Source organism: Larus michahellis, chromosome 9 (assembly GCF_964199755.1).
Source record: "Larus michahellis chromosome 9, bLarMic1.1, whole genome shotgun sequence".
Lineage (NCBI taxonomy): Eukaryota > Metazoa > Chordata > Aves > Charadriiformes > Laridae > Larus > Larus michahellis.
The window spans coordinates 5850595-5921766 of record NC_133904.1 but is presented as its reverse complement, the minus strand read 5'-3'; the positions used below and the strand labels follow the sequence as shown (position 1 = coordinate 5921766).

Genomic DNA, 71172 nt, shown 5'->3' with positions numbered 1-71172 from the left:
GCGTCGTCTCAAGTAGCGTGTCTCTGAATTTGTCAAATGATATGCTGTTCGTATTTTATGGAAGCAGGGATGTGTGATGCAGGGAGGCTTTTTTTAAGTGTTTGCAAGTGATTAAAGGCAACATACACAAGCACTTTAGAATTAGAGGCAAACTTAATCTGCATAACTACACAGTGTCAAAGACTCGTTCTAGACAAAGGGTGCGTAACGAAAAGCTCTATAAAAAGAGGCCTTGCAACTTCCTATAAATATTAGGCTTTTTCTGCCTTCCTTCTGAAATATATTAACAGCCTCAAGAGGGATTATTGATGCTGGCAAGTAAATTTAAGCAGCCCCCAGAAGTTCCTGATGCTGCGTACAGCGTTACGTTTTTGCATATGGTTCCCCCCACACGCACTGAAGTGTTTTGAGGTTGGGGTGACTGCAGGTCTCTGAGAAAGCAAGATTGATAAAGCAAAGCAATCGGAGTTATTTCCTATGCATGAAATTGATTAAATGCTTCACTAAATGGCTTATAAATTTGGCTCTCATATTTCTGTCACCCACTGCAAAGATTACAGAAACCCCGTCTATAACCATGTTGTATACAATACCAAATTACAAAAGGTTGTAAAAACTAATGTTTTGTTTAAAGTTTTGAGCAGGACCATATGCCTTCGGTGACCTTGAGTAAGCTATTTTAATTCAAAACATTTTAAAGAGTAGAAGAGAAGGAAAAAAAATCCATCTGCATAACGAAACTGAACACAATTTAATACTTAGTGGGCCGCATATAATATTTTACTTCTTGCCAGAGAAAATGTTGAATCCCCTTCTACCAGAGTATTCTAATTATGTAGCTACTAAGTGTATGTGGCATGAAACCTGGAAGCTCAGGTTTCCCCAGAATGAATTTGCTTTTCTTGTTTTATGAACTCTGTTATCAAATCTACCTGGGAACTTACATGGTGCCCTTTACTCTAGAACCCACGTGCATCGGGCACTAGTGGTTTTGACCTCATTAGAGCCTTTAAAGCGAAGCTTTATTGATTTCTGCCTTAGCATAGAGTTTCATTACCCCCCAAAATAGGATGAGAAACTGAGGGACAAAGACATTGAGGCTCTCAAGATGCCAAAAGCAGATGTGACTGCAATTTGCACCCAGCTCTGCTTGCTTCCCTTTCACATGGAACAGGCAAAGGACTTCCTACAGTTTGGGCACTGGGATGTAGCTGTACGAGCATAGTCAGCTGCTGGAGATCTACTGGTACAATATTAATTTCCTGACTATGCTTAGTCACAGACAGCGTCCTACACACATTTAATAACAGCTGCTAGTTACACCCAATTATGCTCACGGTCCAGAGCAGAATAAACTTTGGGCTAACTGAGTCTTCTGTTATTTTAAAATCTTGCGTTGGCTTATGCCGTGGCTGTCCTGGTGTAAACACCTGACCTGGAAAATTGAGCTCATCCAAAGCTGTCTAATTGTAGGAAAGGACATTACTTAAAGTGACAGATATATCATTAGCAACACTAAAATAGGTAGATTGCTTTATAAATCCAATAAACGCTGTTCTTCTGGCAGTCATAAATAAAATTTTACAGGATCCTTTTTACATGAAGCTCCATTTTACAGATGGGAAAACTAAGGTTCATCAAGTAAACAAGCTTTACCTTGTGTCAGAGCAAGTTCTCTGGCAAAGCTTGAGGCTGAGCTCTGGCTCTTCTGCTCCCCAGTGCTTTAAGAACTCAACCATACTCTCCTCAGCTATACAAATAAAGTTCTTAAGCGATTAAATGTAAGTACTGAAGCGAAGCTCCTGGCAAGCAAGGGTGAATCGGCATGAAATGCAAACGTAAGCATGAGAAAATAATCCCTGTGTTTTAACCATAAATGCCTGTTTTCTACAGGAAAAGCTATGTTCTCCTATAACATTTACAAGCCATCTTGTCCCCAGCAAGGATTAACATTTGGCATCGAAGTACTGATCTGGCAAAGAGCTGCCAGTAATGTAATCTTTTTTACAACCAACGACATGCTTAAAGTCTTGACAGACTTGACCTCTGCCCACTGCTAATCCCTAACTTTCTTGCCCATTCAGATGTACATCTTTAAAGAGATGGCACCGAACGTATAGCAAACAGCTAAACTTTAACGGAAGGTGAAACAAGAGCTGCCCAGAGAAAAGCGTCGGGTGGAGAGAAATCCTAGCGTTCCTTACCCAGCCTTGTGCTGGGATTTTGACCGCGTTGAGGGAAGAGGTGCTTGCTCAGTTAGGCATGTGCAGTGACTTTGTTTCTGCCCAGGTGGGAGAACACACCTTTTGGCAAGAGAGGATGTAATGTATTTGCTTGGATTACAGGAGCACGGAAGAGCCCTAACTATAATCAGACTCTTTATGCTCAGACTGTCTGAACAGTCCTTGATCCCGAAGGATAAAGTTAAACAAAGTAGATGAAGCTCACACACAGAAAAATGAGGTATAAAGAGACCTTATATTTTACTGAATCAGTTTCTCAACTCCCAGTTCAGGCGTTTGGTTGAAAAACCGAAGTGATAGATTTACACTATGTTCAGATCAAATAATAGTCAATCCAAAAAGATTCCAGCTGTCTTTTCTTTCACTTGTGTGACAATCAGTCCTGGGACACACGCCAGCTCCTCAGATACTGCTGCTCCCCAGTCTAGTTGTTCTAACTTCTGGCAACTGGTTATTTGACCTCTTGGTGGCTTGGCGTTTTAATATCACTTTCTCCATGTGGATAATCTAGTGGGAATCCCTCCTTTATAATGCAACAGTCTATACATGGTAATTGGCCAGACCACTGAAGTATTGTGCTGTTAAGTCCAGTCTGGAGCTACAGCTGAGGAGCACTTATTGTGGTTGGGAAGCACAGAAATCTGGTTTCATCTCCTGTTTGCGAATTAGTGGTCCCCAGGCACTGGGAGAAAAGTCTAATCTTTTCTATGCCGTGTGTTATATACCAGCGTTGGATCACTCTCTAAAGCCATGTGATAGCAATCTTCTCCTCCCAGATGAGCACAGCGCTGGCTCCGAAGGACCGACAAGGAGATCGGTTGAGTAGCATCAGCCCTCAGAGCTTCCGCTGGCTTGGGGGTGATGAGTTACACCACTTCTGTGCGAGAAACCAGCCGGGTGTAAAAATTTATCTGTATTCCTCTGTACCCATTACCAGTGATTACAAAGTGGCATAAAAGCCAGCAGAGTGCTCTGTATCCCATAGAGATCCTCCAGTGAGTGGCCGGTGCTGTTGGATGGGGGTTGCTTTTCATTAGTTTCCAAAGCAGCCTAAAAGCATCTCGGAAGAGCCCGGTGTCTCTAGACAGTCTAATCTTTTGATGCTGTACTCAGTGGAAAAAGCATGCAAGCAATCCAAACAAAAGAAGCAGCCGCCTATCTTTAATTTAAGGCGATATTCCATCGCAAGCCCTTTGCCCACCTTGAGCGCAGCCATAGATTTTTTTTTTTCCCCACAGTAGTCTGGGAATGGGATCTTAGAAAATGGTGTACTCGTCTGACATGGACTTAAACAGGTTTCAGAATAATCCCTTATGCATCAAGTGTTTAATCGACATAATTAATATTTTTAAGGGGAACCGTTTACATTGTAAGTTCTATACGCATTATTTACAATTTCAACAGTAACAGTTAATGCTCTGTGACAAACTATATTGTTTCCAGCTTGTTATCCATTCATAACAAGGTCAATCTATTACCATTATTTTTGTGAATGTAGCTGTTACCTTGAGGCAAAAAGTTAATTGTAAATTACAGAGGAGGGATTATTGAGTTGTTTTTTTAACTGTATTCACTGTAACGTATGGTAATAGTGCTATTTTATGAAACGTTTACATTTAAAAGCATTTTGTTATTCATATCAGACGTGCTGGACAAATTCACTTCCAAACTTTTCAAGAACTTCCTCAATGGAACGGGAAGAGCCATTTGAAAGGATCCAGCTGAACATTTCGTAACCATTGCAGTTAAAACCAGATGCAGATGCAGTCGCATCTGGTTTTCCCCCTTTGTCTGAGCCTGGTCCCTCTGCCATTATGGTCCAACCCAACTCTGAGAAGTGCTTAGTGCTCTGAGAAGCAGGACCAGATTTGATTGTGATTTAGAGAAACGCTTTAGCCCTTACATCACGAAAGTGATCTGTAAGAGATGTATCTTAAGATTTTATTCAGCCCCTGTTCCACACTAAGTACACAGTGCCGCTCTGATATCTGAACTCTTCTACCTCCTTACTTCTGCACAATTTCTACTGCATTGGCTGATGCCCCAGCAGACACAGTTAAATTTTATATTTATGCCCTGCCTCGTTTGTTCCCACCTGAGCAAAAGTCAAAGGGTATGTGGCATCGCTGCTTCTCAGGTCACAGTAAAAGTTGTCATGCGTAGGCTATGCAGAAAAGGAAGGAGAACCATCATAAAATCTGTCTTTCCCACATCATTTTAATGATGCATTCAGGGCAAAAACCATGAGCTTTTTGTTAGATCACGGGCTTGTCCATCTTAAATGGTGTGAACTCTCCATTGTCCATTAACTTGAATCTAGACAACACTTCTGCTGCACCCCCAGATACAGCGGGTCTGCCTGCCGTGTTGATCCCCACCTCAGTTGTCTTCTACATTTGTACTTCGAATTAGGTGACTTGTTTAACCGCATCTTATTCTGGCTTCAATTATAACGCTGGCATTGAATCTTCACAATCACTTCCAGAATAACCGAAGACAAACTCATGAACACTGAATATTTTGAGCTGACTAAAAGAAGTAAGAGGATGATCACTGAGCAGATGCAAAAACGCATTTCTAGTAGCACAGGAATAAGAGAAAAGTACACTAGAGTTTTATCTTCCTTTCTCTATTGCAGAATAGGCAGGTGAAAGCTATTGGGATATTTGCCTAACTGTTCTACAAAAGATATTTTCTAACTTCTTGGTGATGAAGTTTGTGTAGTACGCTAGTGGTGTTTGGGTGAAAAGAAATTGATTTCCTTTGAAATTTTATGGAGAACAATTTAAATCTGTTAGAATCCGTTGTTCCGACATCCAACTGCTCACTTGAAAAATCTATTCTTTTATTCCTTCAGGTCCTAATGAAAAAGAAATTTGTGAGGCTTATGTCTTCTATTTGAAAGCAGACCAGGTTTTCTTTTTACCACATGGTCTCATAAACTTCAAGGCATCATCAGGTTTTAGCGTATCTAGCTTGTGAAGGGTTAAGGAACATTATTTCTGTGGTCTCCATCACTGGTAGTATGTTCAAAGTGCACAAAGCTCAAGACATGTGCATTCTTCGTCCAATAACTTGTCCCGTAATTGGTATATTGATTGCTAATGTCATCATGTTTTAGTATATATAAACCCTCTCACTCTATCACACAGCCGCCAACAATCCAAGAAGTCATTGTTTATTCATTGTAACTCCCAAACTGGCCGTGTCAGATTCTGCTTGAGGCCTTGCTGATAAAAATCAGCAGATGATTGGGCACACACATTCTTGACATGGCTGACCCATGACATCTTAGGGCCAGCAGGGAGTCTGTCATTATGTGTACAATACTCTTCTTTCTTTCCCCTTATCTATTCCCAGATGACTTTGAGATTTTTATTAACTCATTAATGACTGAAGATGTCATTAAAGAAAGTAAGGAGGAGGGGGGAGGAGGACATTTTGTTTGTTTGTTTAAAAGCGGGGAGCGGCAAGCCATTGGCTCTGCGTAGGGAAAGGCGGAGGAAGCTTAAAGGCAAAGCTGAAGTCTATCCAGAGGAAAGGATCGTTGGTTCGTTAGGATGACTAAAACTCAGCTTCGGAGGGAGAAAAAAAATGTTAGGCCGTATTTCAAACACAGCTGAGGAAGGACGGAAGGATTTCTCCCCAGAAAGGAACAGCGAAAAAAGACTAATGGGGTTTACGTAGTACAAGCGGTGGTCTTTACAAGCACAGAAGGACACCTTCCTGGCACTACCCGCGTGTTCAGACCCTTACGTGTTCACTCAGAATGAGTTTTGTGCTCAGGGATAGCATTTTATCATGTCTTTAAAAGCGTGTTGCTTTATGCAGGGCAACAGTATCTGCTTTTTTTAGTTTTTCTTGTAAATATGTCAGTTGAACAGATATTGAACAGCATTATAGAGTAATCACACCTGCAGTTCTTTTCCAGGTAAATTTTTTTGCATCTTAAGTTTGTAAATTCTATCTGTAAATGTAGCCAACAACTGACGATAACTTTGCATGTTTTTACTATGTGCTCGGGATTTTATTGCATTAAAATATACATTTGGAGCAGAATTTTCAGGCGAGTTCGCTCACAGCCTGATTCTGATCCTACAGCAGTCAGTTACTAAACTTCCTCTGAATTCTGGATAAACAACTAGTCCCACATTATAGGCTTGTCTTCCATTTTAAAGTCTCGACTATATTTAATTTCTCTTTGAAATAGTCTCACAGCCGATATTTTTATTCATGTGACAACGAAAGCCGTCTTTTTCCTCCTGAAATTTGGGTGTTTCCTATCGTTAGAGGCCTGTTGGTTTAGAACCAAGGACTTCAATATTTTAAGGATTGCAATTATTTTATTTTAATGATTGCCATTTGTGGATTGACTGAGGAATAGCGAACGCTTCTCTGTCTTGGGCAGCTGCCCTCCATATGGTTGTGGATCCCAACCTAGAGATCTCTGACGTGATTGTAGTGGTACTGGATGTTAAAGTGACATAGAGCTGGATGTCATCTGCATTGGCTGCCCTTTAATAATCTTTGTTTCAACGTCTCTCTTTTTGATGAGGTGAGTGGAAGAAAGATGTGCCTGTTTCCCTAAGGGACCTGCAAGTATCGGTATAAAATAATAGAATAAGCTCCCTGGATGGGACCTGTGAATCACTAAAAACAACTCAAACAGGAATCTGTTTATTCCATCACATCAACAGCAGATAATGGCTCGGCAATCCGGCATATCGATCTGACCTCATAGACTGACTGCAGTAAGTTCTGGAACTCCGAATAGTAGTTAAAAAAGCACAATTTAATTATGCCATATCGTTTCTGACAACTCTCCATTCTCTCTACTCAATAGGTGATCCAGATCACCTGGGTCATAGCGCAAACATTTATTCTTAGGAATAATGGTAATATTTGCTGTGTCCTGAGTCTCAGAGAAGGCAGTGGACACTTTCTGCAATGTTAGCGAGTTGTTTCTGGTTTGCTGCTGTAAGAGGGATTTCTTTTCCTCTTTTGTCTCTTGATAATTAACAAAACATCATTTGCATTGCAGTGGGAGCTGGGGTTCTCCATCAAAGGTCAAGGACTTGTGCAAAATGCTGCCTGGGGCTTTAGAAAACTACAAATATATATATGTATATGTATTCCAAAGGAACACAGATGGGTTTAAAAAAAAAAAAAGGCAAGAACACATCAGCATGCTCTGGCCTAATCAGCTATGCCCAGCTTAATCAAGGTGTGCCATTTACCTAATGCACCTTTTTGAGAGGAAGCTTTCCTTTCTACTCACTTCCTGACATCCAGGCTCTCTTCCGTCGCGTGCCGAAGTGGGAACCTGTGATGAATCTTTGGATAATGGACTGTTGCTTTGACAAACTACTCTAGTGAAGCACGTGCCTGTCTTGGCGACAATAATAGCAAAGTGCGGATTTTGTGGAAGAAATAGAGGCTTTGAGGGCTACAGCACCAGACTCTGAGTCTATAAATTGCTGGACTGGGATGTTAGATGCCTTTTAATATTTTGAAACATCCAGTAGAGTAATGAAAGAACTGTAGGACTATCCTGATGTAAGACCTCGGGAGAGTTGTTTTCAGAGATCATTGGAGCTCACAACTTGTTTAAGAACATGAAGTCCTATCCAAGTAATAGCTGGAAATAAGTTGCTTGATTTTTCTCTCCCCAAAGACAAATTCTTGTAATAGCAAAAGTGTAAAATCCAACAAAGAGAGGCTTGATACTTTCAGCTACTCCAGCCGCTTCATCGTGGAAAAAAAGGCATACTGACAGTGAAACTATTTGGGGTAAATAATGAGGACAGACTTCTCAGAAATAAACTGGCATGGATTTGGCCATGGGATGTCAGATTCATAACTTGGGAAATGAAAGCCTCTATATACTAGAGAGCAGGCCGTAGCCCAGCAGTGGCAATTCAGCCTTCTGAGCCACAGGGATTTCTTTATAAGCAGTGGTATATTAAATGTGGAATCGGGTAGGCCAAAGGGACAGCAGTAAAACAGAGACAACGTGCAGTGACCAAAAATGAGCTAAAGCCAGACACTAATTACTTTGCAGTAATTTTGTTTTCCTTTAGAGCTGACGAATATCTCTCACTCCTGGAAGGTAAATGCTTTTCCTATCGCTTAGGTTTTACAGCTAGTACTTTTTTTTTTTTTAGTTTAACTGAAGCTGGGGAGAAAGCAGTTTTTGCCTCTTTATCCAATGTAGTTCCTTTATCAACATAAAGATGAGAGGTGGATTTTTATACCGTGCACATCGCTGGAGCGGGCTGAGGAGGAGCACTTTTAGACAGGCCTAGGTCAACAAAACAGATTCATCCATCACATCTGCCAGAATGGAAAGATAGTTGTCTCGATGCTCGGTCAATCCGAGACCTTTCTGTTGAGTCAACTGACAAGATTGCAGATATTTGTGACAATGAGGACACTTATCCACTAGTAAGTGGACTGAAGACCACCTACGCATTTGGCGGTGGGTCTTCGGTTTGGGAAGCTCTAAGCTCTTGAACACCAGCCTATTGCTATTTGCAGTCCTCTCCTCCTTATCAGTGGAGAATCATTACCAAAAACTAAGCTAGAATAAGATAAAATAACAAAAGGAAGGGATTCTGAGGTGATAATGGTGGAAGGTGTGAGAGTCAGTAGGAAGTACAGTAAAGAAACCCATGACAAGTCATGATAAATGGGTCGTTATAAAATTCATGTTTAGGCTGCACCAGTCTGGGGATAATGCCATTCGTCATGGCAACACTGGGGCACTAATGAGCCCTCATTGCATATTCATGGCTTTGGCGCCTCTCTTCTCTCTCTGCCTCCCTCCCACCCCGAACCAATGCCTGGTAAATATCTCCACCTCAAGCTGAAACTCGACTTCGGCTGCTTTTTTTTTTTTTTTTATTTGTTATGTTGCAGCAATTACACTGTAAAAGTGCTGCACAAGATTGATTGCTCTGATCTGTAGTTCAATTGTAAATTAGAATACACATCCCCCTGGGGACACACGGCCCCTATTTGTGATTAAGAAAAAAGCCCCATAATAGACTAATAGCTAAAGTTCTCTCTCTTTTACTTTCAGGCAATTAGCTTGATGAAATGGCCTCTTTTTGTGTACCCTGGAAGTGTAAACCGATATCATAATGAAGTATATGATGTTTATTCTATTATTTTCACCTTGCCATGTATGCAGGAATGCATAAATAATGGCTGCTTTGTCTAGTACATTTACTGATTCAGAAGTAAACTATGTCTTAAAGATGCAGCGTATGATCCCGCTGCCTTATGTTAAGCCAGGCACTGCGACTAGTCCCCGTAAAAACTAACATTCTGCCCAAAGAAGTTGGGGACCATTTTTAGTCAGGTGATTAAATACTGTTTGCAAGGCACTTTCATTTATAAAGAACCTTAATTGGAAAATCCTCCTAATAACCTTGTGAGGAAAAATAAGGTAATCTCTGTTTTGCAGAAAGGAAAACTGATGGGGAGATGCTGAACATGGTACACAAGCCCACACAGGACCTCCGTAAATGCTTAAGAAATCCTAGCTCACTGAAATTTTTTTCAGGCATTCAGAAGCTCCCGTTCCTCTCTCTTGTAACGTTCTTAATGGTGTCCTGGATGGTTTGTGGAGTGGCTCTGACCTTAGCTTGCCTCAAAGAATTAAAACTCTGTGCTGTCACTGTTGCCTTCATTCCCATGTGACAGATATGGCTAAAGCTCTCTCACCTGAATCCAAGGCGGATATGGTCATGCCCATATTCAATATCATGTGTTGGATGTTGGCTTTCCCAAGGCTCGATTTGAGCTGTCAGTCTGAGCAAATGAGTCACGTTGTGCAACAGCGTTAGAACACTGTGGTGGTGTTCGTGCAGTTGAGCTTAAGATAAATATCTGGGAAGAAAACTGCCATATGATGATAGCTCTGGGCATACCTGCTTTGTGACAAAAGGTGCTTCGACGTTAGCATTTCGCTTAGGCCCAGGGGTGCACTTTTGAAGAGAGTCCTCCAAATGACCCTGCCTACCCTGCCCCACAACACAAGGCAGTCTTGGAGCATGCAAACTGAATTCTTTTGCGTGAAATTAAACCAGATGATGTGGTCGGGGAGCTCCAGCAGCTAACGGGAATTCCGTCCACAGGAGCATGCTGAAGTTAGTCCAAGTAAACCCCTAACGTGGAGTGACCTGGGGCCAGTCTCTGCTCTTCAGTGCACAGTGTAGACATACCTTTATTTGCCTGTGTGCGAAGCAAAGCAGGGCTCCTGTCCAAGGAGCTCAGATATTATGGCAGGGAGGACATGTGAAATAGTCTGGAAAACCTGCATAAGAAAATGCATTGTTTTATGTATAACCCCATCAGTTTATCTACAACAGAAGTATTTTCATTTAGTTTAAATTCTGTGTGAGAGGTTCTGTAGGGGAACGTAAGAGAGTTCGGAAACATTTTGCTAAGAAGCACTACCAGTGCAGACCTTTAAAGGGTAACCCTCTGTACCTGGCTACAATACCATATTCTGTTTAAACTTGTTCATCATTGTCTTCTTGCATGACAGCCCTGGCATTTAAAATATGTTAGGGGTGACACAATACTTTCACCTGGTGCAGACATATATCACTGGAAGGATGTTCTCATAAACAAAGTGCTGCAGGCTATGATCTTATCATTCTCCTCTTCCTTCTTCTCAGTTCAGTTCAATGACAAACACGTATTTCTCTTCTTTGCTCCAGTTTCTGGTCTAGAGAAGCCTGGTGTTGGAGCAACAGGTGATGTTGCAAATCAGGAATGACAAGCGTTGGTGGTGGCCTGGTAGGGGAAAGCAACGGGAAGGGCAGCAAGCATGCAACATATTTTATCATGCTTTGGCTGGTGCACCAATTCTACACGGCGCTGCAATTTTATAGCATGAGGAAAAGTTTACTCACGTGCATGCCTGCACACGCACGCTTTTTCGAGAGAGACATAAAGCAAATTAGAGTGTTCACATGTAATTAGCTGACTATTAGCGTGGTTCAGCCGAGGCAATAGGCAGACAGTAAACTTCGAGATAGCTCACAGATAAAAGGACGGAGGGTGTTCTGGAGCAAGGTGGAGGGAATAGTTCAGAAGAGAAATTCCCGACACATTGAGCAGACTAAGGATGTTCTTGCCCTACACCTTTATCACCGCACAGTGTAGCTATACAGGCCTTCCCTCTCCCCGCTACAAAGCTTAACCCTTCCTGGCACCCAGGGCTCTTTCTCCTTGGATAGCCCACTTTTAAATTATTTAAGATTTAATCATAATTTTCTGTTTAAACACAGTAGTCTGAACTAAAACTGAAATTCCTGCTCATGCTTCTCGCCCTCCTTCTTGTGACAGCCTATGAAACGGGGACTATAACCCCTGTAGAGGCTGGAATACCTCCACCTATTTAAGAATATACATGACCAGGTCTAGTAAAAACATGATCCGTTACCATATGTAAGCATCCCCCTTGGAAGGAAACCCCAAGCATGTCCGAGTTCAAGTCTCTGCAACTTCTGTGAAAATGTCAGTATTTTACTAAATCTTTGTGCTAAGTGAAAGTGTCATTATATTTTTCAGTCATTTTATAGCTGGCAGGGAAGTGCTTTTTTGTGTCCTTTGGGAGTTTTCAAGTTTTCTTTTTTTTTTTTTTTTCAACTAATTCTCTGGCTAACCAATAACCTGCTAAAACAAAAAAAAAAAATCAGACTGAGTCATTTGCTTCAGTAATTTAAAAATATTTCATTTTTTGCTTTCACTTATAAATTAAAAATTAAAACCAAAACATATTTCAAAGGAAATAGATGTTCATTTAGAAAAATATCAGGACGCTTGCAATAATTTTGAAGTGTCTTTAACATCTTTTTTTCACTTGAGAAACCTCATGAAAATCACATTGTTCCCTCCAAACTTTTTTGCCTGTCTGTCATTTTTCAATACAAAGTTTTCATGGAAAATCCCAGGCATAAATCCACTTTTGTCATCAATTCAATATCTCAGGGAGTTCTTGCTTGGGGTGGCTTCTGAGGAGGGAAAATTGAGAACTTCGTGCTCTCAGTTGATCTGGCACTGAAAATTTCAAATACTGCTGAAATGATACATACTTCTTGGTATCCATTCATGTAAAAGCTTGTCTTTCTCAAGGCCTGTATATGTATGGCCTGTTGTCCTTTCTATTACATTCAAATAGGACTGATCTAAACTGTTTCTGATGAAGTAAAAATTTGTCACGGGTTTTGTGCAACTTGTACTATTTCTTTGCCAGTGTGTAAACTCTTCAGCAAGTCCTTCCGTTAGGACCGCATCCTGCAAGGAAAATGCATACTTGATATATCAGAGGAAATTTTCTTCTTACCTGTCATGCCAAACACAGAATTTAGCAAATAGGCAGGAGAACTAACACTGTTGGAGTGATTAAAGCCTTATTCATTAACGAACATGCTATTTTTGCAGACAATGAATCATTTCTCAGCATACAATTAACAGCATTCAGTAAATAGCAATTCTCTAACCCCCAAAGGAAATTACCACTTCTTACCGCTCATTTGTTCAAGGCTTATGTAGGCATTTGCCACGAACAAAAGTTGGAGCAAATTCTCTCAAGAAGAAATGTTGAATCAAGAGTGCAAGATTGTGTTGATGTTTCGGTTCATCTTGAAGGAAGGAACCTCCTGCTGCAGATCTCAAGTGATGCTCAAGGGGAAGAACAGCACGTACGGGGAGGAGAGCTGGCATGCCAGTGGCCAAGAGCCTACCACTAGAGATAAAGCCTGGGGACCATGTCAAGGTAAGGGCCCTCATAAGTCACTCAGCAAATGCTTTCTTTGCAACTCTTGCTGCCCCGCTTACCTTCTTCCCAAGGCCCATGGTGTTCGTTTTCCTCATCCCGCTCCACAGAATGACAAGAGAACCTGAGGTTTTTCACAAGTTTCTGGAGACGGGAACAAGCTTTGTCGTGCCTAGAAGTGGCTGTGGTGGGTTAGACCAAAGGTCCACCTAGCCTCTCACCTTGTCTGTGGGAGAAACGCCTAGCAGATATACAGAGAAATGTCAGAAGCCAAACAAACTAATTCTGCTGATGTGTTTTCCTTGTTCTTATCACTCAGTGCATTACAGAGACTGACAGTAGAAGTTGCATAAAACAAGAGTGTTTAATGGTAACAAAGGAACTATCTTCCGTGAATTTCTAGCCCTTTTTTAATCTGATTATGGTTTTGGTATTCTGTGGCAGAAAGTCCCACAATTTAATCGTGCTGCATAACAAATGTAAAATTGTGCTCACTTTAAGCCTCTTTTGCTCCTTACACTAACATAGTGCGTAGATGTTTCCCTCTTCAGAACGCCCTTCATAACATTTGTCATTGTATAAACCTCAGCCATCTCCTTTCAGAGAGTTCTAAATTTATCTAGTTTTCCTTTGTGTGGAAGCAGATACACACAATTACCCACAAGACAGCCACCATCGTACTCAACTGTTGTCACTGAGACTGAAACTCTTCCAAAAATTAATTTCTTTAAGATAATCCTAACGGTGCAAATATCTGAAGATCAGGCAGATCTATAAAACCTGCCCGCAGCAAAATCATGCAATTAGAATCATGCTCATAAGTGTTGGAGTCTTAAAACATTAATAGATCATTTTAATGGAAGGAGTTATTAAAATTGTATTTGATTTGCATTATTACAACACTGAATGCACTATGGAAAACTGAGTTCATGAGAGAAGTACAGCGCAAAACAGATTCTTATTATCTGAGTTAGAACTTTACAATAGACCGTGCTTGAATTTTCTTTAGTTTTATGTCTCTTCTAAATTGATAAGAACTCCTGGGTTTATATTAGAAATAGAAAATGAGGAGGAGGATAAGAAAATAGCTGGTGATTGAAATAAAGCCCCAGAAAAGTAATTTGAGGAGCAGAAAATCCTTCCCAACATAAGTAATTTTATCATATATGAGATGTGTTGTTCTGATCATAAGCACGATCAAAAGTCCCACGAATTGCAGGGTTTCTGTAGATGATTTGCGAAAAAGTTACCCCAAATGTGAAAGCAATTATAAAGAAACTCGTGACTCATTAGTAAGCATTCCTTGTTTTATTTCGGTTACAAGTAGACTGTAATTTTGGGATGTCCATCTGACATCTTTTCTATTGGGCACTTACCCTCCCTGATGTGTTTATAAAATTCCCCATTTCATTAGTGGGACAGCAGATCTGATGTACAAAACATCTTCCTTAATCCAGCAGAAAGCAGAGTTTGTTGGAGTCAATGGAAGATTTCGGAATAAACCTGCAAGGGTTAAAAAAAAAAACGTATATAACCATAATCACAAAGTGGAGGAAGGAATACAGTGGATTTGCTCTGCAACTGAGATATTTTTAGTTTCGTATTCTTTAGAATCCCTGTAAAGGTACGTCCCTCATGCACAGTTGTCGAAAATAGCCTTTAGGCGTTTAGGCTTGAGTTGATCTAAGCCAGTACAGAAGTGTGCTCTTAATTTTTCAGGGCAGCACAAATGTGCAAAAATGGTGTCTTCACGTTCAAAAGCGCCTTATCGTTTAGAAGAACTGTGCCAATAAATTAAACAAAGGACAGTATTTCTACTAAAAATAGAAAGCGTCCTGTAGAAAAAATATTCCCTATCTTCTGAACTTAAAATACAGTTTAAAATTCAGTGATCGGATGCTTAGCAGGTGTAAATCATCACAGAAATGATGCTGTAACGCTTTACATGGTATTACCAAATTGTCTTGCTGGTAATTAAGGCTATCCTCTACGGAATAAGGACCAATGACAAAAGAAAGTATAAGTTGATATTGTCTCAGCACGCATAAGTGGCAGACAGAAATATTCATGTGCATAATCTTACACCTTTCCTACATGATACCCAGTGGGCTAAAGTAATAGCATACCGAATTATCTTGGAAAAGGCAATTCTCACCAGAAACTAAAAATCTTATGAGTTGTCTGTAAGTTTCTCATAATTATACGCGGCAAAAATGAAAATAAAACTAACAGGCATGCACTTGGAAAATGTTTCTTTAAACTTTCTTTAAAAATCTAGATCATATTATACTCAAACGTTTTTCAAGCCCAAGTTTTCTGTATTTCATCCCAAGAAAATGAGTATCTCTTCTTTTTCCCTGTTTCTTTTTGTGGGTTTATTATGTCCATATTCTACAGCCCAGGGAAACAAATGTAATTTCTATTACTCAGAAAGGCAACGAAGTCAGTCTGATGAAACATGACAAACTTTTACTCTGTATTTCTGGTGTAAATTTCGGGGGAAAAGGACACCTCTTAGTTCAATAACCACTTCCCTGAAGAGCCGTACAAGCCATGCTGTCTGCCACAGCGCAGTTCCCTTAACATACCGAAATAATGAGTCTTTTCCAGAATCAAACTTCTCTCTGAAAAGCAAATGCTTCCCTTCCTCAGTGTTAAAAGTGCGCCTCTTCTGATCCTTCTGAAAATTGTTTTTAAGAGCTTCCTTAAGGAGATGTCCATTTTAAGCAGCACAGTCTCAGGGTTGGGGGCTCAGATGTTTATGAAACCTACTGACTTGTGTGATCTGCTCATGGCTTTCCCCAGTACCCCATGGGTTTTTGAAATCACTTCGTTTTATTTAAATTAAGCCGCTATGGGGGTGGTAGGTCTAAATTCCATTTAACAAAACATGTAGCTGATGACCAACTCCATTTTCTCGTTTTGGATATTAAGACCAATTTTGGTTCCACTATCCCAAAAAACTTCAGAAATAGTCAACTGAAGGAGGAAAAGTGTAGTGCATAGTGGTGAATGATGCTCCAAAATGTTCAAAATGTCCTATAAGTCCAGAAAAAACAGAATCATGATGTCATAACCAGATGACATTAAAAGGCCAAATATTTACCATACGTGAAGACGAAAAATAGTCTGTATAAATTACTCGTGGGAATCTTTATTGAATATATTGAAGGATATTCTAGATTATCAGAAATCAAGAATGAATTACGTGCATATATGTATACGATTAGTCTTTGAGCTCATGTAAAATACAGAAGGTAGAAAATACTGTGTATTAGAGGTTCCTGAGCAGGAACCGTTATTCAGGCATCAAGTGCAAACACATTACAATCAGAAGAGTTTTTCTGAGGTATGAAAAGAAATCTACTAACAGCAGGAAATAGAAATATTTGAATGCTTCTCTTGAAGCCCTCAAAACCAAATCTGGATGCCTCTGCGTAAGGCAGGCTCCAGGAGCATCATCCTCCCAGGAGGTCTGATCAGGCAGTCTCCTCATCTCAACATCTGCATGGTCCAAGCGGGGATACGTTGAATACCAGTAACTTTCTGAAGCTGCTTAATGTATTGGGCTCTTTTTTAACCTGCTGGTATCCTGACTTCTCTTATATCACGTAACATGGAGAAATGTAGCCTTTTTCCTTATTACTATAGAACATACAAGTACCCACATATGAAGACTACCAAAACGCTGTCTGTTGTAAAACAGCAAATACTTTGCACAGAGGGAAAATTCTGCAACCTTCTCACTAAATGAGAAGCACAAAGAGTTTCTTATGTATGGAACCCAGTGAACTCATCCCATTTTGTGCATGTTGAAGCTTTGCAAATCTCCAAGAGTTTTGTGTTTAGCAAAGCAGGTGTGCAAACAGAGATCCTGGTGACCTCACCTCTGAGAATCGGGCCTTTGACATACATTACTCTCCTGCTGACAGCAAGAGAAGTGTGGATCACTAGCATTTCACACCTGCAACTAATGTAGAAGTTGTAACGATATAAGTGAGCATTAGGAACAGAAGTGATGCTTTGGACACAAACCAGCTATATTTAACGGGAAGGGTGCAAATCCACGTTATGACTCAGGATATGTATTAGCTACAGCCCTTCTTTAACCTGGAAAGGAAGAATTATATCCAAGGGAACTTGTTGTGAAATAGAAACTCAAAGAGTTCCTCTTTATTCTCGTAGAAGTGATGACTAGGCTAAAATTGGCTGTTGGTTTTATCTGTAGTTGGGGAATATACAATTTAGTTTGTATAGCTTCAGCTGGCAGGCCAGTCTTGGTTCAAGGTCCTGATCTATACTACAAATACCTCTTCACAATCAATAGGGGAATGAACTTGGAGTAGAGCTGAGGACCTTGCCCCAGTCTTTTGGCCTGGACTGAGCTGACCTGGTGAGATCTCGCTGTACATCCCAAGATCTCCAGCTCCCCTCTGCCTTGGGAAACCTGTGCCTTCAGACAGGCTCCTGGGGCCAGGAATTACAAGAGCTCTTCACCCACTATTTTCTTGTTGGTAACAGATGCTCTGCATTGCTTGTTGGGCCATTTGGGCTTCTCCTAATGCTGCAGGATGTGTTATCTTATAATACCCATCACTGATCGGGGCTCTCTTCACTAAAGCAGATCAACTGCGGAGCATATGGGGTAGGATTTGTTTGTCTGCTGCCTCATCTAGGGGTAACAAAACTTGTGCGTGGGTAGAAAGGCACCATCACCCTTTATACCAGTTTGCGTTAGCCCTGGGAATTCATCTCCTCTTAATGGTTTTTGGAGGTTTCTTTGTCAGTGTCTAACAGGTGGGTGTTCTGGTGCCTCCCAGCCTACGGTCTGATGCCTCGTGGCTTTCCTTCCTTGGCTGAGAAATGTCACAGAGGGAAATGAGCAGTTTTGTCTCCTCCTGCCAAGCCTACAGGGTGGGAAGGGGTTGCACAGCACAACTCCCCTTGAAAAGTCAGGGGACGCTACCGCCACCGGAACGGGCCCCTGGGCAGTTACGTGACATTCAGCCTGAGAAAGGAAACCGGTTTGTCACCTCATTGCTTAAGGGTGTGATCTCAAGCCAGAGTTGAGGTGTAGCTCTGGGTGCAAGAGGTAAGATTACATTATTAACACTATACTCATCATGTTCTGAAGATTTTCTAGTTTCCAACCTCAGTATATGATACATTAAAAACGTGGTGGGATCCTCAGTTAAAGGAACAGTAATTTATAGGCCCTCCTACCAAAGAAAACAAAGCATCTCTCCCTACTCATTCTCCTGATTTTTGCTAGCAGATACAACAGCTCCAAAGTAGATGAGAGATGTCATAGTCCATGACCCATTGACCTGAAAACTGTATATACATGTAGGAAAGGTGTTCTTACCCAGAGTAATGTGAGCTATAGATGAAGTATGTGTCAGTACTTTTATGTAACGTGATTGTATGCGTATACTCTGCAAAGTATAGTTTGGAGGTAGTTGAGAATAGTAGTGAATACGATTCAAAGTGGTTGGGTACATTAAAACGTGTAAGAAAGGCACAGAAGAAACAAGGGAATGTATAGATAAAGGCAGGAAAAAAGGAAAGAGAATAGATGTGGAGACAGCTAAAAGGACGATGGGTGCGACAGGCAGGATCGGGTAGGACAAATGCAAATAGTTCATAAGAAGGTGGAAAAATGCCTCTCTGGCTTTGTACCCTTAGTGTTTCTCCACAATGAGGTTATGGTGCTTTTTCTACACTCAATGTAAATGAAGCACTGGAGTTCTGATTTTTTTCTTTTCCCCCTGTGTAAGATGTCCTTTACGCTGTGATGAGATCACTGGTGTATTAGTTCATTTTAATCTTTTCAGAAAGAATCCAGGAACTGCGGTGAGGTCATGACTGCAGTAATGTCTAAAAGGATGGTTTTATGGAAGAAAGGAGAATTTTTCTTCTCATTTAGCAAAACTGTAACAGAATTTGTGGCTCTCAAGTGTGTTGGACAAGTTAAGGTTTGTTTGGTTTTGTCTCTTGCATGTTTTTGCAAAAGGCAGTCTGCTTCCTACTCATTTTTTTTCCTAAGTATTGCATAAATCCAACCAAGCTTGCAGACAAAGCGCCCTGCTAGAGCAGTGCTCCATTTGAACAATCATCTAGAAAACATCTTTACCCATGGCACCTCCCCAGTCATACAGTCAAGAGGCGGGTAAAAAAGTCAGACTCTTGTGATGACCTGAATGTCCTCACATTAGACCTTCTGTACCCTTCAGACGGCAGATGCCTCACTTCCCATCTCTCTCAAGGAGAAAAATCCTTGGAGCATCCCTCAGGGCCATGGTATCACTATTAAATATGATGTATTTGTGCCTCATTGATCAACGTGATCAGGCATGAATTTGGATCGCTGGCATTTCAGGCAATGACAGTGACTTGGAAGCGCCAAACTTTCGTTGTGATTCTGATTTTTACCGCGTCTCTTCCACTCTCTGTTTGCTAAGTGAAGTGGCAAGACTTAATGATACAACTCTGAAAGGTCTCTGGATGGATTTAGTACTGGAAAGAAATATGCGGACAGATGGAATCATATGCCTCGCTTTACCATGGCCAACGTATTGTATTTTAATGTGTTCTAATGAACTTAAAAATTACTCCCCAGTGTGCTTGCTGCCTGGGTCAGAGGGGTTATTTTGAGTTAGCCGTCTTCCTGGATTCTTGAGATAATTCCCTCCGGATTTGTTGGGTCAACAACAAAGTGGTGATAACAAATACGCTGCTGCTTTAATCCAGCACTATGCTTTCTCCCTCTTTGCGGTGCGGATCTGTGCATCCTAACACAGTTACACTGCTCCTCGTTTAACAACTTTGGGGCATTAGTGACACGCAGCATAAAACCAGTTCCCCTTTCATACCTAGAGGCCGAACATCCCGGATGAGGTGTGTGACGCAGCGGATGCTGCAGGTTTAGTTTTGCTCAAAGAGTTTAAGAGCTTTAGTTACCCAGAGAGGAGTGGGAGATTTACGGCATTAATTGGTAGTGATAGGGAACCGGGGGCTGTAAATCGCATTGCAAGCAAAGAAGAGCCCACCTCTACGTACTACTAATATACATAACTATAGAAAGCCTTCCTATTTAAAAAGGCTAATTAATAATGCTTAGTGGTCTGGATTTCTAAATATGAATTGTCAGGGATTGCGGTGGGCTTAGTGAGGCGGGGAAATGGGCTAACATTGCATTGTTTAAAATTACAGGGGTTTAAATTGTTTAAAGCGATAAGCAGATAGGGTTTCCACACCGGATTTGAGACATTTGTTCTCTTTTATTTGTACTAAAATTTCGGCTTGAGCTCACATTGTCATTCTACCCAGACTGCTTCGCAGATGAGCTAATTTGTCTACCTGTGTTCCATTTTAGGCCTTGGTTTTAATTTGAGCGTGATTCCTGCTAATACCAAAGACTGGATAGGACATCCATTAAAAGTCTACACAGCAATTGAAATGGAAAATTCCAAAAGAAACCCTATTAGAGTTTTTCTCCATCAAATCAACATTACAGACTTCTTATGCATTTCTTAATTAGACATTGATATTAACTGGACTGTTGCATGATTTAGATCTAGCTCTTAATCTCAGCTATTCTATGCTGCTGTAGTTTTTATGACATCCAACTAGCGACTGCTTTATGCATTAATCTATCTGGAAAACCACCTTCACATTTTTTTTTTTGTCTTTTTTTAGAAGAATAAAGGCCCCAAGAAGGAAATGAAAGCTTTTGGGTTCAGCCATTAGTAATTTTCTGCTTAGTATTTGAAAAATTGCTTATTTTAATTGCTTCATAGAAGAAAAAGATATCAAAGCTAACGTTCTTTCTCTCCAAACTTTGTAATTATTTCTCTCAGACTCTTATTTGAAATGCCTTGAAAGGATTTTCATTGAAATGTAGATTTCTTCTCTTTCAAAAGTACTTTTATTCCCCCGTGCTTCTCTCCCTTTTTTTTTTTCTAGTGACTTCCTCTCTAGATTTAGAGCAAAATACATAGGCTCCGATCTCTGGACACTGTAGCATGTGTCACGCAGATGTCCCTTAAGTGCCATCTTCTTTAAATCTGACCTTCCCATGGCCTAGAGACTGTGTTAACAATTGGCCATAGGTCTTAGACAACACAGTATCCTCAGGCTTCCTCCACGGACAGTGAAGAGTCATAGGTGTTACAGGAGTTTGCTATATCACAGTCCTACTCATTCTGAAAATTTCTGTATGATTTGCGTATTAATATCACTACCAAAATCAGGGAAGCCCAATGGGAAAGTTTCATAAGTGTTGATGAACGCATCAGCGAACAGAAGTTTATGGCTTGTGATAAAGTCTAGGGACAGGTAAATTTTGTATAGTTTCGTGTTCTGTTTCCAGCAGTATAAATCCTCAATATCCTAATCCAGGAAGGAATTTTCTCACCAAACCCTGTAGTTAGCTCTGCATTATATTTAAACATCAGTAGCACAGAGCTTCAGGATCATGTTGGCCTCATCAGTAATCCGTGATACCAATATAGCAACAGTAGCAAGAAGTTCTTTATTTCACCTATACATTTTTGGGGAACATTATTTACTCGTAGATTATGATCTGGTCAGAATGATCTATACATTCATTACATCCAGAGTGGGCTTTCATAACTCACGGTATCTAAGAATGAGGCAAAACTCGCATTTGTTTATAGTGCAGCAATTCTGCTCAGCGAAAAAAGGCCCAGAGAAAATATCATCCTAAGCACCTTGTGATCTGCTCTGAGTCCCAGGTGATTTCTCATGCCAGCTCCAAAACATCTTTAAGAGCCTCAGAAGAGCGCGGAGCTGGCTACCTCAGAGGCTCCTCAAAATATAGCTGTTCTCTCTGCGAGTAAGTGGCCCCGCGAGCCCAGTGCGGTCATGGCTGAGGTTATCTCGTAGGGGGAATCTTCGCAGTGGAACAAAACAGTTTGAGAAGAGAAGATTGAAATGAAGCTCAAGCATTCTCAATATCAGATTTTACACGCGTATTTTTTTGCAATCACACAAAAGGAAGAAAGAGAACAAGAAAATGAGTTAGAGGAAGATGGAGAGAGATGGTCTATTAAGCAAAGCTACCTTTTTACTCTCTGAATTTACAGTCCTGATAGACATCTTTATTCAAAATTACTCATTTTTTTATATTCAGATTCTACAGTTTTCAATACTAGGTCCTAGATTTGTCTGGACAGATTACCCTCTTATTCCCACAATGAAACTTAATTATCCTTTTTATCTCTTCAGATACTTTCAGTCATTTCCTGAACTGTTTCTGGGGACAGAGAGCAGCTGATGGGTCAGTCAGTAGAGCAAGCTCTGTGCATCCCTGATGGCCACACATTTTTGAAGGCAGAAGCCCTTTGGCCCCAGGTCTCCTTAGAAAGATTTTTGAGCACTAGGACAAGTATTTTCCTCGGATCTACTTTCGCTGAGCTTTTTTTCTTTTTTTTTTGACTAGGCAGAGACTCGTAATTTTCTCAGCACCTTTCTGTGTATTACTTGGAAGCATCTAAATGTGAGTAACTCACCTGGAATCCGCGGAAGGGTATTTGAATGATTCATCTCTGAGACAAGAATAACCCCTCATGAAATGCAGGATGGACATGACTGCGTGGTTTAAAACGCGCCTTCCTGTATCACTGCTGTTGCAGCAGGAAGGAATGTGTCTGAGTAGTTAAAGTCCCAATGACTAAATAAATTGTTTCAAAGCAGCAGCAGTAGCACAGAGGATCACAGAAGTTGCTGCTATTGAGTAGTTACTACACTTCAGGACACTTCATTGATTTCATCTGTAAAGAAACCTCTAATACGCTGTTATCTGTTATCACTACCTTCTGCGTCTGAGCAAAACTACCAAAGAGTAAAGCTCCAGTCAAAGTGGAAAAGTTGCATAAGATAACCCAAGACCTGCAAGTACTGAAGAAGAAATTATCACAGATATCCATTCAGTCTTTGGGAGTTGTTCTGTAGCTCTTGTTATTTTTGTAAAAATTATTATTTTTGTCTCAGTTATTAAAATAAGAAAATATGTAAGTGTTATGATAAAGTAAAATATAAATAGACTTAAGAAAATCACCCAGTTCATGAGAAAGTGGAGAGATAGCACAACCGATGTGTGTTATAGAATCCTTTGTGATGAAATGCCAGCTCTCAAAGGGCTGACCTGGTGAAATAATTCTAATATATAACTAGAGCAGGTGTGGCTATGGTACACAGGTATGCTTTATTGGATTGAACAAGTCGTGGTTAAACAGTTTCACAACTAGGCTAGGTTTAACAACAAACGTCGTATGGACTTTATACGTTGCATAAAACCCAAATTGAACAAAAATCCGCTTACCTTGGAATAGCTTTCGTATTCCAGCCACATATCTGCAGGAAAGTTGCTTCTTCCAAATCCAACTCGTGAGCCCAGCCTGAAAGCAGAGAACAGGATGGCGCAGTATCACTGAGAGCGCGTAGTCTGTCACGCCACAACCAGGGATTAAGACGGCACTGCGCAATAAAACACAAGTTTCTCCGTCACACCCACCCTACATTTTTTCCTGATGAGTTTATCGCTCCTAATAACCTCCACTAGCCTGAGAGAACAGATAATCTGTTTTCTATAAACACAATAAATAGTGCTTCAAAGGACATAGCATTTATTCAATTCATCATTTCAGTGGTTCAAAATAAACGTAAGAAGAAAAGACGTCTAAAGCAACCAGCGACAGGAGTGTCTCAGGCTGAGTTGCCACTTTTGCTGCTGATGGGTTCTGCCATCTCAGACCCGTCACTTCAACCTTCCGCCCGGGTGCATTTGTCTGCCTCCATAAAGCAGACAGGTAGGACCTTTTATAGGCTCGTACAGCACAGTGAGTGTACGATCTGAACAGTGCAAGGCAATAAACGGGGTCCTGATCTCATCTGTGCCCTCGCTCCACATGACTGGAAAAACGAGTGATAAAAAAAATAATAATAAGCCCCAAATAATTATGTATTGTCTTTATAGTGAAGCGGGCCTTGAGCATTGTGAGCTCTCCACTGGGAGAAGTCCCATTTAAAAAAAATCTCCCTGGCATAAAAATGAATCGGATCCTGTCACATGAATGGCCTGCATTTACTATTCTTTTCACTTGCCTTGAAGTCGTTCATTTTCTCAGTTGACTTGTGCCTCTTCCCTGGTTGTCAGCAGGAACTGGGTAACAAGAACTTGCTGGAAACGGAGTATTAAATAAATAAACAAACACGCACATAAAGAACTGCTGACTCAGCGGATGCAGTGTTACACCCATGATGTAAAACTCTCAAACAACAAATCCGACTCCTGAACATCTCATGATTCGCATCACAAACAGCAAGGGAGGAAAGTGAAAGCGGATTTTGACCAGTGCTGATGAATTTGGAACAGCACTGGATTTTGAGATCGTAAGAAGTTGAGAACGGGCCCGGGTTGAATTCTTGGTCTGTCTGAGCAGCAGATGTTCTTCCTGTAACCGTTGCAGCATTAAGCACTGCATCCATCATCTGTAAAAAGGACTACCCTGATAGCAAGGACCACTCCACTATAGCCAAGAAAATCAGTCAGCATCTCGGCTCTAGGATATTGAAAAAGTTTGGGAAGTTTGGGAGAAGGCTTCTCTGCTCCCAAGCTCCCAACAGCTCTACGTGCGATACCAGGGCAGTTTATTTCATCTGGGAGACAGGGAGAACACGTGCTGCCTAGACTTTGAAGCTCTTAGAAAAGGTAACAGTTCATACCCGCCACGTTGGGCTTGCCCCAGGTATGAGGCATCTCCCCCAGGGAGGTGGAGCAAAACAGAATAGGGCAGAGGCAGAAACACCAGGAGTAACCTAATGGATGTTTTGGTGGGAAGAAGGGGAGATTAATTAAGGGAAAAATCTGCTGGCCATTGAGTGTCCTGGGGCAATTATTGCGACACTGAAGCAGTGAGTTTCCGTGTGGCTTTAAGACATCTGCCCTAAGGAAGCATTTGCAATTGAAACTGCATCCTCCTCTTCTTAACTCTCCGATTCCCATGGGCCAGCGGTTGCCTTGCTAAATGAAATGCTTCTTCAGGGAGACCCGGTGGCCCCAGGGATTGGTAATGCAATATAGCGCCTTTCATCTCTCACCCATGAACCCAAGTCAAACAGAGTTTGGTAAATGGCCAATAACCCTTACCATCTCCGGGGCTGTTTGGTGACCTGTGCGAAATGAGGAGGGTCATCTCTGTGTCTGTTTACTAGAAGGCAAGTGTCAACTTCACCATAAAGAGAGACACGGTTACTACTCATTATCACCCAATTTAACATTCTTAAGCCAAGAGAATGAGCCCGGAAAAGTCAGCCATCTTCTTACCCAACCACGGTGGTCCCAGTACATCAGGGCTTGAAGTACATTAATGAGGACAGTTGCATTGTGGCAAACCAGGCTGTGCCTCTCCTGCAGACGAGAAATCCAAGTCTGAACTGCTCACGGCGGCACGTGATTGCGGTTCTCCCCAAGTCTACGTGGAAATGCCCAGGAGGAATGGTTCCATTTTTAGGTGCAGCAGGCACTGAAGCGTGGTTATGAAGTTACAGAAAGCTGCAGACTTCTGCAAATCTGCATTTAGGGTCTTAAGTAGACACAGGCAACCTGAAGAGGGACACAGCATCCAGCAGTGATAGCGTTAATGTGCTGAGAAAGCCTTCACTGGAAGGCTCTGTTCGCTCACCCGTCATGAATATAGTCTTCTGATTACCAAAATAGCTGTATCTGGAAGGGTTGAAGGCCAGAAGCTCACTGCGGTACCCATTCTTGCCCTGTGCACTGCACATTTTAAGGTCAGACCCTTAGCATCAGGAACCTGTTAGAAGAAAGAGGAATCACTTTAAAAGTTGTTGCCAAGCTGGGGGTTGCCCTGGAAGGTCCGAGAGGGGAAGGGGAAGGGCAGGGGCAGATAAACACTTGGCCACATGAAAAATCAGCTGCCCCTAGATTTCAACAGATCTGCATAAACCTCTGAAACCCACCCCAAACTCCAGAACAGCTTGTTCTCACTCACAAAGTTTCTAGTCACCACTATCATTTTCCAGCCCTTCTCTGCCATAGCAGCGATAACATTCTCGCTGTCAACTCCGAGTTACTGTTTAATCCCTACTATCTCGATTAATTGCATTAAGTCAGTATACCTGTGTTAATTAAACAGAAGATGGCAGAGGCAGCTTTTACTTCTTATTCTTTTGTGTAGATCATTTCCCAGAGCTTCACAGGTTGTGGAAAAATAACAATACAGACACACCACACATATTTCAGCTCAGCTGATAAAGCTATTTGACTCATACAGTAGCCCGTGATTTTTTTCGCCTATCACAGTATAGGCTTAATTACCATGCTGCTGCTGCATGGCAGCTCCCTTAGCATTTTTTTTTTATTATTCGTATTATTTGCAAGTCGTAATCATGTTTTCCTGTCATCCCCGAGCAATGTGCGTGCGTGCGTACAGGCAAATGCCAAGCCTGAACGGAAATTTGATGCGTGTCCATGAATTGGAGTTTTCAAACTTTGGCTGAAGATTAGTACATGTAAACATAGCTCTGCCCCCTTCATCTTGGATAATTGGTCACAAATGCTACTTGACACTTCTCAAATCAGACACTTTACATACTTCTGAGCATAGCTGAACTTTTTTGGCAGGAATTAATTTGCTTTGCAACTCAGCCACTCATTCCTGGCCCGATCCCTACTCCAGTGATTTCAGTGCAATGTTCTGCCAGTGCGAGAAGCGCAGAGGCAGGACCAGATCTGTTTGCTCGCGTTGACGAGCCCGGCTTCGTTAACTCCCTCTGAAATACAATTACTGCAGCTAATGTTCCGCCCTTCGCCAGCCTTGATCAACAGCGGGGTTTTCATCTTCGGGTCCCTCTCTCTATTGCAGTTACCGCACAAGTTACGTTGCATCAGGGGACAGCTCAGAAAAACAAAGCAGCCAAATTGTAGTATCACCAGAAAATGCAACTTCTGACACACCAGGACCCTTCCACAGCAGCATCAGCCTTATGGGCGGTGGCTACAGACGCCATCTGCCCCCAAAGAGATGGTCTCAGTTTTCTCCTACCTCTCCTGCAAACGGCGCACGCCACAGCAGAGAAGGGGAATCCATCCATTTCTGAAGTGCTGCTGAAGTTTGAAGTGGCTACAGAATTTCATGCTACTAAACAGCCTCCTGTTTGCTCTGACATTGCGGCGTGTTTACTCACCGTGCACCAGGACTGCAAGAGCTGAGCAGACCATATGCTCGCTTCGAAGGGCTGCCAGGTCTCAGGGAGCATTACGGTGCCCGTTCCAGGAGGAGTCTGGGGCAAGAACACATTCCATAAAAACCTACTAGGAATAATGTATTTTATCTGGCGATTTATTTCTGTTCAGCCTCTGGACTAAATGGCAGTTTATCAGCGTATCCGTGTACATCTATGAATAACCAATGGAAAATATCATTCACCCTGTATTCACTGGGATGTTGATAAGCTGCAGCATATTAAAAATATTTGTCAGTTTGTTCTTTTCAGCTCTCAAGTGGGATGTGCACCAGCATGCCCTCCTCGTGCTGGCTGCTTCATCCAGAAAATAGAAAGAAAATGGTGAAAGAACGTCAGTTCTAGAAGAGGGCAAAGGTTCACACGGGTTATTTCAGCATTACTGTCTTGCTCATCACCAACACTGAATCTGTAAATTAGACTGAGCTCCTACCTGCAGAAGCAAAGGATGAAACTTTGCGCTGTGCTTCAGGTAGAGACCATGAGAGGAGCAAACGGCTGGTCATGCGCTCACCTTGGCTTGGTTCTCAGGGCTTCGTACACTTCACAGGACTGACGAGGAGGAGGCAGGACAGGAGCGGGTCATGCGGTGTTCCTCCAGCCTCTGGTACCCTGTGCTGTGACTGAGAGCTGAACCACCGTACAGGGACAGTGAGAGAACCAGTTGCATCAACCGTCTCTCTGTGCCCTTGGTTCCCCACTCTTTCCAATCATGGTCTTGTGAGGGTTCATCCCTGGAAAAGAATCACAGAATCGCAGAAGGGTAGCTGGTGTTACAAGAGAGACGGCAGATTCACAGCAGAGAAGCAAATGTCCCTGTTTCCCCTGAATTTGCCATGGAATAATGCAAGAGAAGACATTGCATGCTTCTCTGTCTTGGGTTTTCATAGATTCTTACCTTAAATTAAACAGATGGAGACATATCTCGCTTCCTCCTGTTTAACTCTGATGTTGGAACCGTTGTGGGAGCGGTGGGTATGATATTTATAGGTGAACAAGGCATCAGTTGGCAAAGAGATGCAACATAGCTCTAAAGAGGAGGAGGCGGCTTAGTTTCCATTGCTGTTATATATCACTATATAAATTTCGCTTTCAGGTCCTAGACATTTTAAAATAACATGTCTAGTGTTAGAATAGACGAGTATCAGAAAAAGTGAATTACAGGTTACAGGCTTCTAGTATTTGCGGTAAAAGAACTATTATCGTAATTACACCTATAGAGTACTCATTTATGTTGTTATTAGGGGAAAAGGATGGTAGAATTAGGATGTATGGAAAGAAAGTCTTGCAGAAAGGGAGACAAATAATTTAGCTGGGACAAAGAACTATGATGGCTGCTCAACACACTTCTGTTTTCAGCATGTGAGCTCACCGTGTGTGTGTGGATCTGCAATGTCCGGTGATTTAGGAAAAACCGCTGTAGATCGCTGATATCTGGTAGAAACGGGGACAAACCACAGCCCACAGAAAGGCCTGACCTCAAAAATGCACAGACTGGGAGCTGGGTGCCCTTTTGTACCACTGAACATCTCCATAGTCCTTGCTAGGTGAGGATGGAAATTGGCCAAATGATTCCGTGAGCTCAATACTTTGCAGACAAAAATCCTTTCCCACCACCAAAACAAAAAAAAAAAAAAAAAAAAAAAAAAAAAAAAAAATCAAACCCAGACTCTTGAACATTTGAAATGAGACTAAAATTATAAAAAATACATACTTTTTTCAGCGTGAAGGTGAACCTCCATTTTGAATCATTATTTTGTGGTTGGGACTAACTGGCCATTATTAGTACATAGCTACATGCTGTTGTAAATCCACTGCGTTGCCTCCTGGACGTCATTACTGAAAGTAAGTGAACTGTTGCTTCAAGTGGCTAAAGATTTACTTGCTTAATGCCTGGTGTCATCAACAAATTCAGGCTGGCAATGACATCCTACTTGTCTAAGCTAATATACAGCTTTGCACTCTCCTTGTTTTTCTTCCCATTCAAACTTCTGGCTTAGTGTTAAAATCTACCACGAACCAGCGTTACAGCTGAGGTGAATGAAGTGATGAATGAAGGCACAGTTTGCGTGTAGATAATTGGAAGTCCGGCTGAGTAGATTGCATTATTTAATGTATCATCGTTATGTTTGTATTTGAAAAGCATCTAAACAATATTCTTTCTCCTACAACTCCATCTCTTTGGTGCCCTGACACCAGGGATGAATTGTGTTGCGCGTTTTGGTAGAGATTGTTTTCCAAAAAATGATGGAACCACTTGGAGCTTAAATCATTGCTGTAAAAAGTTAGTAAGTTGTCCCTACCTTAGAAAACTCTTGAGTCAGGAGTAGAACTCCTTGGTTGGCTGTGCTGCAAGAAACAGGATGATATTTAATTATGACAATTCAAACTCACCTGGTTTCTCCAAGTGCAGACTATATTGATTCGCACTACTAATACGGAAAAGGTGGAATTAAAAAGCTGGTTTATTTAGAAACTTACTTATTCCTTAAAATGTCTGTTCAGCTCATTTTTAAATTTGATTTCTTATCCCAGGTGATTTATCCTGCATTTCTGAATCTCAAGAACTGTTTCTGCACGATAACAGCTGATCGAAGTACCCGCATAGTTCGGTCCTTTTGATTGTAAGATTTTTGTTTGTTGCTTTCTTGGACAATGGTGTTTGCAAAAGAGAGACTCAGAGCACCGGAGACAGAATTACGGACCGTGATTAGTGTACGAGACTTAATATTAGTGTAGGACCACAGTCTGTAAGATCAGTGGCAAATGAATTCAGCTTTCAGGCAGAATCAATGTCTTGTTCTGAAAAAACAGTAAGGAAAATCCATGCCAGTGTTTCAGCATGACAAATGAACTTAAGCAAGTTGAAGATAATCATGATTATTTAATATTCCACAGCTTTACAACTCGCTACTCTATGGACAAAAGATCAGAAGGCTGCTGAGTCCAAAGTTTTGAAGCTTTGGGTCAATATGCTTCTCATGTCTTCAGCATTTAGTTTAATTTAGGAGGAAACAGTTCTGAGCTAAGATAAGATCTCAAACAAAATTGACGTGGACTCACAACATGGCCTAACATAACAATTTAATCTATCCTGTTCTTCCCCTGAAAGAAGGCTTAATAACTGTGGTATGATTTCACCTGCTGCTTCTAACATTTGCTCATTCTTTTTTCCTGAGCAAATTTGGATTATCAGATGGCGAGCAGCTTTGTTCATGGTAGACGAACTTGAATTCATTTAGAATTAATAACAATGGGTTCAATCCTGGATTCAATGGCAGTCTTAATGAATGGAGTCTTTGGAAGACAAATATTTGTTTGTGTTGAAGAGAAATAATTAATTCTCAATTTTCCTGGCTATCAGGTGATTACAGCACATATCACAAAATGTTTTCCCTGCGTACCCAGCCTTGGGTGTACTAACTGCAGGAACATTCCCCAGGCCCTGGCATTGCAGATACAGGCCATTTTTTTGACCTTGTTATTTCAAAATCTGAAGTTTCACAACGAATTATTTGGTGTGAGGAAAAACGTGACTCTTACTCACAGCGTTATCTCAGCCCCTCTTGGTGATCTGGTGCTGGGGGGTAAGGAGAGGGAGAGGTCCACGTCGCTGCGATCCATCAGCAGTCGTAGGTCGAGACAGGACTACTCAGATGGAGGAATCCAGCCTGGATCTGGATTTTGGCCCAATCCTCATCATTGTCTTAAACGTGGGCATCTTCCAAATTCCTGTGGGAAATCCCGCTTTCTTTAGTACTTTCCCTGTCTCTTGGGAAGCAACGGAGCTCACACCACCGCCGTGCCCGTCCAGGGAGGAGCTGAGCTGCGCTGCCCAAAACTGAGTACCCGCTGACCTCAGTAAAAATTAGCAGACTTCAGTAAATTTACCCTGCAGGCAATTTTACCCTGGAAAACAACATCACCCGCGTTGCTAGAGTTTAGGACAACAAATTAGAGCTTTTCATACGCACTAGAAGCTTTTTCTTTCCCCCCCCCCTATTTTTCTCTTCCCCCCTGCTCCCCCCCCCTCCCCTCCCAGTAATATCCAGTTGCTTAATTCCATTTGAAATCACCCGGGGTAGGCACCTAAATAATCTTGTCCTTCATGTCTGTCAACATCTTGAGGCACCTAACCACCTTTAGAGATGTGGTGTGAAAGCTTGTGAACGATGCAATCGAGGAGGGAAACAAAAGCCAAGTATCCCTATTTGCTGCCCAAGAATCCACAAAGAATGCTGCTTCAGCTCTGCTCTGATTTCTAATTAGATTATGAGTGATGTAGGACTCTGAAGCCAAGCTGGAGTTTGTGCTAGCACTTTGCACGTATGAATGACAAAGGGACACCACTTTCATATTGATTTAAGCAAGCCAGTGGAAGAATGTTTAAACATCAAGTGCTTGATGCCCCAGTTTGCCAGAGCACCTGGAAATATCAAATTAATTCCAGGTGTTCTGCCATTAAGACGGGCGTGCTGCTTTTACAGCCACACACACAAAATGTGGCTCCCAGTTCCACAAATAAAAACTGAGTGGTTTCTGCTCCTAATGCCTCGATAATTCTGACATATTGCAAGTTCTGGAAAGAATTTTAATCTACATAGCTTTTTTTTTTAAAAATGGGGAGGGGAGCGAGGGGGGAGGGATTTTAAATATGCTGCATACAATTTGTGATGGTCATCTCTAAAATGCAGCTCCATTATCCTTTTCCATTTGGAATGAATGAGGCTAATTAATTTCAGGCCATACTTGATGAGGTCAGCACCATACGAAGGGTGCGTGCTAGACATTGCTAATCTCTTTCAGCTGAGAGTGATGAATTAAAGATGAAGCATTCCTTTGCAGGCCTAATTTAGAATGTATATCAAAAACCTACAGCAAATAATACTATACCCTACAACAAAGGAAAACTTGTTCTCTCAGGCTCCCATGTAGGGTTGATTTTAAAGGCATTTTCATTTCACTTTGGAATTCCAGCTGTGGATGGGTGAAACAGTTCAGAAAATTCAAGCTTTCTCTCTTTCTATTGCTTTTATGGACAAAAGTAGGCGAGGGGGGGTGGGCTAAGGGGAGAGAGAAGCTGGTCGGTGTTTGATCCTGTATATATTGTGATTCTGACTGTACGCTCGACGTTTAGGAAAGCTGCCAGGGTCTTGTGCTCCCCAAGTACCTGTGACGTGACACCCCCCCCACGGCGCCCTCGGAAATTTTACTGTTGGGGTTTTCTTAAGTCTAAAGGGAAAAAGCCATCAAGCGTCCCGTTTTGCTCAGCATCGTCTCGAGGATGTTTTGCTGGACGTTGCAGGGAAGCAGGATGGGTCCGGCAGTTCTGCTGGGTCAGCCGATGAGGACACGGGAGCTTCCAAGCCCACACGGAGCTGTATTTCTCCGGATGCTTTTGCGAGGAAAAAAAACCAGCTCCCTGTGCAAAAAGGTTCTGTCGTGTCTAGGAGCACGGGTGGCAACGTCTAACAGAAAAAGTCACTGCAAAAGCAACCACGCCGGCTCTGGAAGCAGGACAAATTGCTACAGAGCTCTCAAATTTGCTGCTCTTGGGGCTTAGCCAAGCTTTGCCACCTTTCCCTTAGGCAAAGCCCCCCCATAAAGTCCATGGGGGTTTCCCCCCAGGTGAGGGACTGCGGGATTTGGCCCCGTGGGCAGCAAGAAATTAACCTTAATTGTCACTTCGGTAAAACAAGGACTATGAAATCCTAATCCAGCCGCAGAAGGGAGGCCGAAAACAATAGACCACCGGCTTCCCCACCACTTTGCTTTGTAATACCTGGCAGTTTCTTGAAATTCTTGACAGGTTGCTGCAGCGAGTCGAGGTTCCCAACTGGTGGCCATAAGCGGCTGCCGTCTTTGTATCCCAGTAGTCCTCATTAGAACAAAGCTGCTTCGAATTAAATCCAATCTACATGCCGAATCAATCTTTCAACCCTTTGATTGCTTCTGAAAATATTTATATTTCTTAATAATGCACATTTTGTCCCACAGCCTGTGATTAAACCCAGACAAGGTCCGGAGAAGCCTGAAGTATATGTGGAAGGGGTTATTTTGGACAGGAAAAGAAAGATAAAGAACACAGGTTTTTCCTATTGTGAAACCATTAGAGTGTATAAATCTAGCAATTGCCGTTGTATAAGCATCAGAGTGGGGTTGTAATAAATACAGATTGGAGTATTATAGTAACCAAATGGAGTTTATGGATTATGTTCACTAGTTCATATTTCTCAGCTACTACAATCTAACTAGCATCGTGCTGCACTCGGCTCTATTAATATTCCCTATTAATATTCTCTTTAGGTGTTTGTGGGGAGGGAAAAAAAAAAGTTAGGAATCAGCTGCTGCTCTGCGTAAAACAAACAAGTTTAAAGAATCATGCCCTCCAAAGGAAAAAAAAAAATAAAATAAACAAGGGGATGCTGTAAAGCGACAGAGTTAGAAGGGCACGGGCTGGGGCTGGCTGAAATTGGCTCCATTCTGCTTAAAGTTAATAACTTCCATCTGAGTGAGAATCTGGCCCTAATGCAGGGCATTTGCTGCGTGAAAATTAGGATGTAAAAGCGAAAACAGTAACTGCTACTATCCCTTAGCCGGGTAGATTTCTAAGGTGGTAAATAATAAGCTTTGGCTGGAGATGAGAAACACACAAAGGCTTTGAAGCTGCGCTTTTGTGGTAAATAACAGCGTATTATTCCCTCCTCAAAAAGTAGCATACATCACAGGTAAGATATGTGGAGATGAAGGGAAGGATACATTCCTTGGCTGAGAAGTAGCCCAGGTAGGGCCTGATCTTCCAGAGCGGGAATTTGCCGTCGATGAAGGTGGTAGCCGGGGCTGGGGACACAGATCAGATAAAGGCACCGTACCCGTCTCCCTCCCTACACATAAATGACTGCCCTTCTCTATAATAAAAGGGAAAAATTGACTTCAGAAAACACGCCACGATAAATCTCCTTGGATAAAGTAGTAGAATTCCTGGGTGAGAGGGAAAGAAATCCTAGAAACTAAAAATACACAAGACTTGTTTAAAACCATTGTCATCATCAGCATCGCATGGTAAATACAGCTAATAGACTTTATCAGTGGGCTGGTAAATGCTTGGGATAGTTTTGCTTGTGACAGTTTCCCCTTTTATAAAGGACAGAAGGAAATATTTTCAGTTAAAAATATCATTCATTGATTCTTTCGTCACGTATTTCATTATATTAAGCCGCAATTTCCTAAATATGTTGCGGGGCAGGGGGGAGTGGTGTTATTATTATACGTATATCCTGAGTCTTGACAGCTATTTTGCATGAATACATGATTTGGATGCTCAGCCTTTAAGGTAGAGAGAAGGTTTCTTTATCATCATCAAAAATAAGGGGAGAGGAGCGATGAAAAAAAACCTCTCGCAAATAGGGACGGATCCAAAATCGAATGACATGCATGAAAACCCGTTTTGGATCAGGTCCCCAGCAGAACATTATTGTGTATGACCGGTAGATTCTGAATATCTTCTATTGTTTGACAACCCTGATTTCACACTAAACTTGGAGTTTGTTTCCGAACAGAAGCTTTTTGTATAGAAACTTTAAATCATATCCCTTCGTGAACACACACGTACCATAGAGGATATTGTCTTATTAGAGAGTTTAAGCCTAAAGGTGTATGCCTATTTTTAAAAGAAATTTTCTGATTGTAGATAACTGCTCAATTTGATTTAGTGTCCAATGATAGTGATGGGGTTGATAACTGAGCATTCATCGGTAATTCATCTTGTGCTAGTAGAAATTTACAGCAAAGCAGTGCTTTCCCAACACTGACAAGTCCTATTAATCTTCTTCAGACACATTTCAATAGGTGTCTCCATCTGTGCCCAACATCTAAACACTCTGGCATCACTAGGGACTTGGAGACACCTTCATTTCAGGTTACACTAGTGAAAATGTGATACTAGATTGTACTCTATTTTTAACCTAATTCTCTCTTTTCATTCAATTAGCCTTTCTTGCCTGCATTTTTCTACTCATGTGTAACATCCTTTTCCCAGGAAGAGCTCAAAAATGAGATTTAGTTACTTAAAGAGGCAGAATCTGCCAGGGCAAGAGCTACCGAGAGTGTAATACATAAAAGCATCAGAATAAAGCTCACGCATACAGCGTGGAGACGGAATTGCCAGCCGCAAAACACCTCCTGCATCGAATGCCCACGATATTCCCCTCCTGGTGCACCTCTTGCAGGAGTTGTTGGGTTAGGGCAAGTCTGAAACTCAACACCCCCCCCTCCAGCTTTCCAAATTTTACAACAATTGCAGAGTATTTGGGGGTTGGAGACGCAGTCTGTACCAGCAGCACCTCTGTTTGTTCAGGCTGGACGGGGATCACCTCCGTACATCCCCGCTTCGCTTTACATATACGGCTAATGCACGAACAAACACAGCGCCGTCAAATTACAGCAATAACATTTATGGGTGGATTACATTCCAGCTTCCTCGCTTATGATGAAAAGCAAGTATATTGCAAAGCACATGGAAGAGGTAGGGTGCAAATGCGGGCGAATTTCCACTCGGAACCAAATGTTGTTTTTTCCCTTTCAAAGCTGCGATGAGTTTGCTAGCAGACGGGGCACAGCTTTAAAGCTTACTCATTCAAAAATGTGTGTTTGGGTTCCTTCCCCCCCCCACCCCCCGCCCCCCTCCTTCCTCCCATTTGTGTTCGCCTGGCGAGGAGGAGCAGATGCGCACCGTTTGGGCTCGAGGTGGCTCCGACTTGCTCTGAACTTTCTGCTGAAAAGAGCAAACCGGGAGCCGCGCGTCCGCTCCACGAACGGGGAGGCAGTTGCAAACTTTGTTGCTGCCTTTATGGAGTTCTCCTGCGAATCGCATTCTAGATCTAAATGACCTTATTGTAGGTGGCAAGTTTAAATGTGCCATATTAATAACTTGTTATCCAAGACAAATTAAGTCCTTATGTGTCAAAAGCACTCTGCTCTGGATTACCTACAAGACAAGTATTTATTGAATAAACGTTGGATCCAATTTCATTTTAATGTGACTGACTGTATGCTTCAGTCCCTTAGAATGAGATAAAAACACTCAAACCTATAACTGTGTTGCAACATTACACCTAACTTGTCTATTTCTATTATTGTCTTTTTAATGTGGGATAGCAAAAATGGTTGGGGTTTTTAAGGAAGAATTATTATTATTGTTATTATTATTGTTGTTGTTGATGGTGATGTTGTTGTTATTATTATTATTATTATTATTATTATTATTATTATTATTATTATGTTATGAAGCGCAAGGGGAGGGAGAGAGAGAGAAAAAAAGACTGGCATTCAGCCTAAAGAGAAATCATTGAAACAAATTAATCCTATGCCGTTTAAATTGACATGGTAATCCATCATCAGCAAAGGGAAACTCTGAAAGCAATCTAGAATCTGCAGTGTTCTTTCACTGGCCCTCAGGCACAAAGACAGATAGTAAAAGAGGAAGAGGGAGGGGAAAAAAAAAAAAAAAAAAAAGAAATCATAAAAGTTAGCAGCGCCTTAGCAAAGGGAAGGGCTGGAGAAAGCAGCTTTCACTTTTTCCTGCTTTCAACCTCCCAGTTCAGAAAGCGATGCTGATTAACCTTCAGCCGTTGCCTACTAACGTTTACTTCTGTACGTCAAATCCTCTTCGGCTGCTGAGATATGAGTAATTTCAAATCGCGCAGAGCCCCCATCCTATATAAACTCTACCGGTGAAAACTCTGCCAAACATCAACTTGGGCATTTCTGCTTACAGAGGGCCTTTTATTAGCCTAAACTTGATCACTCCAAATGGTCAATAAATTCTATCTTCACAGCCCTGGAGAAAAGAGCCGTGCTATCCTTGGGAGTTTAATAGCCAGGATTTTCATAGAGCTGGCATGAAAAAAAATGGAGGGGGGGTGTTATTTAGGTTTGGCTTTGGGGTATTTTTTTTATTTGGTCTGTCCCCTGCGTTCTCAGCAGGGCTGTCCACTCTAATGTGTGTCTCCCAAGGGTTTTTTCAATCCAGTTTTAAATATCTAAAGCGATGAGGCTTCGTGCACCTTTAAAATTTTATTATGCTTATGGTCAGAGGAAAGCATAAACCTCTTGGGCCTTGAAAGCCCATTGCAATACAGCCATTATCCCGATAATGTCAACAGAGCTACAAAACTCTCTAGAAATAAACCTTTTAAGAACAGCTTTCTCTGCCTCATGTTTTCTTTTAAGGTCAGTGGCGCATCACTTTTTGGAAAGCGTTTCCCCTCTCTGGCCAGGTTTAGCAATCTGAAATAGAATGTATATTACTAAGTGAATAGGTTTAATTTTAGACGCTGAAAAAACAAACAGAAGAAGAGAGCTGGGGCAGGAATAATGCCTTTCAGTTAGAAACAGACATAGTAGAAAGAAAAAGTCAGAACTTTAGTGCCAGGGGCAAAGGGGTGAAAGGCTGGCTAATATGAACCATATCCAACATCTGCCCTATTTTAATTTAGCAGGGATAAAGTTTCTTCTTTTTTATTATTAAGAAAACTTCATGTGGCAGAGAAACCCATGAGCTGTGTTATCAAAACTGTTTTATTGTCACACTGAAACTTAGAACTATTAAGAGTTGGCGGGGCAAAGAGATAAAAACTCCCCTTCTCTCTCCTTTTATATTCTGTGACAAGCCTGGGCTCGGGTCCTGCTGTCTGGGATGTCCTTTTCATGTCTTTATGAAGTACTGCACTTGGGGCTGTAATATAAAGGGGAGGTTAATTGTTCAGGATGGGTCCAAATGATTGATTCTCCAGGTTTAAAAAAAAAAAAAAAAAAAAAAAATTAAAAATAAATAAATAAACCTGAAGATTGAAAACAAAATACTGCTGCGAAGAGGTTCGCGGTAGTTGGCCCGGCAGATGAGTGATGGTGGTGGTGTACAACAAGTGTAAAGAAGGGCTGGGCTGGGGACCTGCATGAGAAACGGCCCAAATTGCCAGGCTGGAACATAATCTCGCTCCACCTAAAGGTTTTCCACCTCGATAGTGCGAATTCTACTGTAAAATATAACAAAGTATATACTAAAACACGTGTGAGGAGCTGCAGGAGTAAAAGAGCAAATTGGTTTCTGACAAAAGAAGGATGAATACCTTTGGATAATCTGAAGTTAGAATTTGATTGAAAGCATAACATTCCTTTAAGCGTCAATATGCTTAGGATCCAAAATATGGTTATTTTATTACCAGTTAATACTTAGATCAAAGCGAAACACTGTAGCTGGAAGGGACGTTCTCTCTGGAAATAAAGTTGCATGTAATTATTTCCTATTAAAAACTAAAACTGGTCTTAGATTCAAAAATTTGTGCTTCCTTACATGAGATATAATGTAAGCTTGTCAAGAGAGAGCAGACGTGCCGTTTTTCACTGTTCTCTGGTATCCCTTTGCTTTAAAGTTTTCAGTTTAGCTTTAACCCTTTGAATGGGAAAAATTCGCATCCGATTTACCTCAGTCAAACACAGGGGAATGTTTTGGATAATATTGATTGATTTCTTAGAAATAGAAATTAGAATTTTATGCAAACTAGCACCATTTTAAATAAAGTCTCCAAACGTAAGGAGGTAAAATATAAAGAAAATGATACGGCGACTGATAGGCGGTTGAAACTTAAACCTTAAATTGCAAACAAGTATTTTACTATTGGATAGAACAGCCCATCTTAATTTCACTTGGGACACGGAGTTTAAAATACGCACTCAAAATATTTCCAAGAAAGCTGCAACCTTTCAGAGGAAAGAGATAAGAATGTATTGTAATTATGAGGTTATAAATACGCGATCTTTTTCTTTTCACCATCCCCTAAAGTGGTACGTAACATTGTTCAGATGCAGTTATGTATCTACCGGTCTGTCTCTATTCCCGTCCAGGGTTTTGGGTTTATTTCGCTTTTATTTCATTTTTTCCTTTTTTTTTTTTTCCTGATAGTTCAATGCCTATTTATGTCATCTCTGAGGCAGGCCCTGGGAAAAAAAAGGGATCTATCTTTCTGTATTTATAAACTACAGCAGAATAAATAAGGAATGGTTCCTTTTTACAGCTGCTGGGCTAGTATTATAAGTAGCAGTATGAAACACATTATTTCAAGCTTCTGATTCTGCTAATTATTTTTGATCTGTCACTCAGAAATAAATAATAATAAAAAAAAACCTTTAAAGAGTTCATTAGGACTGCAGAAAGGAAGAGGAGTCAGCTATAAGGCAGCAATTATAATTTGGTTTTAACTTTTTTTATTTTTTGCTGACTCCTCAGCTATATTGTTTAGTGGAAGGATGGCTACAATATAATTCTGTATTAAGAGCTTGTTAAATAGGGAAGGAGCTGAGACGTTCAGCTGGGATATTGTTTGCTAGCTCAATTAGTATCCAAAGAATTTGAAAGTACAATAAATGTATCTGAAGATCGTATCTAAACATACTTACCAAAAAGTACCCACCTCTCTCAGCAGTTCACATATTTCTGCCTTCTGACTGGGAGAAGAAAAAAAAAAAAAAAAAAAGCGGTTCAGATGTATAGGTTAAGACTGGCGTATGGCAAGGTTTGTGTGAAATACAAAGAAACCTGTATTTCACTCAACAATTTCATTGCTTAAACATATAGTTTAGAAGCATCTTTCCCTTAAACATGTGGTTCAATAGCGTTTTCTTCAAAGGAACAATTCAATGTGTTAAAAGATTTAAGAACAAAGAATGTGCTGCAAAATGCAAATTCTTACAGTGTTATACTGTGTATGCAATTATGTATGTAGGCAGATAGATATAATTTGAGAGTTATTAACTTTCAACATCAATGATGTACTCTGAATCAATACAATGTAACTACCTATTAAAATATAAACCAGGTGTGTTACCAGGCAAATACAGTCTGAGAAGCTTTTCTGGATTTTTTTTTTTCTTTCAAGATTACAGCTCTACTATGGACAAGAAGCTCAAGAGATTGCTGCTGGTCCTAGAGATGGAGGCTTGCTTTGCTTTTTGCAGTATCTGACGTTTCTAGAATGTTTCATTCCCTCCAGGTTTGAAAAAAAAGAAATGTCAGAAAAATTAAAAAAAAAAAAAAAAAGAAAAGAAAAAAACCACGAACCTCTGAAATGGTGTAAAGGGAATGAATTGTCTCACAAATATCTCTATGTTTATGTACCTCCCGGTGCATGGGAAAGAGAAAAGTTCCATTTCCATTTTTCCTTTGGCTCAAGGGAGGGGAATGAAGGGAGCAGAAATCATTTTAAGCCTCCCCCCTCTCCACCGTCGGATCGACCCCCTCTTGCAAATCCCTTTCTTCTGCCCTCCCTCCCCCAAACGCAGAGCCTGGCGCAGTTAACCTTGGAGCAGCGCTGGGGAGGGAAGGGTTAATGAAACCAAGCTCTTTCCGACCTCCGGGGTCAGACTCTTCCTATCTGCAATCTAAGGAATTAGGTAAGGAGGTTATAAGATTATAGTGAAAGGAGTTATAGGCCCTCGTAGCCTCACACCTGAACATATTGGGCTAATCCACTGGGATTCTTAAAAATCGCTTCAGCTATGGAAAACTGTTAATTAGGCTGAGTCTATCCCGAGGTTTCCTGTTGCATTAGTGATCCAGCCGAGCTGCCTGCGCTCCATAGGCTCATATGAAACGCGCTTAATATGCCTATATTTCCCCCCCACACACACCCCTTTTCTCCGCAACTAAAACCAGCATCAGCCACCGGCTTCGGGAGAAAGCGAAGTTTTGGGTGAAATTCAGCCCGAGAGATGACCAAAAGTCATTTCCCCACCCCCCACCCCCCCACCCTGGGTGCCCGGCAGGCTATTTGCAGCTGTTTCTAACTTCAGTGTTTGTTTACAGTAGCAAAATTAGCACTTGGAGGAGAAGTGAAAAGCTGTTTTCACATCGGGTTTACTTCTCCGTTCCTGGCTTTAGATGTCTTCCCTCCCTCCCAGCAATCAGCATCATTTAAAGCGCGGCTCAAACTTTCTCTCGCCCCTTTGACTTAGTTCTCTGCAGTCGCATCCTATTTTCTGCTGGAGAAAAAATACCCAGAGAGGAGGCAGCGTTTGAGCACGGCCCAAACATCACTGATTCGAGGCAAAAGAAAGGAAAAAAAAAAAAAATCCTGAGCACCCCTAAAGAATGTATTTTAACGTCGCTGGGCAGAGCACTGCCCTGGTCCCAGCTTTCTGCCCTTTGGCACTTAGGCATTTGCGTGTCTCCAGCAAAGCTCTCCTTAACCCGCCGAGACACCCCAGGGCTGTACCTGAGCCACGGCCGAATCGCTCCCTATGACCGACAAAATCCTGCAGCAGCAGCAGCTCCCCAACTTCCACACTTAAAAACACGGCTTGGTTTTAGCCATTTTGTCATTTGCAGAAACGCTGATTTTTATTTTTATGTCATTTGTGGTCACCCTCGAACGGCAGTAATCTGTAGATTACATATTGCGAGCCTTGTCATTACGTGGATAAAATGAGGTGGTTAAACGCTAAAATCCATTTTACTCACCACATTTGCTTGGGGGTGGGGGGGAAGGAGGAGAGGGGAGAACAAACTTGTAGGAGAAGGATTTAAACCCCTCGCATCTGAACTGGCTGTGCCCTCGCTTCTGCTGCTAGAAACCTCCCTGCCTGGTGGGCACCCGGGGCTGGAGACCTCTCAACTCCACCTCGAAGCCAGGCGCCCGTTTCCTCCAGCCCTCGCCTTCCCCTCGCTCCTGGGTCTTTTGTCCCCATTTTCGTGGTCTCTCAGCATTGCTCTACAGAGGCGACTTTTTCTCTGCCTCTCCTGGATTTGCTCTGTAGCATTTCGAGGCTCCTACTCGCCTGCTCTCCCCCCGTTTGCCTCTTTCGTCTGTGTCCCTGATCCCTCTCCAGCTGATGTGATTCTTTAGAAATGTGGGTCTTATCCCGTCCCTACCTTTGCCGGGTCTGATTAGATATTATTTTTTCATTGGCTCTGCTACAATGGGTTCCTCCCTTTAATCTCTCCATATTTTTTCCCCCTCCCGGTATAACCAAATCCATGAAATTCACAGCCTCTCTCTTTGACACGACTGGCTCGTCTAATCACTCCATATCGATTTCCCTAACTCTTTTCATCCAGCTGAAGACACATCTTAAAACACTCCAAGCCAGAGTGTGCTCTTTGCTTTATACACACTAATAAAATGATTTACCCTTCTCTCTCTGCTCTCCTCACAGGAGAAAATCGTTCAAGTCCCGGCTATTTGTGTGTGATCAGTAAATATTTAGTGTGGCGACATCTTCAGCTCCTCTCCTGATCAATACACAACCCAACAGGAGGTGGACTATTGTCCGGGTAGTGACTTGCTGAGATCTCCTTTAGATGAATTCTTTGCCCCCCATACAGTCTGTTATGATTTATCCTCGAAGGTAACCAGTAAAGAGAAATCGAGGCTTTAAAAACGTCTGTTTCTAACCTGCTTACCGTGACATTAAAGCACCTAAGCAAGGAATGGCTTATTTTTCCCCGTCTCCCATCTCCCTTTGATGGGCTAACAATTCCAAAGCGCTGGTGGAAAATGAGTATCACGCCGGGCAGCCGGCTCACGGTTGCTCCGCATCCCTTCACCCCCCTGTCCCCTCTTCCCCGGCCCCTCCAGCAAAACCCTGTCCTGCCTCTGCGGTGCAATGTCGCGATAAAGGGGCGACTGCCCGGTCCCACTCTGCAGCATCTGCGGGCGCTGGACCCGCTCCCACAGCTCTGCCTCGGCGGGTGGGTGACGAAGTGCCCAGGGATGGAGGGTGCCCCAGCAACTTCCAGCCCACCTCCCTCCTCCTCCTCCTCCTCATCGCATCCCGCAGCTCTGCCTGCCCCAGGATCAGGCTGAGGCAGGGCTGGGGGCTGATGGCTTTTTTTGTTTGTTTGTCTGTTTAGGGTGGTTTGGTTTTTCGCTTTTGTTATTTTTTTTGAACGACGTGGAAAATCTGCAGTGAAGAAAAAATAAAATAATAATAATGGAAATGGGGAAGAGCTTAAAGCCCGGTTCCTGTGGTTAACCGTACACGAGAGCTTTCCCAGGGTGATAAAACGGACAGAAAGAGAAGTTCGTGTGTGTGTATGTGTATGTTTTATCCTGATCTGTTATTTCACTCCTGGGAAAGCCTATGCCTCGAATAGGAAATATTTCCACTTGTAATTACCCCAGGACTGTACGCCGTGTGCCCGCCGCTGGAGCTGCCTGTGCAGCACACCCAGGCGAGACAGCTACGCCTGGTGTGCGTGTGTCTGCCTTTGATGCAGGGCTGGGTGCCTATACACAATAGATACACAGTTATATCTGTAATGTGCGGGGGGGGGGCAGGGGGGGGTGTGCTCACTCACACCCTGTGCTGCAGCCTGCGGAAGTGCCCAGGGATTTATTTTATTTCCGTGTGTGTGTGTGTGTGTGTGTGTGTGTGCATTCGCGCACAACCTATAGGTCGCAGGCGTTTCTCTCTGTAAATGTACATTACGTGCCGCATAAATATATGGCCGTGTATTATACGTGTATTATGGATGTGCGAGTCTTATTCAAACCTAAAGCCAGCTACATCCACCTGTTAACTTTGTTTAGAAACCACTTTCACTAATGGCTTTTCGCTAACTTATTCAGTCCGTTACTCGAGTATAGGAGGCAATGGAGGGGAAAAATCCATATGAAACCCTGCTTACAGCCTCCCTTCGAGAGGACACTTTACACACCTTGCCTAGACAGGGCTCCTATAGAGCGCTTATCTCTCGAATATATCTTTATACTAATGCATACTTAATTGGTCTGTCCTGACTGTCCATATAAAACAATTTAATTAGGGTGCTTTCTGCTTTGGGAAGAAAGAAAAAAAATCTGCCCAGCATTTATTGTATTTAGCACCAATACAGGCAGAAAATGTTGCACAAGTTTTTGGTTGAAAGAGCACCTATGTGTCCATTGAAGGGCGTTGATCCGAAAAGACAGAGAGGACAAGTAAAATCGATTTGAAGCGACCCTCTCTGTCCCTTTCACACCATTCAGACACTCCATTCCTTCTAAGACAAAGACCCAGCGCCTTGGGAATGCTGGCAAGGGGGGAAAAAAGGAGGAAAAAAAAAAAAAAGAAAAAAAAAAAAGGGCTTCAATCCCCCCAAGCAAAAGGGAGAACTCTGAAATTCCTTCATATTGCTGTTATTTACCCCCCAAGATATGTTCAGCTCCAGGATTTTCTTCAATTCGGCGTCTAACATTGCTGCTGCGAGGAATGTCCCTGGAAGGGGAGGAGGTAATTATGGCTATTAGTGCTGCGAGCCCAGCCTCAACCTTGGTCACTCGCAGGCTTTTAGGGTTAAAATAGCCCTCACCTCTGACCCCTGCGGAGCAAAGTTGTAGCTATCGCCACAAGTTGGGCCAAAGTTTTCAAATCCAGGGCTGGGCAACACCGGAGGGGGGAAACTTCTCCCTGGAATTATTTTTGGTTGGGATTTAAATCATCCTTAGTCTATTTAATTGCCTTTCCCTCCTCCTTTTGCCAAACAATCCCAGTCGGGGAGGTTGGGGGGGCATCTCGAAATGCCCTGCTCCCACTACCTTTCCCACTGATCTCTCCATTTAGGTTTAATTTGGCAGTTTGTTTTCAAGCATGAAAATGGTTATCATCAAACTGAATTACTAGGTCATCCTTTCATCCACGGATCTCAGGAATAAACGGGGGGGGGGGGGGGGGGGAGGCAGGGGTCTTCCCCCTTTAGGCTTTCCCCACCACGACCCGTTCAGCTTTAAAGAAAAGGAGCTTTTGGAAAAGGAGAGAAAGGACAAAAAGCTGGAATTTGTCTCCTATGCTTTCTGCGCACCTTCACGATCCTCCTCGGCAAAGGGGGGATTTTGGAGCTGGGGGGGGGGAGGGGGCACAAAGTGAGGAGGAGAGAGAGCCCACAGATGCAAATACCCCTCTGGCAATAATAAAAATTCATTCAAGTGGGCTCTGTCTCCATCTTCCATGTACTGATTAGACTTAACAAGAGTGGAAACTTGTGTAGACCATATTTATGGTATTAACGAGCAGTTAAAAGATTTATCCTTCTTCTGATCAATATTGTTCGTGCCCGGCCCCCCCCCGCCGCTCCCCGCCCCGGCCCTCCCCGAAGGCTGCAATGACAATCGCCTTCATACTTTTTCATCACTGATCGAGGTGGCAAAACCCTTTTGTAATTTTCATTAGCCCAGTAAACATGCAATTAACATGCAGCACTGTGGTTAACTTAATTCCTGTTTTAAGGCAAGGACAAGCAAGAAATGGAAGAGCGTTTGTTCCATTTGTCAAGTATGACACACTTCTTACCCTAACAGTTTCTTAAAATAAAAGCTCGGCTCCCCACCACCACGACCACCACCCCTCTTTCCAGAAACCCCCCACACTGATACACACACACACACAAAAAGGAGCAGGAATCCATTAGTTGGAGAGTATTCTCCTGCCAAAGGCGGTATAATGTATTCCAAATTTTCCCAAGCCCTCACTGTACTGGGGTCCCGTCCCCGTCCCCCCCCGCCCCCCGGGGAAGGGGGCTGACGAGCTGATATTTCTCGTGGGTGAAGCACTCAGCCTCCTCCTAACCGTATTATTATTTTTTTTTTTTTAATAAAATAAAACTAAACGTGCTTCCCATGTCTAAAAGTTGCCATGTTTGTGAAGGGGGTGGGGAAAAATGTCTCCAAGGGTTTCAATTAGCAACAAATGATTATTGCAACGGATTTTTGGTAATGAAAAAATGTGGAGTACCTCTTTGGAGCCGGGATCTCAGGGGCAGTGAAAGAGAGAGAGAGGGGGAGAGGGAGAGAAGGAGAGAGAAAGAAAGAGATTGCTGATTAGCTCGGATTCTTTCCCAACTTGCTTTAGCGTGTGCTTGCGTTCCCTGCCGACCCTACACAGGACACTATATATTTTTTCCCCTTCGGTGCATGTGTTGATAGTTCAGCCTCTAGTTGTTTGCGGTTGGATTTTTTTTTTCTTTTCCTTTTTTTTTTTTTTTTTCCCTTGCCGGGGAGAGGGGAGGGGGAAAAGGGGGGAGGGGGGGGGGGGAGCTGAAATCGGTCGCATCCATCCTACCCCCTCAGTCATTAAGTTAGGAGATTTCCCTCTCTTATTTTTTTTTTTTCTCCCCAATTGGAAGGGTGGGTTGTGAACAATTTTTCTTTTTTTTTTTTTTTTTTTTTTTTTTTAAGTCTCGCCTTTCCAGCTCCAAACAAGGTGTAGCGAGACGCTCTTCCTTCTAAGGAATGAAATGAGAGACAAGGATCACTCAAAGACATCTCCTACCTTGGGCTTGGGGATTTTTTCTTAAAGGCGAGGCGCACATTCCTAAGCAGCTATGTACAAAGCCCCCCCTGAAATCTTGTCTGTGTAAAGTTAGAGTGTGTTCAGGATTTTTTTTTCCTCTCTCCCAAGGCTGATCGCTAATAATACATCGAAAGCACTTCCCTTTAGGTTGTGGGAAATCTATTCCCTTCACCTTGCCTCCTTTTTTTTCCCCCTGAAGGCTGTAACTTTACTTTTTTTTTTTCTCTCTCTCTCTTTTTTTTTTTTTTTATCAGTTTGCACAATCGCTTAGATAAACACCAAGAAGGAGACTTCTCTTTAATTACCCAAGGCACATCTTTCTGGGGGGCAAACAGCGGTCTGATTATTTTTTTTTTGTTTGTTTGTTTCACCTGCCAAACTAAAGGAGAGGTAGAAAAAGGAAGATGCAAGCGATTTGGGACCTTGAACAAGGCAAATATGGTTTTGGTATGTTTACTTATAGTTTTTTTTCTTCTTCTTTTACACTTTTTTCGGGCAATGTGTTGTGATTCTTGTGTTTCTCTTTTAAGGAAAACAAAAAATCCAAAAAAGCAAATGTTAGCTAACGTACGTCTTAAACGATCGTTTCTAAGGTTACGTGGGTTGCTCTAAGGAGGGGAAGAGGGGAGGGGGGGAGACCCAAGTATGTGTAATTGCAGCACCATCAGTTAGCACGTCCTTTAGCTAAATAAAGCAAGCAGCAAACAAACAAACAAGCCAGCAAAACCCCAACGACCGGAATCGGCTTCCAGGTCCGAGGTGGGGAGGCAAAACGCCTCAAAGTCATTTCCAAAGCAGCGTCCAGGAGCAGAGCCCGGTCGCAGCCTCCCCTGCCCGGGCTCCGGGCTGCTGGGGGGGGGGGGCAGCGGCGGACTGACCTGGTGGGGAGGGAGGGGGTGGCCGGGGGGGGGGAACAAGTCTCTTAACTTAAGTGATAGGTATTAAACTACACGGAATTGTGTCGCCGTGTGCAGCTGGCAGCATTTATTTCGGGGCGGGGGGGGGGGGGGGGGGAGAAAAAAAAGAAAAGAAAAAAAAAAGAAAAAGAGGTCGGTGGTGAAGGTATAGCGCCGAGATCCCCTCTCCCCCTCCGGTCCCTTCTCTGGCTAAGCAAGTACAATGGAAAGAAGCTGGAATATACTCACCATCCGAAGGTGTGGTTGGCAGTTCGGCTGAGGCTTTAAGGCAATTATTTATCCTTTCTTTTTTTTTTCTTTTTTTTTTTTTTAAGTATTATTGCAAAAGACGTAGATCTGACTTTAAGCAGCAAAAGTGTTTTGCTCTGACAACAGCATGCTAGGCACGGTTCCTCGTTTTAAAAAAAAAAAAAAAATCACAAAACAGGATTCCCCACCACCACCCCCGCCATCCCTTACCACTATCCCTTAAAAATACCTATTCAGTACAGCGCTCGCAGAAACCCTGATGCAGAAATCTTATAGTCCGGTCTAGGAGTGCCCAAGCCAATTAATTTTAAATCCTTAGGAATTAATCAGATTAAAATGTACAGAAGTTTCATTCTCGTATGCATACGTGAGCCAAAAGTCGTTTCCCTTTAAGAGATCCTTTTCTTTTAAAGTTGAATTTTAGGCAGATAAGAGACTTACACTAGGGGGCAGCCAGATACTGTACTTGCTCCAATCTTAAGCAATTTTTTTTCCTCTCTCACAGCATATGCTCTGATTTAGCACTGTAAATTTTTCAGAGGACCCAACTCTGACAGCCCCTGGTGATTTTCAAAGTACCACAAGCCAGTGGTTAAAAATTGCATTGACTTGGAAGTTCAGAGGCACACAATAGGAGCCACTTTCCCTATTCATGGAACTTCAGTGTGGTGGAAGAGAAAAACACACACATACTACATTGAGGGAGAAGAGGAATTCATTGAATTCTGTTAGACGTAACTGCTTTCCACTGAGTTCAGAGCGAAACTCGGTATTTGTTCGATGCTGTATTCATATTGCGATTTAATCTAGAAAGAATTAGAGGACTGTTAGGCAGCTTTCTGGCAGGAAAGCAGCTTCCCCCTCCTTCCCCCTCTTTTTTTTTTAAACCTGAAGATTTACACCGGCTCTATCCCCAACTCTATTTTAGCAAAATAAATCCTTCCATTCCCTCTCATTAAAATAAATTTACATCTGCAGTAAAATGGCAGGAGGGATGCATTTGTTTATTTGGAAAACCAATACGGTCTTACTTTTAAAACAGGGCATTTCTATTGTCATTAAGCTCAGAGAAGGACAGTTGAGAATCTCCCCCTTCTTTGCGAGGCGCTCAGGTTTCGAGTACTATTTAGCGAAATTAGCTGCAGTTCATTTTTACATTCATCTGTTCTGCCTTAACCCACTCGCAGGGGTGTTTTCAAATAAATAGCAAAGCATCTAATGGTGCTAATAGATAGTTATATCGCTGCATCCCTCGAAGAGCAAATAGTTAATCTGGGGCATTCTTCATTAATGCTTGAGCAATCAGCGTATACGGCGGCTTTTAAGCGTATATCAATGGCTTTTCATTTTTACGATCATACGTTCAAACTATTAATATTGTACGTCCTGTTTAAACCGCTTTCCCTTCTGATTTCTGCGTTTGTTAAGACGGCGTTAATGTTTTTTCATATGGCGAATTAATCCTGTTTACTTTCTCAGATTCGAGACAGGAAAGGCTGGTGTTGGGTTGGTGTTGGTTGGGGTTTTGTTTGGGTTTTTTGGTTTTGGTTTTGGTTCCCCCCCCCCCCCCCCTCAGGAAATTCAACATCAGCAACAATCTGTGACTATTCCGCATTTTGAACCCCCACTTTCTCCCACCCTCGCCGAAAGGTGACCTCCTCGGCTCTGGGTTATTCGGAAATCATAAGGCAGTTCCCCACATTTTAACGGGGAAAGATTCCATTCCCCACTTCTGCCTTTCCAGTCCCTCCTGGTCCCTGTTTCGGGGAAAGGTTATTTTTCCTCCGTCAGGATCAATGGGAATGCTGCAGCCTTGTCTTTGAAATTGAGCCGCAGAACATCTTGGTCCGTGGGGTCTTTAACACACCAGGTTTCCAAGCAGGACACTGTCAAGTCTGGGTGCTTTTTACAACTTTCCAATCATCTCAGCACCTGAGGCTTTAGCCACATATATTATTTCTGCGGCAGGATGGGGGGGTGGGGGGAGGAGGTGTGCATGTGGCAACATGAAAAAGTGTGTGTGAGGAGGTGAGGGGCAATTAATCCCTTACAGGGTTGCGCACAGGTCTGTGTCCCCACGTCCGTGCTCGGTCACCGGCTCGAATGCGACCGTACACACACACGCGTGTGTTTGCAGAGGAGGAATCGGCCGGGCGGGCATTTATCCGTCTATTTTAACATGTTTTCTATTTTTATCTCTGCGTCCTTTCGCCTGTTCGAGTGTCTTTTGGCCATTTGCACCGGGAGATGAACCCCGAGCCCCCGTTCCGCTGCCCGGTAGCCGAATTCAGCGGGAAATACAGGGCTGTCCCCGCGTACTTGGGTCGGTTACCTATTTAGCGGTGCTCCCGCTGTAGCACAGGGCTTGTGTCACCGTGTGACCCGAAAAAAAACCACCCCAAAATTAAGTGAAAGGGGTCGAGAAGAGCGATGTAGCGGTGCCGTGGAGGCTGCCCGGGAAAAGATGCGGGTGTCCCGCTCCGCGGAGCGGCGTGGCGTGTTTTTTTCGGGGTTTTTCCAGGGTTTTTCCCCCCGCATCGCGCTGCGGGGACGGGGTGGACGGTGTCTTGCGTGGAACCGCCGTCCCTTCGGCCGGGAGGAGCGGCGGTGCCCCGTTACCCCGCCGGCGACCGGGCACACGGTGCGAGCAGCCGGAGCCGGAGCGCCGGGGACGCTGTGTGTGAGCCGGGTCGGCCGCAGGTGTCGCCGGCCCCGGCCCCCGCCGGTCAGCCCGGGGTGAGACCGTGGGGTGCCGCGCCGACCCCGGCGGGACCCCGGCGGCCGGGACCCCGCGTACCTGCGCAGCCCGACGGGGAGACGGCGGCCGCTCCCCTCCCCGCGGCGACGACACTCGCTTTTCTTTTATTCGGTGGAGTTTTACCTCATTTTAGCATCAATTTGCCGATTTTCACCCGCCGTCCCCGCTACCTCCCCCCCATCACGACCCCCGGGCGGCCGCAGGTGAGGCGGCGGCGCTCCGCTCCCCTCTCGCCGGGCTGGCCTTAACCCCTCGCCCCGCCGGCGGTGGCGGGGGTGGAGGTGAGGCGGGGGGGGACACGACGGGGCAGCGGGGCGAGGAGCAAAGGGCGAGCGGAGCGCGGGGCGGCGTGCACGGGGGGACGCCCCGGTGCCGGCGGCGGGCGGCTCTAGGACCGCGCGGGCGGCGGCGGCGGCCATGGCAGGGGCCGCGCAAGGGGCGCCGCGGCCCAATGAGGGGCGGGGAGGGGCGGGGCCACAGCTCTCTCCTGGCCAGTCAAGCGCCGGCCCGGGGTTGGTGGTGGTGAACGGCGGGGGGGGGGAGGTTTTGCCCTTATAAGGGGCGGGGCCGGGGGGGGGGGAGGAAAGGGGGGGGGTGTCGCCATGGCGACGCGAGCGCGCGCGCGCGCGCGGCAAAGCCGTGTCAAAGTTCACTCTCCCGCCCGGCGGGGCGAGCGGGGGGCGCGCGCGCGCGGTCGCTCGCCACTCGGTCGCCCCGCCCCGCCGTGGAGGAAAGACGGGGGGGGGCACCTCTTTTCGGGGGGGGGGGGGGGGAATCACCGCGGGGAGAGCCCCCCCCTCCCCTTTTCCCTTCCCATCGAGGGTGATGCTGCGCGCTGGGTTGTGATCCTTCCCTCGCTCCCTCCTCCTCCTCCTCCTCCTTCCCCCCCCCCCCCCTTTTATCACCGTGGCTGGCTGGGCGCTGCGCTGGCGAGTTGACTCCTTCCCTCCCTCCCTCCCTCCCCACACCCCCCCCCCTTCTCCCGCCCCGCCGCCCCCCTCCCCCCCCCCCCCCCCTTCTCCGCCCGCGCCGTGAGCACCGGCGGCGCGGAGGCGAGAGCCCACTTGCGAGGCGGCAGAAGCAGCATAAGGCAGCGCGGCGGCGGCGGGAGCGGCGGCGGGGAGCGGCACCGGGGAGGAGCGGCACCGGGGAGCGGCGGCGGCGGCGGCATCGGCGGCGGCGGCAGCAGCGGGGAGGAGCGGCGGAGCGCGGCGAGAGCGGGGCACAGCGCGGCGGGGACGGCGAGGAGGAACAAATAAACAATCATACTAATTATTATTATTAATAATAATAATAATAATAAAAAAGCGAGGAAAGGAGGAGGAGGAGGAGGAGGAAAAAAAAAAAACCAAACCCAACAGCCAGCCCCCCCCCACCACCACCACCACCCCCGAGCCAAAAAGAGGGAGAGAGAGAGAGAGAGAACAGAGAGCAGCGCCCGGGCGGAGCGGCGGAGAGGAAGAATTAAAGCGAGCGAAGGAGGGAGGAGGAGAGACAGAGCAGAGAGAGAGAGAGGAGGAAAGAGGAGGAAAAAAAAAAAAAAAAAAAAGGAAAGGCAACCAACCAACCCAACCACCACCAGCCCACAAAAACAAAGCGATCGCAGTTGATGTTGCTGCTGCAAGCTGGACTTCCAAAAACTACGGCGAGACCGTCCGCTCTCCGCGCCGAGAAAAGTCTCCTCAGCTGTGCGTGTTTTTTTCCGCTGTGTGTGTAATCTTTAACCTTTTATTCATTCTTATTTTGATGGCTTTCCTGAATGGCTGACTGCGAGCTTCCCTGGACCTGGCCCCCAGACACCCGCCTCTCCTCCTTCAACTACTCTGCTGCAGATCAGCTCTAAGAGAGAGAGAGGGAGATCTTTGAAGAGATTTTTTTTTTTTTTTCCTCCTCTCTCTCTCTCTCTCTCCCCCTCTCTCCCCCACCCCCACCACCCCTTTACTTTGCTCTCCTGGAGCCCAGACAATCGACTCGCAACTCGCCCCCCCGCACACACACCTCCATCGCCCCGTGCTTCTGCACCTTCGCCGGTACCGGGAGATCCCCCCCACGCCGACCCTCCTGAAAAAAAAAAAAAAAAAAAGGCAAAACAACAAAAGAGAGAGGGGGAAAGAGAGAGAGAGAGAGAGGGGAGGAAAAAAAAAAAAAGACTGACTGCTGTTGCAAAGCTGATCTGAAAAGCAAAGCAAACAAACTTTGAAAATAAAGGGGGAACAGGAAGTTTGGCAACGGTGTCCAATAGATATGGCAATGGTAGTCGGTGCGTGGCGAGACCCCCAGGACGATGTGCCCGGAGCTCAGGGAACGCAGCCTTCGCAAGCCCCGCCGGTGCAGGGACCTCCGGCCGGGGCCCCGCACACCCCTCAGACCCCGGGGCCCGGGGGCCCTCCCAGCACGCCAGCCCAGACCAACCCGCCAAGCCAGCAGAACCAAGGAGACAAACAGCAGCAGCAGCAGCACATTGAATGTGTGGTTTGTGGGGACAAGTCTAGTGGCAAACATTATGGCCAGTTTACCTGCGAGGGTTGCAAGAGTTTCTTCAAGCGGAGTGTAAGGAGGAATCTCAGCTACACTTGTCGTGCCAACAGGAACTGTCCCATTGACCAGCACCACCGCAATCAGTGTCAGTACTGCCGCCTCAAAAAATGCCTCAAAGTTGGCATGAGACGGGAAGGTATTGGGATTTCATTTGTTTTGCAATTTTTTTTCACTCGCTGCGTTTTGGTTTTTGGTTTTGGTTTGTTGTTTTGTTTTGTTTTTTTTTTTAATTATTCCTCTTATTATTTTTAACTTCTCTCCCCAAACCCAACCAGAACCTTTCCTCTCCCCACCCCCCCCCTTCCCTCCCACCCCCCGAATAAACAGACAGCAACTTTCTCGTAAGGAAAGAAAAGAGGTGTTGGAGAGGGTGGGCAGGGGAGGCAGGGGCTCTTGCATGCTTTCTCCTGCACTCGTAATTGATTTGTGTTTGTTTTGATTTTGCTGATGGAGGTTTATTGGAAGTGGATTTTTAGTTTCACGCTGCTTAGGAGCGAGATGATTATCCTGACGTGTGGTTACTTTTCCTTCATGTTTCCTCCTGCATGTTCAGCGTTCCCCCCCGTCCCCCGAGCAGCTCTGCGTGTGTGTGCGTGTGTGTGTCTCTGTGCGTGTGTGTACACACACACACGGAGCCTCACGAGATGCAACACACACAAACACACATATATATATATCCCCCAGCACCCTGCCTTAGATTGCAATTTTACACAGGCGGTTCAAATTACTATTACAATGGGACTCACCCTACCGAGGCTCTACAGCACTCCACTGTGGATTCCCAGACGGATTTTTCCTCCTTTAAAAATACATATACACACACATATCCGCGCGTGTGTGTGTGTATGTATGTATATATATATATATATAGTGCCGTGTGCCTGCCTTTCCCGATTGTTATTATCTCACTTTTCTCTTCTTCCTCCTATTTTCTCGTCCCTCCGGGAGAGGCAGGAGGGGGGTAGAAGGGACGGGGAGGCGGGGGGGGGGGGTGTGCGTGGAAGAAGCAGCCCAGAAGTAAGTGTGGGGTGCTCGGGTCTCTGCAAGTCGAGTCTTTGTGATATAAAATTAGACGAGAAATGTGAGCCTGCAGTTTTCCAGTGCGTGCTCTGTGTCTGGACGCTGCTATGTAGGTTAAGGGTTAGGGGGCTTGGGACTTGCTGGGCTCCTCTCTTTGTGTTTCTGCAAGAGTAACTAACCTTGTAATACGGGCGATAACAAATATAAATCAAGCACATTTTTAGGCGTTCTCCCTTCTTGCCGTCTCTCTGCCTCTGAGCCCTTTTCCTCGCTCCTTTTTCTCTCGCTGTCACCGTGTAAATTTATTAACAAAATGAAAGGCCCACTTTCCATGGGCAGCTGAGGAAGGTGCCTTTGGATAATACCCCCAGCCTCGCCGGGGGACCTGCTGGGGATGTTGTGGGGTGATCTCGCCTCCTTTGATATTTTTTAATAAGGGGAGGCTGCGGGGGGGGTGGGGGGGGATATAATAACAGCAGCAACAATATATTCAGTGGGCGAGAAACGCGTGTGGGACCAGCGCCGGGGATTTTGAACTGAAGTGTTTCTTCCCTCTCTTCCCCCCCCTTCTCCCACCCCATCCCGCTCTCCCAGCCTCAAATCAATAAGCTGTTTTAGGTGTAACGACGAAAAATACCCGGGCACACAAAGACGTATCCTGCATCTCTTGAAGGAGGGGTGGCGGTGGAGGGGGTTGAGTGTGTGTGTAGGGGGGAAATAACTGAATTGTGGTGTGTTTTGGGAAGTGGGAATCTCGGGCTCCTTCAGGCAGTCCTGGCCGAGCGGACAGCATCGCTCAGCTTTTATCGTTGCTTTTACTTGACCCGGGAACCCGCGGAGCCTTAAAACGGGGTACGGGCCGAACTCTGGCTGGAAAAAAAAAAAAAAAAAAAAAAGAAATTGCCTGTTCCCCCTTCAGCTGAGTTGGTTCGGTGTCACACAGGCACGCACAAGCACACAAAGCAGGCTGTATTTGAACCGATGGTCGCAATTCAGATATTAATAGCTGTAGTTTCTTCTTTATTTACTGCAGCGGTCCAGAGGGGCAGAATGCCACCCACACAGCCAACTCATGGTCAGTTCGCCTTGACAAACGGGGACCCTCTCAACTGCCATTCCTACCTATCCGGATATATCTCCCTTCTTCTGAGAGCAGAGCCCTACCCCACCTCCCGCTTTGGCAGTCAGTGCATGCAACCCAACAACATCATGGGCATCGAGAACATTTGTGAACTGGCAGCTAGGATGCTCTTCAGCGCGGTGGAGTGGGCCAGGAATATCCCCTTCTTCCCAGACCTCCAGATCACAGACCAGGTGGCCCTCCTGAGGCTGACCTGGAGCGAGTTGTTTGTCCTCAACGCTGCCCAGTGCTCCATGCCCCTCCACGTAGCTCCGCTCCTGGCAGCTGCTGGCCTCCACGCTTCGCCAATGTCTGCTGACCGAGTGGTCGCCTTTATGGACCACATACGAATCTTCCAAGAGCAAGTAGAAAAACTGAAAGCATTGCATGTCGACTCTGCAGAATATAGCTGTTTAAAGGCCATAGTCCTCTTCACCTCAGGTAGGCAGCGTTTCTTTGCTCTTCCTTTTTCCTTCCTCCCCCGCCCCGACCCCCCCTGAGAACTGTTTGCTCTTGCAAAGTGTTATTGCCTGCACCCCATCACCGCTCCCGCCCCCGCCCTCCCCGAGAACCAGCGCGGTCTCTTTCCTTGTAGGAAACGGTGCCCTGTGGTTTCCTCTTCAGGGCCTCGGATCTGAGCATCCCATCTTCGAGGGAATGCAAAATTAAAAAAAAAAAAAATTAAAAAAAAAATTAAATAAAACACACACACACACACACAAAAAGACAACCAAAACGCACCCCAGTCCTAGTGGAATAATGCTGGGGATGGGGAAACAGGGGGCTCGGGGAGAGGCACCCATTCGCCACGAGAGACTGCGCCTTTCCCATTGAAAATAATATTTTATTTAACAGTATAGCTCTGGGTTGTTGCATTTAATGACACGCATCCGAACAGCAGCAAAATCTGTTTGATGTTGTTAAATACAAGCCGTCCTATCAGTGAAACCACTTTAAAAAGAGGATCATTTTATGGGCAGCCAGGAAAGGAAAAAAGCCCTGCAGGATTAAAAATTGAATTAAAAAAAAAAAAAAAAAGTTAAATGCGCAAAGCTGAGTTTAAAATATGTTCCCTGCTATCCCATAAAATAAAATAAATCAACTTTCCAAAGAGCTGTCTCTGATTTAAACAGAATGTGGCAGTGAGCAGTTCTGTGTCATTTAAGCGAAGGGGAAAAGTTTGCATTTGTACCCAGCAGGAACCGCAGAGTCCAAAGCGAGGAGCGGGTGCGAAAAGATCATTACCATAAGTAGACAGGGATAGTATGAAAAAGTAAGAGGAGACTGAAGCTGCCGCTCCGCAGTGTAATTCCGGGGTGGCACAACCATGCCTCTCCCGAGGAAAAGACCTCGAGGTGTTTCTTAGATAATCAAAGCGGGGGGGGGGGGGAAATATGTGTCAACTTTTGCTGCCTAGAAATAGTGCCTGAGTTATAAAGCAATAATTGAGTGCGTTGTGAAATCTAATTAGCTTGCACTAGAGTTTAACCTGGGTGAGTAATAAACCTGATATTAACTCTGGAGGCTAAATTTTTTTTTTTTTTTTGAGGGGTAAAAAAAAAAAAAATCTGCTCGCTAATTTGTGCAATACGTTATCTCAGATTGCTAACTTTAAAGCTGCATCGGCAACCCAATGTGCTGGAGCCCTAGAAGTTCGGGGATTAAGTTTAAAAATACATATATTTCTCCTGTAACTCATTGGAAAGCTTGGGAAAGTGGCCACGCGATAAACATATGAATGGAAGCAGGACCTGTAAAATAATTACTCATCGGAGTTTTTTAAAGCCTGATATCAGGAAACAGGAAAAAAATGTAGTTTATGTGGGAAAAGAAGGGCTCACAATCCGTTCCTTGTTGTGTTAAAGGGGGTCTGGGGAACGAAGTCATTTTCTGGACTTTGTCCAGGTTCTGGGTCGTGACCTAAACTTCCTTTTATATATTATTGCTTTACACATAAAAAACTTCTCTTTTTTTTTTTTTTTTCCTCCCCCCCAACCCCCCAAATTACTCGTGCTAAAGTCCTAAGGTGATCAATGAGCGGGGCGCATCTAGCCACAGGGAGAGAGGGATCCCGAGTGGGAAGGGGTGGACGTGGGGCGCTTATTTTATTTTTCTATCGTTTTCTAGGATGCATTTTTCCTCTCCCTCGCTCAAACGCTCAGCGAGGATCCCACACACGCTCACATCCCTCCCCAGCCCCTGGCCAGCTCACACCCACACCGAGGAGTTTATTTCCAATCCTGCCTTTTCTCCCCAATCACTTTTTTTTTTTTTTTTACTTTTTTTTTTTTTTTTTTTAGCCTTCTGAGAAAACAATCGTCCGATCCTGTCGCAACTGTTTAATTTATTACTATTTTCAAAATGTGAGGCCTGGCGTGTAAATTGCCTCCCAACTAGATAAACGTTTCTTGTTATCTGATTCTGGGGAAGATAGCCGCATGCAAAAAAAAAAAAAAATAATAAAAAATAGGGTGATGCGTGCAGCTCCTGCAGCACCCCAATAACGCTCCCTGATGTAAAGCAGACGCACATAGATGCATATAATGTTTGCTGCAGCCTCTTTTAAGAGAAAAAAAAAAAAAATCTGGGTTCTAATGACTCGCAGAATATGCATGTGTTAGCCCTGTGCCTAGGAAAGCCACAGGGAGGTCAGGTCACAACCTGTGCTCTTTCAGCACAGACGTCTCTGATTTAAAGGGAACTTATTGTATTTTAGCGTATCAGGAAAAAAAAGAAAAAAAAATGTCCAGACCCTATCAGGGAGTTTTCTTCTTGTAAGGGCCTTTAGGTTTAAAAAGAAGAAGAGGAGGAAAAAAAAAGAGGGGGGAGTGGAGGGGGGGGAAGAAAGAAAGAGAAAAGAAAAGAGGGGGGAAAAGAAACAGCTCAAATGAACAGAGAGATCACAGTTTGCATGGCTGCCTCTGAATAGGCTAAACTGACAAGATCAGTTTTAAAGGGCCACTTAAATCAGTTTCAAAGACTGAAGAAAAACGCGTTGTCTTCTTTGGGGGAGAATCTGTTGCTGGATCCGGGGCGCCATTATCTTTGGCTGGGCCAGTTTTTTGTTATTATTATGATTTCTATCACAGTTATTAGTATTCCTTCTCATCACATGGTTAGCCTCTCCCCAATTATTTTCCAAGGGGGGGAGAAATAGTGGCTCCCTTTCCCCCCTTTCGACTCAAGCCTTCCCCACCCCCCCAGCCTTTCTCCCTAAAAATATAGATATACGAAATTACGCTTGGCGAGCACCTCCTTGTCAACCCCTCAGGTCTGTCGTGCCATTAGAAATCCCGAATCCTGGAGATTCTCAATCCTACAGGAGACCCTCCAGAAGAGAGAGAAACACAAACACACACACACAGAAAGAGAGAGATTGTCCCTTTTGGTAAAACCTACTTAAACTCTGGGGGGCGAGGTGATGGCGCACGATCTACACATAATTCTAGCAGTAAAAAAAAAAAAAAAAAATCAAATCAAAAAATTTTTTGGAAAAAAAAAAACTTTTTAATCTGATGATTGTTTTCTTTTTTTTTTCTTTTCTTTCTTTTTTTTTTTTTTTTTTAATACACTTTCTTCTAGATGCCTGTGGTCTCTCTGATGTAGCCCATGTTGAAAGTTTACAGGAGAAGTCACAGTGTGCTTTGGAAGAGTATGTTAGGAGCCAGTATCCCAACCAGCCAACACGATTCGGGAAGCTATTACTACGTCTCCCCTCCCTTCGCACTGTCTCCTCTTCTGTCATAGAGCAATTGTTTTTCGTCCGTTTGGTAGGTAAAACCCCCATAGAAACCCTAATCAGGGATATGTTACTGTCTGGCAGCAGTTTTAACTGGCCTTATATGTCCATTCAATAAAATATCCGAGAGAGAAAAAAAAGAAAATTAAAAAAAAAAAATTAAAATTGAGAAGGGAGATGAAAGAGAGCGAAAGGAAAGCAAATGACATTTGGGTTCTGGTTGTTTCTTAAATTTCCTTCTGCTAAGAAAGGATGTAAAAGGATGTTACAAGTTTGCTAAGAGAAGACAGGAAAAAAATTAATGGACTGTGAATTAAAAAAAAAAAAAAAGAGACTGTCAAATGAACTTTTACAGAATGCATTAAAAACTCCCGTGTCGTTCAGAAAAAAAACACAAACTTGCTACTTATCATTTTTTGTAAAAAATAAAAAAGAGAGAAAGAAAAAAGAAAGAAAGAAAAAAGAGAAAGAAGAAGAAAAGAACCGATGGTGGGCTTTTTCTTTTTTTCTTTTTTCTTCTTTTTTTTCTTTTTTTTGGGGTAAACTTTTTAAAAAATCTCGCTTAAAGTGCATTTAAAGGAAATTTGGAGAAAATTAGCAGAACGGAAGAAAGTAAGTCTTTTTTTTCCAAATTATTAATTGTCCTATGTGTCTATGTACCTATAGCTGTTCTTTTTTGTATTTTTCTGGTTTCAAACCAGTTTATTCTGTGGTTCTATAATAATTTTTGATATAACCTTGGCTTCTTTAAAAAAAAAAATAAAAAACTGTGTATCCTTAAAATATATGTTCTGAAAGAATTAAAACTGAGTCCACGAAAGTATCATAGGAAGAAAGGAAAACAAAAAAAAAAAAACAAACCCTCAACAACACAATGATGGAAGCGCACTTAAGGTGGTGACCCAAAATCTAGCTTGAAGCTGAGAGAGCTATAATTATATAGACCCGAATGAACCACACGTGTCACATAACTACCCCCCAATCTAGGTTTTTTGATATTTCGGACAGAAAATGAACTGTGGGGATTTATTCTAGGTAGAAGGAATTTGTGTCCAAGACACACTACGGTTTTGATTTTAAAAAGCAAACAAACAAGCAAAGTGAACTTTTGTAATTTGAATTGGGTTCCACATAGTTCATCATGAATTGTTATTAAACTCCTCTATCTGTTTGTATATTTGCAAGCCCTTTGTATTATAATAATTGTTGATATTTTCCCTTTTTAAAAAATACCATTGAAATCAGCATGACAAAATAACACTGTTGGCACTTATAGATAACGTGATTGATTCAGTATCTTAGAGTTTACAGTTTTGTGTTTAAAAAAACTGAAGGTTTTTTTTTTTAAGTGCAACATTTCTGTATACTGTAAAAGTTATAATAACTGAACTGTTTGGTCGAGTCTTTGTGTGTTATATTCCAAGGAAAATTGAAAGTATTCAGAAATTAAAATATTATTTGATATCTGAAACTTGTTTGGCTGTCATAAATGTCTTTCAGAAACCACATTACTTCTCTATAGTTTGCAGTCATTTAAGTCCATAGGCGATTGATTTGTTTACTTGTCACAGTAAGTTTGTAGCAGATGTATTGTAGTGTATTTACCTGTTTAATTCCGGGATGGGGGTGGAGGACTTAAGTTCGTGGTTTATCTCTGGTTTTAGGAAGTACTATGCTGAAATGGTAAACCATCAACCCCCATTCATCTAATCCTCCTGTTAATTAAAAATGGATTTTCTGGAAAAAAAAGGCCCTTATTTTTGTCACACTTAAGTGCCTGCGTAGGAAAGGTATTGTTGTGAAAAAGTATTAGAAATCTGGAGATCAGTATCTATTTTATGATCAGAATGGGGCGAAAAATCTTTTGTAAATGTCTGACATACGCGCACAAGATCATTCAAGCAAGGTAATAGCAGTATTGTAAATATAGGTCAGTTGTTTGCAATGAGTTTTCTTTTAAGTATGTGTGATTTTTTATAATACTCCGTAGTTGTCATCTATCGTTGTCATTGAGAGGTCTTCAAATGGAGTGGCTTTAGCTTCTAGCACTGAGGAGTCGGTTTTTAATGTATATATACTCTCAAGTGGAATTTTTTTTTTTTTTTTTTTTTTTTTAACCTTAGACTGTGAAAGCATGACCACGGGTCATCTCTATATTTTCCATATGGGCTATGTGTCTGTATGTATACTTGCATACATACATGCGTAGGCGTACATGCATCTTCCCTGTGTCGCTCCAGGGCCCTCTCTTGCAGCCCTTGCGCGGGCACCGCTCCCACTGATGGCGGTGGGGACCTGCCTGGGCGAGTGGCATAGGATCGGACACACCAGTTGGGAATCCTAGTGCTATCCCGAGCAGGCAAAGAAACCAAAATCTGAAGGAAGGCAAGATGATGTGGTTTTGCAAGGGGTTGATATTTTGTTTCGTGTGTGCGTGTGCGTGTCATTTATTATTTTATTTTATTTTTTCCTCCTCTCTCCCTCTCCCCCCCCCCCCAACCCGTCCTCCCCTTGGTCTATAGCAGATGCTTTGTATGTGAAAGCTTGCAATTTTGTTCTTGTCTGAGGCTTCCCCCTCTCCCTTTTTACCACACGTAACTACACCATGTTGTGGTTTCACAAAAAAAAATGAGAGAGAGGGAGGGAGAGAGATCATTCTGTAAAGTCGATTAAACCCTGATCTTTAGTGTGTTCCAGTTAGACACATCTGTACTGGGGGCAGAGGGGCGTATGACTGTGAATTTGAGCAGAGTTTTACATCTGAATCATGGCTCCTTTTCTATAAATATATAAATATATATAAATATATAAATATACTATTATTGCAGGGGATTGCTGACCTCTAGATTTAGCTTTTTCTATTGCAAGTGCTATCCATGTGAGTGTGTGTGTGTGAAGTTTTTATGCTTACTAAGAACACAGGATCTTGACTTGTTTGTTTTGTGTTAGTTTATTGTAAACAACCATTTGTTGTAAATTGTTATTGGCATTAAATTATAATTTATGATTTTCAAATCCAAAACATTCTCTGCTTTTTATGTTTTAAAGCCTGTAAGCTATCTCTGTATTTATAAGTTTCTTGCAGCAAGCTTTGGTTCACAGAGAATAATAGTAAACAGAAAATGCACCAGGGTTAAATAAAAACACACACACGCACGCACACACACACACACACACAGGCCCCATGTATATATGTTTGGAATGCTCAGAGGAGGATTTGTTTAGGGACTTCAGTTAGTTTTAAGTTTATAGCATTTAAAGAAAGTTTTTCTTTTCATGCTGAGTTAGAACAAAAGATCTATCCAAAGATTGAATTGGACAAAAGAGGAGGGTTGGGATCGAGAAGCTTGTTCTATGTGGAATTGAGGAGATCCTTTTTTTTTTTTTTTAAGGAAAAAAAAAAAAGCTGCTAACATGGCGACTCTTTCCCTTTAAGTCTCTAATTTATTTTTTTTTCCTTGCGGTTCCCCCCCTCCCCTTTCCCAGCCCTCCCTTTTATTATTATTTTTTTTTTCCCTTTAATCTGATCTTAGTTCGCTTTATTCCTTCCCCACCGCCCCTGCCACCGGCGCGGGGACTGGAGGGGAAAGACCCAAAGGCGACCCGGAACGACAGCGAAAAGCTGCAGAGCCGCCCGCGGTGCAAACCCACATCTCGGGAAAGGTTTTCTTCAACCCCCTCACCCCCTTCCTCTTCCTCCTCCTCCTCTTCCCTCCCCACCGCCGCTCTCCCAAACCTTCCCCGACCCCGCAGGGAGAGCGGCGGCGGGGCACGGAGGCGGGGGGGGGGGGGGGTAAACCGCGGAGGGGGCGCGGAGAGGAGGCGGCTCTCCCAAGTTCAGACAAAAGCGGAGGGTTGGGGCGAGAGGAGGCGCTTGGCGGGCGGTGCCAGCCCGCCCGTGGGGCTGGCGGGGCCGGGCAGCGCCGCAGCCCGCGGGGCTCGCCCGTGGGGCCGCGCCGCCGGCGGCCGGGGAAGGGAAGGGGAGGGAAGGGAAGGGAGGGAGAGAGGGAGGGAGGAAGGCGGGGGGGGAGGAGGAGGAGGAGGAGGAGGAGGAGGAGGAGGGGGGGGAAGCGCGGAGCGCTGCGCGGCCGCGGGGGGCGACGCGTGGGAAAGTCCGCGCAGCGCGGGGTCCGATGAGCTCAGCCAACATGGCGTCCCCGGCCCTGCTCGCTCCGCGCAGCGCGGAGCATAGGCGCGGAGGAACGGGGTGTCCCCGGCTCCCCCCCACCCCCATCCTTCCGCGCAGGGACACCCCCCGCCCACCCCACCCCCCGCCCTTCCCCGTCCTCCGGGGGGTCGGCGGGCCGGGGCCGGCGGGAAGGGGCTGCGGGGCCGGGGCCGGCGGGGGTATCTTCCCCCGGAGCTCGGATCCCATCTGCATGTAAATGACCTGTGGAAGCATCTCCCCCGTGCGAGCGCGGCTCAATGGCCATTGAAGCGGAGTCAGACCTACCCCGGGGTGTTATATTTAGGGATTGAGCCTGCAGAGACAGCGGGATCCTCGGGAAGGTGCCTTAAAAAGCGAAAATAATAATAATGCAAAATATTAAAAAAATAGGGTGAAAGAGGGAGGAAAAAGGGAAGGGGAGAAATGGGGACGTTTCGAGGCGCTCCGTAACCGCCGCCGCTGATAGCGAGCGGGATGTGGAACTGGAGATGGGTTTTATTTCTATTTTGTTTTATTTTATTTTATTTTATTTTTTAATTAAAACTTTAGTGGGTCCTGGGGATCGTGCGCGCTTCGCTTTGCTTTGTAGAATGGAAAGAGATACACGGAGAAATGCAGGCCTTGTCAGGATTTATTGAAGTTGGGTTTAAAAAACGTGCTTCAGATGATTTTTCCCATTTTCTCAGATTTCAAAGGCTCCCCGCAGTGCGGCTGCCTAATTAATGGTGAAATTCAACTAAATCTAATTATGCAGTAATTTTAAAGCAGTTAGTCCTGGGCGCTGCTTTGTAATAGGAACCCAGTTTTTAAAGTTTGCTTAATGTGTTGGTTTAGGGAGCTGGGGAGGAGAGGGGTGTAAGAGACAGAGCTGCTGGGGTTTTTTTCCTCCCCCCGCCCCCCCCCTCCTTTTTTTTTTCCCTTTTGTAAAGCAAAGAAATGCAAAATATAAACCCAAAACACCCAGCGAAAGGCAAGGAGAGAGGCTGTGTTATCCATCGTATGTGATACGGGTATTGAGTGAGAAGCACCAGCGAAAGTGTAAATAACACAGTAGTTAATAGGGACCATAAAGGTATTCCTGGCCTGTGGATTTCCAAGTGCCAAGCTGTTTTAGAGAGGATCTTGAATCCTGCGGTAATAAAGGGGCAACGGAGACACACAGCGTCTCTTCTTGGAAAATAGAAACCAGATTTCTGCTATTGAACATCTATTGTCATTAAGAGGAGAGGCTTGTGCTCACGAAGTTATAAATCTTATCACCCTTTTGATAACACAGTTGTAATCAGTTAGCATCGCATTCAAACCCAATTGTAAAACTGCCTAATTTAATATGTCATACATGTCATTAAAACTTTATTTTTCCCCCTTCTCTTCTCTTCCCTTTTTTTTTTTTTTTTTTCCACCCCTCCCCTCCCTTCCCCTCCCCTCTCTCTACCCATCCCCCCCCCTCCCCCCCCCCCCCCCAAGTAAAATGTCAACAGATCTGGCGTGGTAACGTGCAGCAGGGAGAGAGAGCCCGGGGTGGTTGCGCGGCTCGGGGGGCGAGCCCGCTGCTCTGCTGGCCAGGGTTTGCCTTCTGCCCGTCTAGGTAATCGGAAGCGTTTATATCGTATTAGAAATGTTTTGGGTTTGTTTCTTTTTTTTTTTTTTTTAATAATAATAAAAATAGAGAGGGGGGTGGGGGAGAAGGGAGAAGAAAATGAAATCCTTCTCCTTCCTTCACAATTGCAATCGCTCAATGAAGTTCTTTGAAAGAAACTTGTCTTATGATTAGCTAAGCAAACACATCTGCTTTCCCAGTTTGGGCTTAGCTAATTATCAAAACAAAGGGGCCGTTTCTTCTTCTACCTTGCTGGAAAGAAGATGTTATTTCAGGAGTCCTGTCCCTCCTCCCCCCCTCATCCATACACACGCACAGAGCCCCTATCCCAGCCCTTCCCAGCGAAGCACCACGCTCGTTTTATTGGGATTACCGATGGGGAAATGAGCTTGCGCACTTCTCTTCCTAATGTTAAGCTTTATCATTACCTTCCTTGGAACAATATTTTTCCAACCAAATGTCCCTGCGGCAGGGCGGAGGGTGGAGGTGGGGTGGGAAGGGGAAGGGAGGAGGGAGAAGGTGGTTTTGAATTGCGGACCAACTTCGCAGCTATTTGAATCAAGCCTGCACTCGGTTGATTTTAGTTGACAGAGCGTGTGTTGAAGCTGAACTCTATAATTTGCACTTCTGTTCTTTTATTAGAGTCGGACAACGAACTAATGAGCTTTCCCCCAGCACAGTGTCACTTGTATTTATTTTCTTTTGGAAACTTTTAGATAGAAGAAGTGTTCTTGAAAAAGGGCAGAGGTGGGGGGAAGGTTTCGCGTGTTGGTTTTCTTTATTCTTTTTTCTTTCTTTAATTTTTTTTTTCCCCTGGAGGTGCGGGGATCAACTCTGTGTTTGCGTGGATGTGTGTGTGTGTGTCCCTGTACCCCCGCGAAAGGCGACCCACGGGGTATTAGAGGAGGATAAGCTCCGAGCTAGATGTGAAATCCGGGCGATGCTGTCCTTGGAGTGACTCGGATGGTGGGAAGATAACGCAGAGCCGATCCTCGCAAGACGTCCGAAAAAAAATAAATATAAATTATAAATCACTGCTCCTAAGACGGAGGCTCCGCGGTGCGGAGCGTTGGGCGCCGAGCGGCGTTAAGGCGAATTTGATCAGGTCTCTGCAGGAGCGGGTTAACTTTATAAAAGCAAGAGGTGGCTTTAAGCCTATACCTGAGAGACAGTGGAAGAAGGGATTTTTAAAGAAAAATAGAAAGGTTAAAAAAAAAAAAAAAAAAAGAGGGAGAAAAAGCCCAAAGGAAGGATTTCCACACACAAAAAGCAGGGCGAAATGTTTGGCACTACGTGCCCACCAACGCATGAAACTGCATACGTTGCTCCGAGCCTGCTCTAGCCCTGTGAGTCGAGCGATATTCTGAATTTTGATTCCAGTGTGTTTTCTTTGAACTGGGCCTTTCGGTTTATTAAGGCAGGAAGAGGAACTCAACAATCCTCTTTGAAACACGCTTGGTTTAACTATTTTACACAAGTTTGCCCAGGTCCCTGGAGATTCTCCAGTTGAAGAAGATTGAAATTAGAGTTAAAAGCTGGCGGGGGGGGGGAGGGAGGTAAGGGGGTGGAGGGCGAGTGTGAAAGAGGGTGATGAATCTATTGTAAATGCTCTCCTGTATTCTGATGTGTTGGTGAACGGAACAGAAATATGCGTCGCCTTGTTTGATCCATACGGGCGCATCTGCATGTATGCGGGTGGATGGCCTATACTCTCTACATGTATACATGCACACACATATATAGGCCACGATTAATATTCTGAGAAATGCAGGAGAAAAAGCTGGTATTTAGGGGCCGTACGGAAAGGCTAACACTGACTGTTTCCGAGCAGCTTTACTCCCAAACTTTGCCTTTTCTTTTGTTTTCTTTTCTTTATTCTTTTTTTTTTTTCTCTCTTCGCCTTCTTGCAAATTGCTGTTAACGTGTGTCTTTATGTTCTGTCTATAACTAGGACGTAATCAGGCGCCCCACGTCTCTCTCTAAAAGCATTTAATAAATGTCTATTAAAGCGCTACAAATGTAAGATAAATTTAGTGGCGCTGCTGTCTCCCTGTATCCAAACGGTAATGATGGATTTATCAACAGGGATTCGCCTTCAGCGCAGTGAGAGAGATTTACTCAACAAATAAGTCGGAAAAGCACCCACCCAAATACAATCATTTATACGGAAACTGATTTCTTTACAGCACCACAGATTCGAGGGAACATAGCGCTTATTGCTTTTTTTTTTCCTTTTTCTCCCCCCCCCTCCCCTTTTATTTCCCCCCCTTTTTAACATAATCAGTGAAGCTGGGAGCGTGTGTCTGTCTCTGTTTTGGGAGTGTTTGCTTGCCTATTGCTAGTGGAAGCTCCCAGACTCGATCAAACCCCGATCAATGCCTAATTTCTCAGCATCCCCCTCTCCCCCCCCGCCCCCCCTCTCACTTATTTCTTTTCCTTCAGCCCCAAAATGTCGACGATCCGTGCATTCGGTATCAAAAGTCGTCGAGGTTCGGAGTCCAAGATGGATGATAAAAGTGGGGGGAAATTGTCCCCGAATTATCTGTGTGTCGTTTCCTAAACGCTTGCGAGCGGCTCTGAGGAGCCACCCCGCCCCGGGGAGATGCTGCCTACCTCTGCTGAAATTTCTCTCTCCTTTTTCTTAGCCCTTGCTTTGAACCCTACCCATTAGCCTGTATGCGAATAAAAGGAATGATCTCAGAAAGAGCCACCATTCATTGTTGAATTCAAGCACTGTAAAAAAAAAAAAAAATTACTGAAATGCAGCCACATAGCGCCCTTAAGATTATTTCCCTTTCCTAGAAAGTAGCTCCTAACCTCAGATTTCTCCCTCACCCCACCCCCACCCCCCCGCGTCCTTCCCTGGTCTTATTTCCCCCCCTTGACCACATCTTTCGCCGATTCGCCTTGGAAAAGAAAAAAAAAAAAAAAAAAAAAGCATGTGCTGATTTGATGGACTCCTTTAAACAACGGGCATGCGAGAGCTGTATTCATTCTGAAACATTAACCCTATTTTCTAAATTTCCTTCCTTTCAAATAGCTGCTCATATTTTACCACCCTGGATCCCCGATTTAAGCATCCGCAGTTCTAGGAGCTTGCTAGATACATCTATATTTTAATTTAATTTAATTTAATTTCGGTATTGTACTTAAAATAACAATAAATAAACCCGAGAACTTGTATTTTCCTTTGCAGAGAGTTTTTTTATTCTTCTCGAGAAATTTCATTGAGATGTCTCTGTACTTTGTTTGTCAGTTATCTTTGTTCCTTTTAAATAAAGGGCTTTTAAATGGACTTATTGCTCCCAGCGTGGGTTCTTCTCTCTAAATGTTAGAAAATTGTGCCATCTACCCGCTATTCTAAGTACTGTCACACTCAGAGACCTCCAAGGACCTTCCAGCCCCAACTTCAATACAACTGTGTCAAAGGGTGCCTAGTAGCGAGAGGAGAAAGGTTTGCGTGGATTTTACAGATTTCCAGCCTGAATCGCTCTCTGAAGCGCCAAAATGATCTGCAAAGATGCAGTTGGCTTCCTTTGATGGCCGCCTCCCCGGCCCCAGCTCCAACCCAAGCCTTTGCAGGAACTAATGAAGCCTCCCTGCCTCAGCTACATTGCACTTTCTCTCCAGTGCATAGTTTTCTTGCTAATTTTAGACACGAAAAGTGTGGGTGTACAGGGAAGGGGGGGGGAGGGGGGAGAGGCAGTGATTCTTCTGTCAGGGTTGGGTTTTTTTTTTTTTTTTTAAGAGAAATAGTCAGATATTTATAGCCAAGGCCTCTAATGATGAAAATATATTGTTGGTTAATTGAAAAAAAAAAAAAAAGTTCGCTTTTTTGAGGATGGTTCTGGCTGATTAGCTAGGGATGCTTCTGGCTGGGATTCCAAGTGAGGGATGAGGAAAACAGAAATGTATATAAACTTTACAGGCCTTTTTATCTCCACACAAATACTTTGCACAGGAACCCAGTTCTACCCCCTGAGCCGGACTGGAACATTATTGTTCTGGTTTAAAATTAGATTTTGCAATCTTTCTTGCTCGCGGGTAAGTAGAAACAGTTGGGAGGGTGTCTTAATTTTATATTTTTGTTCTTTGTCCCCTAAAAAATAAAATCAGAAGTGCCTTCTAAATCAGTTAAAACGGGTTGTTTCCAAGTTTATGGTGTAGTTACACGTCTTCGAAATTATTTTTGCACCCCTCAGGAGTATTAGGAGAGAATTGCGAGTGTCGGCTGAGTATTTATGGGTGGGGGAAAAAACAGTGATACGCTTTATGACTTTTATGACTTGTTTCACACTGTTCGAGAAATGGAGTTTTAAGCAACATACAATTAAAACTATATTGCTCTTTGGATAAATTCCAAGAAACTCCAGAATCAATTAGTTTAGATCCTTGGATACTTGTTGCTAAAAAAAAAAAAATAATAAAATAAATAAAATATCAAAGCGTAAAAACGGCCGGCCAAGGACAGCTCTGCTCCAGATGTAATTTTTTAAGTCCCTGCCATATAGACCAGACAGGCTGCACAGACTCGCTTCTCCGATTTCTCATTTTGCATGTATTCCTGTCGGAATATCCAGGCATCACAGAATCATTTTTCTCTCCTTTTTTCCGTGCGTTTTCCCATTCTTTCCCTTTCGGGCAGCTTCGCGATTTTTTTTATTATTTTTTTTTTTTTCCGTTTGATTCTTCCCAGAGCCTTTTTAACCATTCCGGTGATTATTTCTATTTGTCAGATACTAGGGTTAAAACTTTATCCTTCGCTACCCACGAACTACCGCCCCGCAGGCGAAGCCAAATTCAGCCACTCTTAATTCCCAGGTTTAAAGATAATCCTAATTTTGAAAGCGGCTTCACCAGCCGCCCCCTTCCCTTGATCACAAACCGTTTAGTCATCTTAAGTGCGATGTTCCCTCCTTCCCCATTTTTTTTTTTCCTTTGCCCCAGAGCCTTTTCCACACCACATTTCTCGGTTCGCCGTGGGAGTGGGGCTGCCCCCACTCACTGGGGCCGCAGCGGCCGTGGCTCAGGTCGGTTCAGCTCCGGGTATCCCAAATCATCCCACCGCCCTCTATTTCTTCCTTTGGACATCATTGTCCGTCCCTATTCTTTGCAAGGTTTATTTTTCTGGGCAAGAAAGTCGTCCCCGCTTGTAGATGTAATGGATTCCAGTCCACTCGCGGGTTTTCCTTCCTACATAATCTAATCTCAGCCGAGAAGTTTCTGCCTTAGCTCCTGCAACATTACTAATTAACGACCCCTGGAAATTAACTGCACCGTGACCTAAAATTTCATCCTCTCGGCTGACGGTTACACTTAACCTTCAAAAGAAACTTAAAAAATAAAAAAGGCGGGGGTCACAAAATTAATAACAATGATAGTAATAATAGAACTCTGGGAGAAGGATACGCGAAATATCTTGCGGGAAAAGCCTGAAAAGAGACTTTTGACATCCAGGCTAGTTTTACATCGACTCTGAATGAAGCTCAACGGAGGAGGGAGAGGAAGGGCTGCCATCCAGCAAAGTTTGCTGGACTTTATTCAGGATAAAACCCGATCTTTCCCTCGCTGAAGCCAAGGGCGAGCTTGTACAATAGGAGGCAGGTCAGAGCACATCACACTGCCCGTATTGTCTCTCGAAACATGGGGAGAACCCTGCTACCTTCTTTAGCTGCCTTTTTAGAAAATTATTTTTATGATGATCCACGCCTGATAGACACCCTCCCCTACCCCCTCGTATTTTGTACTTCCTATTCCCTTTATAGGAGGATGATTCATTTTACACTGTCACTATTTCCAATTTTGTGGGTTTACTGATGTCTTACTTAGGAAGGAAAAAAAAAAAAAAAGTACACTATTCCTACCCCAAAGGTCTCATTAGCCTCCGCTGGCTGCTTTTAAGACAGCAGCTCGCACTCTTTCCTCCAGCTGAATTTGTCCAACCCCTTCATCTTCTCATGTTTTATTTCGAGGTTTCACTGGGAAAAAAAAAAAAAAACACAACCACCAAACCATTAAATCCCAGAAAGGTCAGCTTCTCCCCACTCTAACGTCCCCGCAGTTCGCTGGCAGCCCCGAGGTGCCGTCCCTCCTCCTCCTCCCGTGCGGAGCGAGGCCGCGGGAAGCCGGCAGCCCCCGGGAAGCGGCGGGGCTTCTCCCCCCGGCACCCCGCGCATCCTCTGCCGGCCCGGCGCCCCCCGGCCCCGCACCCCGCCACCCCGCCAGCGCTGGAAACACCTTCCGCTCTTTATCTCCCAGCACGCTCTGGCGAGAGGATTATTGTTATTATTATTGTTATTGTTATTATTATTATTAAAGGCGATATTCAAATGGGTCCCTGTTTGTCTTCGCCACCAGCGTGTTCCAGAGCGATTATCTCATATCTTTCCTAGAGAAGTAAGCTATCCCTCAGCCCT

The 71172-nt window shown here is 43.8% G+C and overlaps 1 protein-coding gene and 1 long non-coding RNA gene across 23 annotated transcripts; one reads left to right on the top strand and one right to left on the bottom strand.

Moving 5' to 3' along the window:
- Positions 1 to 11749: 11749 nt before the first annotated feature.
- LOC141749087 (uncharacterized) lies at positions 11750 to 48382 on the bottom strand. 21 transcript variants are annotated; one of them, XR_012589250.1, is made up of 12 exons: positions 47793 to 48382; positions 39795 to 39828; positions 30872 to 31056; positions 29806 to 30126; positions 28223 to 29673; positions 27839 to 28058; positions 27268 to 27363; positions 25385 to 25874; positions 24163 to 24238; positions 23381 to 23456; positions 14412 to 14538; positions 11750 to 13276 (listed from the first exon to the last, which is right to left on the bottom strand). It is a non-coding gene; the product is annotated as an uncharacterized LOC141749087 (long non-coding RNA). The 21 variants fall into 21 exon arrangements; XR_012589240.1 differs by having other exon boundaries at positions 11751 to 13276; positions 23381 to 23535; positions 24163 to 25874; XR_012589246.1 differs by having other exon boundaries at positions 11751 to 13276; positions 24163 to 25874.
- Positions 46113 to 60459, top strand: NR2F2 (nuclear receptor subfamily 2 group F member 2). Of its 2 annotated transcripts, none has more exons than XM_074602178.1 (3): positions 46113 to 47094; positions 55163 to 55690; positions 58832 to 60459. In XM_074602178.1, exons 1-3 carry the CDS (start codon positions 47052 to 47054, stop codon positions 59104 to 59106), a joined length of 846 nt encoding a protein of 281 aa, XP_074458279.1. In that variant the 5' UTR covers positions 46113 to 47051; the 3' UTR covers positions 59107 to 60459. The 2 variants fall into 2 exon arrangements, with proteins under 2 accessions (XP_074458279.1, XP_074458278.1); XM_074602177.1 differs by lacking the exon at positions 46113 to 47094 and adding an exon at positions 51475 to 53245.
- The last annotated feature ends 10713 nt before the right edge of the window (positions 60460 to 71172 follow it).

Excerpts from the sequence above, each read along its gene's own strand:
- NR2F2 (XM_074602177.1), top strand. The coding sequence starts at position 52,816 with ATGGCAATGGTAGTCGGTGCGTGGCGAGACCCCCAGGACGATGTGCCC. Across the intron at positions 53,246-55,162 it reads AGTTGGCATGAGACGGGAAG|CGGTCCAGAGGGGCAGAATG; the intron begins GTATTGGGATTT and ends TATTTACTGCAG. Across the intron at positions 55,691-58,831 it reads CATAGTCCTCTTCACCTCAG|ATGCCTGTGGTCTCTCTGAT; the intron begins GTAGGCAGCGTT and ends ACTTTCTTCTAG.